The sequence below is a fragment of the Brassica rapa genome, chromosome A04 (assembly GCF_000309985.2).
Source record: "Brassica rapa cultivar Chiifu-401-42 chromosome A04, CAAS_Brap_v3.01, whole genome shotgun sequence".
Taxonomy (NCBI): domain Eukaryota; kingdom Viridiplantae; phylum Streptophyta; class Magnoliopsida; order Brassicales; family Brassicaceae; genus Brassica; species Brassica rapa.
The window spans coordinates 7,316,301-7,387,214 of NC_024798.2; the positions used below are offsets into that span (position 1 = coordinate 7,316,301).

At 35.1% G+C, this 70,914-nt stretch overlaps 6 protein-coding genes and 2 long non-coding RNA genes across 12 annotated transcripts in view; 2 read left to right on the top strand and 6 right to left on the bottom strand.

Annotated features, from left to right (window-relative positions):
- The first annotated feature begins 1,100 nt into the window (after positions 1–1,100).
- LOC103849207 (serine/threonine-protein kinase PBL13) lies at positions 1,101–7,338 on the top strand. Its single transcript, XM_009126021.3, has 4 exons — positions 1,101–5,846; positions 5,930–6,065; positions 6,154–6,290; positions 6,380–7,338. Exons 1-4 carry the CDS (start codon positions 5,436–5,438, stop codon positions 7,046–7,048), a joined length of 1,353 nt encoding a protein of 450 aa, XP_009124269.1. The 5' UTR covers positions 1,101–5,435; the 3' UTR covers positions 7,049–7,338.
- A 6,071-nt stretch (positions 7,339–13,409) lies between these two features.
- Positions 13,410–15,134, bottom strand: LOC103849206 (eukaryotic translation initiation factor). The gene is made up of 5 exons (XM_009126020.3): positions 14,869–15,134; positions 14,631–14,805; positions 14,423–14,548; positions 13,869–13,934; positions 13,410–13,782 (listed from the first exon to the last, which is right to left on the bottom strand). Exons 1-5 carry the CDS (start codon positions 15,066–15,068, stop codon positions 13,750–13,752), a joined length of 600 nt encoding a protein of 199 aa, XP_009124268.1. The 5' UTR covers positions 15,069–15,134; the 3' UTR covers positions 13,410–13,749.
- Positions 15,135–17,444: 2,310 nt separating this feature from the next.
- LOC117133460 lies at positions 17,445–21,480 on the bottom strand. The gene is made up of 2 exons (XR_004457290.1): positions 19,830–21,480; positions 17,445–19,704 (listed from the first exon to the last, which is right to left on the bottom strand). It is a non-coding gene; the product is annotated as an uncharacterized LOC117133460 (long non-coding RNA).
- A 254-nt stretch (positions 21,481–21,734) lies between these two features.
- Positions 21,735–24,856, top strand: LOC103849205 (glutamine synthetase, chloroplastic). The gene is made up of 12 exons (XM_009126019.3): positions 21,735–21,988; positions 22,454–22,703; positions 22,819–22,858; positions 22,947–23,050; positions 23,143–23,191; positions 23,279–23,385; positions 23,472–23,559; positions 23,654–23,782; positions 23,901–23,975; positions 24,062–24,313; positions 24,393–24,453; positions 24,539–24,856. The coding sequence occupies exons 2-12, from the start codon at positions 22,462–22,464 to the stop codon at positions 24,676–24,678; spliced, it is 1,287 nt and encodes a 428-aa protein (XP_009124267.1). The 5' UTR covers positions 21,735–21,988; positions 22,454–22,461; the 3' UTR covers positions 24,679–24,856.
- LOC117133459 lies at positions 24,678–27,124 on the bottom strand. Its single transcript, XR_004457289.1, has 2 exons — positions 25,159–27,124; positions 24,678–25,087 (listed from the first exon to the last, which is right to left on the bottom strand). It is a non-coding gene; the product is annotated as an uncharacterized LOC117133459 (long non-coding RNA).
- A 26,994-nt stretch (positions 27,125–54,118) lies between these two features.
- Positions 54,119–55,441, bottom strand: LOC103849203 (eukaryotic translation initiation factor 1A). 2 transcript variants are annotated; one of them, XM_009126017.2, is made up of 2 exons: positions 55,215–55,441; positions 54,119–54,724 (listed from the first exon to the last, which is right to left on the bottom strand). In XM_009126017.2, the coding sequence occupies exon 2, from the start codon at positions 54,711–54,713 to the stop codon at positions 54,276–54,278; it is 438 nt and encodes a 145-aa protein (XP_009124265.1). In that variant the 5' UTR covers positions 54,714–54,724; positions 55,215–55,441; the 3' UTR covers positions 54,119–54,275. The 2 variants fall into 2 exon arrangements, with proteins under 2 accessions (XP_009124265.1, XP_009124264.1); XM_009126016.2 differs by having other exon boundaries at positions 54,119–54,718; positions 55,215–55,440.
- Positions 55,442–60,485: 5,044 nt separating this feature from the next.
- Positions 60,486–63,574, bottom strand: LOC103849202. 3 transcript variants are annotated; one of them, XM_009126015.3, is made up of 11 exons: positions 63,318–63,574; positions 62,974–63,196; positions 62,681–62,887; positions 62,496–62,576; positions 62,326–62,412; positions 62,163–62,258; positions 62,014–62,067; positions 61,208–61,926; positions 61,054–61,102; positions 60,914–60,953; positions 60,486–60,841 (listed from the first exon to the last, which is right to left on the bottom strand). In XM_009126015.3, exons 2-11 carry the CDS (start codon positions 63,193–63,195, stop codon positions 60,687–60,689), a joined length of 1,710 nt encoding a protein of 569 aa, XP_009124263.1. In that variant the 5' UTR covers position 63,196; positions 63,318–63,574; the 3' UTR covers positions 60,486–60,686. The 3 variants fall into 3 exon arrangements, with proteins under 3 accessions (XP_009124263.1, XP_009124262.1, XP_033146084.1); XM_009126014.3 differs by having other exon boundaries at positions 62,974–63,199; XM_033290193.1 differs by having other exon boundaries at positions 62,974–63,203; positions 63,318–63,570.
- Positions 63,575–67,776: 4,202 nt separating this feature from the next.
- The window catches only part of LOC103849200 (fimbrin-5), a 4,198-nt gene continuing 1,060 nt past the window's right edge, over positions 67,777–70,914 (bottom strand). For both annotated transcript variants that reach the window (XM_009126013.3, XM_033290074.1), the window contains exons 4-15: positions 70,840–70,914; positions 70,581–70,752; positions 70,433–70,471; positions 70,223–70,291; positions 69,997–70,113; positions 69,635–69,846; positions 69,234–69,392; positions 68,956–69,155; positions 68,662–68,819; positions 68,478–68,574; positions 68,280–68,371; positions 67,777–68,207 (exon numbers count right to left, since the gene is read on the bottom strand). The exon at positions 70,840–70,914 is cut by the window's right edge and continues 164 nt beyond it. In XM_009126013.3, coding sequence (XP_009124261.1) covers positions 67,959–68,207; positions 68,280–68,371; positions 68,478–68,574; positions 68,662–68,819; positions 68,956–69,155; positions 69,234–69,392; positions 69,635–69,846; positions 69,997–70,113; positions 70,223–70,291; positions 70,433–70,471; positions 70,581–70,752; positions 70,840–70,914 — 1,639 coding nt within the window. In that variant the 3' untranslated portion in view covers positions 67,777–67,958. The remainder of the gene's footprint in view (positions 68,208–68,279; positions 68,372–68,477; positions 68,575–68,661; positions 68,820–68,955; positions 69,156–69,233; positions 69,393–69,634; positions 69,847–69,996; positions 70,114–70,222; positions 70,292–70,432; positions 70,472–70,580; positions 70,753–70,839) is intronic.

A 70,914-nucleotide genomic window follows, 5' to 3' on the forward strand; every position in this document is an offset into this window, starting at 1 on the left:
GAAAGAAGAAAAATAAAAGGAATACAGATGCAGATTCCCTATCAGTAGTTTCTATGCAATGTCAAGAGGGTAGTCTTGAGTATAGAGTGCGCTGCAGAGGAGATTATGAACCTTTTACTAAAGTTAGAGTGCTATGTGATCCAGAGCTGAGAGAGAAATGAGAAGTTTCTGCAAGAGCTTCTCTCAACTGCATCAACAAAATGAGGAAGAGAGACTTGTTTTGGAGAAAGTACACATCCTCATCCGGACTAAATCACATCTCCAAAGTCAAGCTAAATGACTATAACAAAGCGCCAAGTGGGAGAAAACCCACTATTAGGTAATTTCTTTCAGTTTAGTTTAGATTGTTACTGATTAAAGTTTTTATTTATTGCAGGACAAAAAAATAAAATCCGAGGAAGACGAGTTTGCACGAGGATCGACGATGGCTGCGCAGTATCGATCGACGATGGCTGCGCAGTATCGATCGACAAAGCATCACTAGCATCGATCGATCACCATTTAACTGTGTCGATCGACAGAGCTTCAAGAGTATTGATCGCCACTTAACTATGTTGGTCGACACTCACATCAAAGTCAGGTTTACCGTTTTTCCTTGTTAAATATTGTCCTTATGATTTATTTTCCCATCGATCTTAGACTGTATAACACTGGAGATAGTGTTGTTTAAGTCTAGGGGAGGTTCTACTAATATTGTATTTTAGTTAGCTATTTAAAAAAAAAGATCCGAGTAGGCAATTATAAAATCCACTGATGAGAGGATGTCGATATCAGTCGACAGTACATCATCTTCAGCAACCGATGGTAACTCCTTTCCATCGATCATCACTTAATCCAGTCAGGTATATCGTTCTAACTTGTTAAATTGAGTACTTATGATTTATTTATCACCATATCTCCGATTAGATATATACTGGGGACAGTGTAATTTAAGTCTGGGGGAGGTTTACTGATACCTAGTTTATTGTGAGTCTTATCAAATGTTTTCAAAAAAGTTTTTTTCGAGTCAAGAAGGGGATTATGATCAAATACAATTTTACTTACTATCTAACCGCTCTCTAGCACCATTCTTTGAGGTTATTGACTGCAGGGTGTACTGAATGGAAACGCCAAAGTGGATCACCTGCCAATAACATCCATGCTAGGTGAGAAAGTCTGAAGGAATCGAAGATGACTTCCAACCAAGACGAGCAAGGACTATTGACTGTAAGCCAACGACTAGAAAGACAATTATGAAAGACAACTAAAATCTTACCCAACCCAAGGAGATGCAGTTCCTAACATCAGCCAAAATCTAAGAAAGAAGTGGAGCAGCGAATATTGACTGGAAAAGCCTACAACGTTGTGAGAAACAACCTCACAACTGGGAACTCATAAATTCGATTTACAACGAATTCCGTATAATCGCACTGACGAAAAAGGCGAGGAAGAACAAGAGCAGGAGGTGAGTTTTTTTTCCGGTGATGGTGAGAAGCACCGCACACTGGAAAGGTAAACGAAAACAGAGATGGTGACGGCTCAAGGTCAAAATATGGGGAGAGGAAAAAAACATCTTTAAAGTTATAATATACAAAAATATGAAAAAAAATAAAAACAATTTTGACGTCTAAACCATTAATCTTAAAATCAACAAATGCCTAAATGCCATGTTATTGAAATTCAATATGCTTTTACATTATATGTGATATACCATGGATTTTACCTATTATTAGCCATGGTATATATATATTTTTATATGTATTTACTTTGATATAGAGTCTATTTAGAATGTTTATATTTTCAGGGACGATTTGGAGGAAAGTGATGATTTTGGTGTCTTTTGGAGCTTTTTGAGTGTAGAACTGCACATAAGCTTCAGATGTCTAGCTATGGATAGACACCTTCCCACCGTAGATTGAGTCCATATTTTCACACAAGATATAACTTTGAGTTAGATTTCCAATGCCACCGGTTTGAGGTCAATCAGCAACCTGTAGGATAACTTATGCTCGGTTTACTGAAGAGTTGTCAGTCTTCCTCGCGAGAGGAAGCTGTCGAGGAGATGAATGAATGTCGATCGATAAAACAGTATTGGTGTCGATCGACAGTGATGCCAGAACGTGGGCCAAACATATTTTAAGACCGATTGAAGCCCATAAGCCACACAAAGTTTCCAAAATACCCACGGACGACCAGAAACCCTTTGTATGTATTTATAAGCCATTGTTAATGGCTACAAGCTTTCATTATCTTATTCTATTGTTTTCTCTTAGGTTTGGAGAGAATATCAATTCTCCTTCAGAGATTTATTGGAACTCCATTGGTTTTATCATTGATTTCGTATCTATTATATTATTCACACTATGATTTATATTATTGATTCTATGTCTGAGTAATCATCTTGTTAGGTTTAGGGATTTCATGAGCTTAATGTCAAACTGATGATAAATAAGGATTGCTAGATTATATATAGATCTCTTCACCAGGGTGATTTGTAATACTAGGATCTGGAATAGTTAGAATAGCACGACAGTGTGACTAATTGTTTGAATCTAGAATCATAGGGTAGTTGAGAGGCACAAAACTGCAATCAATTAAAGGAACCCAAACTCTGCAGGATTAGATACCTAGGCGCATAAGAGAGTTGGTCTAGGAATCTAGTTGAACTTAATCGATTAGGTCATTAATGCTTATCTGAGGAAGCATCGATCGACGTTCAGGCCATAGCATCGATCGACGCTCGCTCCAATTCAATAAGCTACAGCTGAGACTTGACTTAGACATAGGATTAGCAATTGCATGCGAAAGCTGGATAGCTTACTTATTAAAATCGAGTTCTATAATTGAATCTATAAACCATTAGCATCCTTGAATTGTAGTTTTGAATCTCTTGATTGATAAATCCCTTGGTCTAGCTATTTCTCCCAATTGATTACAACTTCAATCAACCAATCAAACAACTACTTTGTTCACCTTGCTTTCATATAATTTACTGATTTAATATTGATTGCCTAGATTAATCTTAATATCTGTAGTCTATTGTGTGCTCATGCTCTCTATAGATTTGATCCATAAGTACTACAATTGAACATCTTATTTGAGAGAATAAAATCATTCATTAGGATAATTGAAGTGATATCAATATGCTCAATTCACTACTAACAAATACTATACACACAACAACACATTATTGGAAGAAAAAAACATAATATATTAACCTATCACCTACTACTACATAACACACTCAAAACACTAGATAATGCTCTTAACAAATTAAAACGACCACAAAATTACATTATCCAAAAAATTATACTCTTAATAACAATAAAATAAAATAATTTTGGACTATCTAATCATTTTTGCACTAACTATTATTATATAAAGTTTAATAATCTATTTTATTGGTCACTAAAATTCAAGATGAATAAATAAATAAATAAAATAATAGAAATATAATTTAAATATTTAATTTATTATAACATAAATTTTTATTATTTTACTATTTTCTATTATTTTATTTACAAATTATATATTTATTTTATTCTACAGTAAATTTACTGGTAAACTTATTGGTATAAAATAAAAAACATAGGTATCGTGATATTGTAGCCAATAATTGTTAGGTTTTGGACGAAACAAATATTAAAAAAACCATATTCATGTATCATATTATATTATTAACCATTCATTATTTGGTTTGCATTATATTTACATTTGACTTAATTTAAAAAATAATATTATTTAAATATGATTTAAATCTAATAATATCAACTTTACAAACGACCAATTTAGTGAATTCCTAATTGTAACATTTATTGATAGTGTACTATACTATCTTTAATAAAAATGACATTAAAATGGTAAAATGACACACATAAAAAATAATATAAAAACATTTTTTAAGAAAAATAATTCTCAACAATCCCGTGCGTCGCGGAGACAGCCTCCTAGTATAATATACACTAGACATGTACTACTTTACTAATTATATATCAACTACTTTTTATGAATTTTACGAGCATTGGCGATATTTAAAACGGACATAGCTTCTGTGTTAGTAGGATTTGACTAAGATGAATAATTCATAACAGTGTAGAGATCCTAAACCACTGGTGGTACCGTGCTAGCTAGTGGATATAATATAAGGTTGCATGGTTTCATTATACATAAGAGTTTTCAACCATTAGTTTTAGGCTAGCCCTCCCACGAAAATTACATCAAATGAGAATAATTCTGAATTTAAAAAGTCGAAAATCAGCAGTCTGAAAGTTTTCTAAAAATTCTTTGGTTTGAAAAATAAAGCGTATGTTTTGTGGGACCAATCAAATAAAATGTCAACTCAATCTGAAGACGAAGCATTTTTTTTTTGAAGTTATGTGTTTGGTTTGGACATTGTGAACAAGTCGCCTTCTTCGACAACGCGGTGGCTAGTCGCTTTCATACTTTTATTTATTTATTTTACAAAAAGGTGACATAGCTTACATAATAATTTGGTTGAAAACACACAATCCTGTATTATAATTTATCTGAGTGTTCTAGAAGCTTGACTCACTCCTAATGAGCACTTCTACCAAATAATTTTTAGTCTAATGAAATCTGTGCGGCTTTTCTCCAATTAATTTATTTTCCCAATTGATTTTGACCTTATTTTTAAGTTTTAAAGGAGGGAGAAGAGAAAGTGCAATTCTTCTAGAACATATTCACTTAGTTTCATTTAAAATGTGTATGTTTTTAAGTTTTCTGATAAATTAAAAATATTTTTAATTTTTAATATAAATATATTATTTTGTGATTAACTATTTACATAACTTTTATCCAATCAAAATTTAATAAGCATAACTATTTTCTTCAAAATTTATAATTTACCATCGTTGTCTATAATAAAAAGTATTAAAATGTAAAATGCAATTTTTAAAACATTTTTCTAAAACAAAAATCTTTTTGAAAACATAGTGTGTATTCCATCAGTAATTTTATATAATTTTAATGAAATTAAAATTAGCTTAAAATTTTCAGAAATATATTATAAAATATTAAAACCTTTCTAAAATACTTACATAATATAAAATGGAGAGAGAAATCATTATCCAATTCTTTTTGATGTGGAGCTTTAGGAGAAAGGGCAAACGTGTCATTTTCCCCCTTGGAGCCAACCACTCACGACTATGAACTTGTCTAAGTATGAATTAAATGACAATGTCAGGCGCAGTTAAACTTTAGAAAGCGGTATAAACCCACCGAAAGAAGTCGTCGCCCTCTTTCTCTGAGTAAACTATTCATTTTGCCTCTTTGGTAAGAAAATTTCTTCAGAAAGAAACCGAGTAGTTAAGATTAAAATATAAAACTGGAAATAGTTAGAAAGTCGTGGTCTCTTCCCCTTAGACTTTAAAAGCTCTTTCTCCCATTACAAACCAAAACCATTAGAAAAAAACAACAACACAAAAAAACAAGAAACTATGGCCGTGAAGAAGAAACTATCCTGGAGATCACTAATGGTTTTATGTTTCTTGGATCCAGACAACATATGTTCATCAAAAAAGGTAAAGAAAAATGACGGTGATGGTGTAATAACAAAACAGAAATCATTTCTCGGGTTGTCGATTTTAGACATAAGCGATCCAAGTTCCTCAACCTTGTCTGAAGATCTTTCAATCTCTCTGGCCGGTTCGGATCTCCACGTTTTCACACAGGCAGAGCTCAAAGTCATAACACAAAGCTTCTCTTCAAGCAACTTCCTCGGCGAAGGAGGGTTCGGTCCGGTTCACAAAGGGTTCATCGACGACAAGTTACGTCCTGGTCTTAAAGCTCAGCCTGTGGCCGTTAAACTTCTCGATCTAGATGGCCTTCAAGGTCACCGTGAATGGCTGGTTCGTACATGTACATTCGTATCCATAATCATCTGTTCTTTTTACAAAATATTGAGTATTAAAATGTTTTTTTTTTAATTCAGACGGAGGTTATATTTTTAGGGAAGTTAAAGCACCCAAATTTGGTGAAGCTGATTGGGTATTGCTGCGAGGAAGAACATAGACTTCTTGTCTATGAGTTCATGCCTCGTGGGAGTTTAGAGTCTCAACTATTCAGAAGTAAGTTCTAAATCATTAATACTAATCATTAAATGATTGATTCTTTGTTAGAATAGAAAGTGATGAACATGAATTGTTAAATATGCAGGGTGTTCTATATCGCTGCCATGGCTAACGAGGATGAAGATCGCTCACGGAGCTGCAAAGGGTTTGCAGTTTCTCCATGAAGCAGAAAAGCCCGTCATCTACCGCGATTTCAAGGCCTCCAATATCTTGTTAGATTCTGTAAGCAACCAAGTCTCAAAATTATCATTCAAAAGTGTTAGGATTTGAATAATGGTAACTAATGATCTTTCATCCAATTATTATTTCAGGATTATACAGCAAAGCTCTCTGATTTCGGGCTAGCAAAAGACGGACCAGAAGGTGACGAAACGCACGTGTCAACACGCGTGATGGGCACGCAAGGGTACGCCGCTCCAGAGTACATAATGACAGGCCATCTAACGGCAAAGAGTGACGTGTACAGCTTTGGGGTTGTGTTACTTGAGCTGTTGACAGGTCGGAGGTCGGTAGACAAAAAAAGATCGTCAAGGGAACAAAACCTCGTTGATTGGGCTCGTCCAATGCTCAACGACCCACGAAAACTCGGGAGAATAATGGACCCGAGGCTCGAAGATCAGTACTCAGAGACGGGTGCACGAAAGGCAGCGGCTTTGGCTTACCAATGCCTAAGCTACCGACCAAACAGAAGACCATGCATCAGCACCGTTGTTTCAGCTCTCCAGGACATTAAAGATTACGGCGATGATATTCCCATTGGGACGTTTACTTACACGGTCTCTTCCTCGCCTGCCAAGCCAAGCCTTGAAGTTAAAGAGTCAAGCGTTCAAAATTCGGACAAGCCTCGCAACGTTCATAAGAGTGATCAACATCATAATAAGTACCGGTCTCCGGTGCATACGGCACGAAACCACCGGTTAACTTTGAGAAACGGGTTAAATTCACCAATGCGTAATGAGGCAGGAGGGGAACGGTACTGAGTTTCTCTCTTTCTTTTACATGTGTAGTTTCTCTTTTCAAAACATAAGATGTAGATAATGTCTTTCGTCCATCAAAAATCTAAAACAAAATTCTAGAATAGGTTTTGTTTAAAAGGGTCTTTTCGTGGGGTTAAGTTGATTATTTTTAAGCCAAGTTACAAAAAAAAAGTTGATTATTTTTGTTTATTTGTTTTTCTTTTGTTTGATCCATTCAAAGCAAGCAGAAGTATTATTGTAACACAACTTGGTCTAAAGAAGTTAATAAAAAAAATACATTTGGTCTTAACAAAGACGCGTTCTGGTTCACTTCTTTCCTATTTATGTTTGTTTATTGCATATGAAAACGTGCATCGGACACGTCTAGTAGTTGGAATTTGATAGTCCTTCCAAAATTACAATCATTATATGACGCTAGTGCCTGACACGAAACCATATAGTGGACATATTCGGCGATGCACATACACTCCATTTTTTAAATGATTGCGGTGTAGTGGGTGTGACTCCGCAACAATCAAATTGTTAACAACGTTTAGGAGGTGAGGGCATAATCATTTTAACTGAAGGAGAGAACTATAGGAGTTTTAAATTCAGGGAGGAATGTCCTAATATGGGAATCTTCATATTATCATTTGAGAACACTGTTTTAGTTAGGTCTCAAGTATCCCCCTTTTAACACTTCACTGAAACGATTATTGTTAAGTGCATATTTCATGAAGAAGCTCATAACAGAGAAAGATACCAGTAGGTATCAAAGAGCAGACCACCACAAGCGATGGATACATAAGAAAATATCCTAACAATCTGAGAGTTGAGGTAAGAATACAAAGGCCAAGGATAAGGCAAGAATCCCTTGTGTCAATGATAAGAGCTGGAGATGCTATTATCAAAAGAGACTCAAGCGAAAGAACGCAGAAGAGTCGGAAGCATCAAGATATGATGCTGACGTGGAGAAGCCAAAACAAAATTTAAACATAATTAAGCAAGAGTCTGATACTTTTTATGATAGCACGACAACAATTTTCATAACTTATATAAGATTTTTTATTGTTGTTGTTAACTTTTTCGAGTAATCTTCAGTGTTCCCACCACTGAGTGGAAGGTCCTGATTGTGTTGCTTCAACTTCTTGAACCATTAGAATAGCAACGTCAACTTCGTCTGTACTAGACACTACTTCTTGCGAGTTCTCCCTAGACTCCGTCACAGCCAGTATTGTCTCATAATCGCCGATAACATGAACCGAGATAGGAAAAGAGTCTGGTATCGGGTCATTCTTTTCAGTGTGATACGGATAAATTTCTTCTACATTTCTTGAGACGAAAATCTCTTCTGTTTCGAGATCATATAACTTCCATCCACGGTTTCCAAAAAGGTAACCGATGAAGATGCAACGTCTGCTTCTTTCTTTAAATGTGTCTTTGTCATACACTAGACTGTGATCAAAACAAAGACAGCCGAAAGTTTTTATATCGGCATACACGATGGTAGCTTCCCATACAAACACTCGTATGGATTTTTACCATTTAAAAGACTCAATGGAGTCCTATTAATGACATGCGCTGCAGCCTAAACACTCTTGCCCTAAAACTTGATGGAAAGATTAGCCTCAAATAACAAAGATTTCGAGATGTTCAGAATATGAAGATGTTTGCGCTCCACTGTCCATTTTTCTGTGGAGTCGCTACACACAAAGTTTGATGTAGAATACCATTCTCCGTGAAATACTTTGACAGACACATAAACTCCGTACCATTTTCGCTCCTGACCTTCTGCATATTTTGACCAAACTGCCGATGACCCATGCGACAAAAGTTCGGCAAAACAGTCTTTACTTCAGTATTCTCAAGAAGTAGATGTATTCAAACTGCACGTGAAAAGTTATCTACTATGGTCAGGAAATACACATCACCACACGAAGAAAGGTCACGGTAAGGACCCCATAGATCAACATGAATTAACTCAAAAAGAACTGAAGCTTTATTTAATGCTTTCGGCAAACACCCCGCGAGTCTGTTTATATTTAAAACAAATTTCACAACCTCCAAATTTATCGGAGTTGTCTAAAACACAAGAAACAAATGGTAAATATCCTAAAACACCAAAAGAGGGATGCGCTAATCTCCGATGCTACAAAGTCTTGTCCTCTGTACCTTTGACTTTGTGTCCTTGTGCCATCACGACATCACGATAAACGTAAACGCCACCCCGTTCTTGACCGGCTCTAATCAGGGTCCTCGTAAAACGATCCTATAAAATGCACATTGTATCAGTAAACACAGCGAAACAATCAGTTTCTTAAGAAAATTTGCAACATACAACAGTGTGTAGTTCAAATTTGGAACAAAAAGAACGTTAGACAAGGTAATGGCGTCTGATAGTCGCAATGAACCACTTATGGATGCGAACACCTGACATGCATCTGTTAAACTTACGGGACAACTGAATATTCATTGCAATGTGTCAGCAATCTCTCATCACCAGCCATGTGATGAGATGCCGTAGTATTGAGAATCAACTCACATGTCTGCTTCTTACCATTAAGGTTGTCAGGAACTTGATTATGCTTTTGCTAATCAAGAAGAGCTGCTAATGAGGCCTCAGCTGATAATGATGCAACACATGTCTCTCCTACTGAAGTAGGAAAAGCCTGTACCGTATTAGACCATGGTTGACTTTGACCACACATTCTACTTCTACCACGTCCACTTTGTTCTCCTTCGTAACTATCCTCGGTCCACAATTCGGGGAACCCAATGAGCTGCAAAAAAATTCTTCTTATCGTGACCTGTATGACTGCAATATGAGCACATGACTGTAATATACCGTCTACAAAAAAAAGAAAGAGAACATTCAGTAGATCAAATAAGATGGATGGTGTTCCGTGGATGGTGCCGTGGGTGGAATTCAGTAAATCAGTCATGTGAGCTGCAACTGGTTGCTTGCTTGATTCATTTAGATGGTCATGTGATATAAATAAGATGTCTGATTGCCTTGTTTCTTCATTAAAAATGCACATGCTTCTTATAAGCTGTTTGGTCTGCTAGCTCATTAAAGATCAGATGCAAATCACAAGCTGCATGCTTGCTTCCTTGCTGAACCAGGACATGTGAGGAGCACATGTCTGAGTAAATCTTTCTTCATAGAAGGGAAAGGACAACAGCTTATTGCTGAGAATGATGAAGCAGCTCTTCACTTGTCCTCACCTAGACCTACTTTGTGATGAGATTGATGAAGCAGCTGTCCACATGTTTGCTCACCACCTTCTTTGTGTAAAGAGAAAACCCTTAGATGAAACAACTACTATGCTATAAATACCTTCTTCTCTCCTCTAGACGTCTTGTGATAGACATATATATACCAGAGAAAAATCACTCATAGTTTGAGAGAAAAACCAGAGAACAAAAAAAGAGAAAAATCAGAAGAAAAATCAGAGAAAGTTGTGGTGAATTATTCTTGTCCTTCATACCTCAGCCTCAATTTTTCGAAGAGCAGAAGATTATCAGTACGGAATCAAGATGAAGGATTTGAGTGGTTGAGAAGGGTTTGGTCAACATCCAGAATCAAAGAGTCAAGCCACATCGGTGAGTCACAGTTAATTGTTTGTTAACGAATTTTTAATGAAGGCTCCTGATATCGGAGACAGTTCTTGAGGACCGGTCTAGGTGTCAGTTTGTGGTTCCGAGGCTTGAGACAATGTCTGGGCTAAATGGATAGCAAGACTAGTATAAGCACTCGAGTTATTGTGATTGTGTGATTATTGTATGTTGTTATGGTATGTACCTCATGTTGGTACTATTGTGTTAGAACCTCGTGGTGGTTCTAGTAGTTGCAGGTCATTGCTTCCTCAAATGGTACCACTAAGCCGGTCGTGGTCCGGAAAGTGGTGGCCTCGATTTAGCTTGGTTTGATCACCAAGTCCGAGTGTCACACGTGGATGTGACAGCCCCCGGCGAGTCCGAGAGAGGACCAGGGCACGGCGATTCCGATTGAGGACCGTGACCGAGCAATTCCTGAGCGCCTACGCCTGTGTGGTGTAATAGTGAAGGGATTGTCGGTGTCTCATGTGTGGAAGAAGAATGATTCTGTTGGGCTCTAGGATATATATATATATTTGGTTGATGTGCTGACACTCATGAAGAGTGTTCGGATTATTATGGTTTAATGGTTTAATGCTTTCAACGTTTATGCTTTAATATTTTGACTATTGATGGATGAAATATCCGTCTTGCTTGTGTTTGGGGTTGGGTTTGGGATAACGGATAGTTGTATATGCTAAATATGGAACCTTGGCTCACTGAGTGAAACTAGTTCACTTACTCCTCACATCCTCAAAGATGTGCATTAAATCTTTCTACAAGCTATCATACTCAAAGTGCCGGTCAAACATACATTGTTAATATGTGTCTGGAGACGTATCTTCGTTGCATGACAAGTGATAAATCAACCTTATGGAGTAAATGGTTACCACTTGCATAATTTTGGTACAACACAAGTTTTCATTTGGCTATTCAAGCTACACCTTATGAAGTTGTGTTTGGACAATCTCCTCCAATCCATTTATCTTATGATCTTCCTAGAGAGTCTAAGGCTAAAATAGTGGCAAAGTGTGTCAAGGACAGGGAAGATATGTTGTTTATACTAAAAGTTTTATCTATTAATGGCACATCATATAATGAAACAAATTGCACATAGAAGACGTAGTGAAAGGTATTTTGAGATAGAGGATTGGGTTTTTTTGTTTTTGTTTTTTTCTGAAATTGCAGCCTTACAGATATCAATCAGTGGTCAATAGACTATCACACAATATTTCACTGAAGTACTACGGTCCTTATAAAATATTGGATAAAATAGGACAAATAGCTTACAAGCTACAACTACATGCACTTTCACAGGTTCACCGGTGTTTCATGTGTCTCAACTGAAGAGATTAGTGGAGAATGTTACGACTACAAACCATTTACCTACTGTGGTAGGGACATAATGATTAAGGAACCATAGTTTTGTTTGGCACAGAAGATGGTGCAAAGTCAAGGTCAAACAACAACTATGGTATTGATTCAGGAGGTAAATCAGTCAGCAGATGAAGTAACATGGGTGTACTTGTTTGATATTCAGCAGAAGTATCCACGGTTTCAAATCTAACCTTGTGGACAAGGTTTTCTAAGGAGGGAATTTTTGTTACATGAAAAAATATGAAGGATATGCATAATAACAGGTGGCAGAATAAGTGTGGAGGCGGAGAAGTTTGTTGAGGTCGTTAGACTGTTAAGCGCGGATCAATCAAACTACGACGTGTGGCAGCTACTGACGAGTGTTCGTTGTATGAAACAAAATTTCTTTTATTTTCATTTGATTCATTCAGAAAAGTATTGTAAACATCTTTTTCTTGTTCTATAATAATTTTGTAGTTCAACTGAGTTCATACTTGTGAGAAGATCCTTCTTAGTCAGTGATCTTCTGCACTTTGAATTTTGATTTGGTGTTTTAGAAATGTCAAATTAATTGAGTTAGTAACAATAGCTTACATTATCAGTAATTTATAACCCTCTAAAAATCCGGAGGAAAATTTGACATACGGAAAACAAAAACTACTTTCTTTTCTTTTATTTTTATTTTTTTTGAAAAACTCATCACTTTCTTCTTTATTTGAAAGCTAGGGTTTTAGAGCAGTCGGTTGTACCTGTGTCTCTTAAATACTATCTATAAAAGAAAAGTCAAAAACATTTTGTTGTATATTTGAGTCTTTTTTCTTCAATTATAAATTGATGTGATCATGGATTACACAAAGAGAATGAATGGATGCATGAACATGATCATGGACATCTTGTAGTTGAGGATGCAAAAAAAAAAGAATACATTGTTCGAGATGGAAGGCACTATCATTTTTATACTTCAACCACCATCCAAGACCGTCCAAGATCAAGCTGATCAACAACTAAACAAGTAGTTTGTAATGCTCGTTTCCTTACCTTTGGTTTGTTCCTCTTTATCTAAATGAAGGTTTTTAACGAAACTATAAGTTACTTTACATTACTTGGTTGTTGATCCACGGTCCAAACAAGACATATCTATCTTATATTATCTTTTTATCCAAGTTTTCTAAATTCAAACTTTAATATTTAAGTTGGTCTTTGTGTGTTTTCAAGAGGAGGCTTTTTTTACTCCATGTATTTTTTAGATGTTGTGCATGTCCATCATTATATTCTATATTTCCTGGTCGAAATCAATAAGATATCTATCTAATTTTTTTAATCAAAAATCTCTCCCTAGTTTAGATCAAGTTGGTGGGTAATATCCAACAAATCAAAATTCAATCTCTTTGGTGTATTCTATTTAGAGAAGGTTTACATTGCAAATAGTGAGTGGTTTTGTTTTGTGTGACATTAACCACATCTTCAAAGCATACAACTAAAACAGTTGTCCGTTCTTGGAATGTAACAATGAAAATACAAAATAGCATTAAAAATCAGACATTTGATTTAAGAGAAAGTGTGTCCAAAATTTGATGCTTCCAAAAAGATATAACCGAACTTAATATTAAATAACTTCTTTCCAGTGAAAAATAAAACTTTGTAGAGTTACACCTCAAAGTGAGTGTCCCTAAAGGTCTCAGGCTCTCTCAGCTATGAGTAAACCGACAGAATAATGCAAGACAAAGCTAGATTGCATCTTCCTCAGGTCTCACCACACTTGTGTCTTCTCTTCAGACAGTGAACCGAGTTCTTCTAGAATCATCCTATATATATAAGTAGACCACATTTTAGTAAGCCACGTAAGAAGAACAAAAGATAATTAGCCTCTATGTGGAGAAAGTTAAGTTACATGGTTAGTGAAAGTTATCTTGTCGGTGACATCAAGTATCTCCTTCCACTTCTTCCCAATACCCATCTGGATTTACAATAACAAACAACAAAGTAGTAATATCATCAGCCAGATTCATAAACCACACTTCGACATATTACAGTACTGCCAAGTTCTAAAGAGATGGCCTCTAATAAATAGAGCTATGTTTATACTGCGAATGAACTAAAAAAAGCAAGCCTAATAGATATATCGTTGAACAAACATATACTTTCAATATATATTAAGCTGGTGAAACTCCAAAGGATAAAGAAACAAGGTAGTTATCCATTCTAAGTGTGTGTATCGAAGAGAATATTAACATAGTCAACAGCTTAAACTGTTTTACTATAGTAAGCAATTAACACATTCAACAACGCTAACATATTGTACAAGCATACTTCTTCGTAAACCACCAGTACGCAAAACAGAAAAATTGGAACAGGATAATCAAACAATAATGGGACATCGCAACGGATAACAAGTAGAAGAAAACAACACCAAAGGTACATAGTGAGAGAAGAGAAGCATCATACCAGAACAGCTTCATTAGATTTGGTCCTTGTCCACAAGGAGAGCTTGTCCTGCTTTGGGCGCACACTAGCAACCACCCCACAGATCTCATCAGCCTCATCAAATTGCTCTCCGACAAGAGCCATCAACTGGCAGATAAAACATGTCATTACCAGATGCAAAATTGTCTAAACTATTAAAAAAAAAAGAGGAGAGGTAGAAGATGAGTACAGTTTCAAGCCAAGCCTTGTCTAAAGCAGGCTTGCGGTTGGAGGTAACAACAAAAGTCCACTTTCCGCCATTAGCACACTCAGGATCTTCCCACTTAGGCTCAACACCAGCTTTGAACATGTGAATTTCAGCATTCGGCGTCAGTTTGCTAGGGATGAATATAGTCTCGTGCAAACTGCAAAAGAAGATCTAGCTTTACAGATCGCTAACAATAAGTAAAAGGAGAAGACAAACAAACCCCCAGAAGTCTTGGACGGTGTCGAAGGTATAGGCTTTGCGAAGGGAGGCTCCCCAGGCGGCGCCTTGCTTTGGTTTGGATTGGTTATCGAACCAGAAACTCCACTTTCTTTCGAGCTTGTCAGCAGGCTGCTTCTCCGTCGTCTCTGTTGCCGGTACTTCCGCCGCCGCAAGGGCTTCGTTCACATCCTCTGTCGCCATCGCACTCGATCGGTCAAAGAAAGAGAGATTGTGATTTGTGAAGAGAGTTTTGGAATGTTACTTTCCAAGGGAGGGTCATATAGGACCCTATTTGGGTTAATTTTGGGCCGGTCCAATACAGACCATTACTAGACGCTCTAGGAAAACAAGTCAGTTTTGGGTTTTAAAGACCTACGTTCTCAATTAATTGATTGTAAGCAAATGAAATATTCCTAAATAGATTTTTTTTTTCATTTTTTCTCGTTTATTTTATTCTCGAAGAATATAGAACAAAATTGTTCCTTCCAAAATTGTATTTGCTTATAAATATAACAAATTAGTATCCTTGTGTCAATACCACACATCCATTATTCTAGTTAGAAGTTTATATTTTGCTAGTCTTACGATATACTTTATATGATGCAAAAAAACTTACTTTAGTTTTTTATTCTTATAATTCAAATATATTGGTGTAAACTAAATTCATATGGAAAAAGTATAATTTAAATATTTGTATAAGTCAGTCATGTTTTCGCTCCATGTATTATAACATATTTATTTGTATAAATATCTCTTATATATTAATTGAGAAATATTAAAATATATTTTTTGTAGCAATGTGTCATCACTACGATGATTCTTAGAATTCTTTGAAAAATATGCCGGTCCATCTAAATATATATTATATTTTTTGTTAAACTAACTATTAAATTTATTAATAGTATACAAAATAATATTATCTATTTTTTCCTTAAATAAAAGATATGAAATTACCTAATATGATATATATACGGCAATTAATAATCATTAATAAAGATTTGATAACAATATTTGTATTTTCCCTCTTTTTATTTTTTTATTTTATATTATTAACATAAATTAAACAATCACATTAATCATACAATAAAAATTAAATTTTTTCTCATATGCTATATTTTGAATTTTTGAAAACACCTATAAATTACTAAAAATGTTAAAAGTCCCACAAAAAATTTTTGATCAATGGTTTAACTTTTTTTATTATATATATATAATGCTATCATTTAAATTAAATTGTATACTATATAAAGATACATAAATATGTTAATTTTGATATTTATATTGAAAAATGATTGAGACCTTAATATTTTAAATTTGTTATTTTCATTGAAAAAGTTCACATTAAAGAATTTGTGATTAATGGTTTAATGTTTTTGTTACAGAAAATATACAAATGTTAATAAAATCGTATGAGTAGGAAGTCTCGATATTAAATATTTATATTAAAGATATACTATATATGTCAATATCATTGAATTTTAATTATATACCATATAAAATAAAATAAATGATATTTTGATATATTTTACCAAAAAATATTATAAATAAATAAGATGTATTGTTTTGATTTATGTGTTTACTCTAATTTAATTATATATATAATACGTAAATAAATGCAAAATAAATAATATATAAGCATTATTTGGATATATAATGTTCATTCAGCACAAGTCGCGGATCTTAAGCTAATATATATATAGCATATTTAATTAAGAACCGGTGTGTTGATCATGGTAATAAATCTATCTTATTAAAATATGAGTACAAATATAAAATAACCCTAAGATTTACAACTTATTTACAAGTCTATGCCACTGAAATAATTAAGAAGTCTATCATTAAATATTCTTGTCTTTTTCTATTTTATTAAATCATTTCCTAAATCAATTATTAATTAAAATATTACTTAATTACACTTTAATACGACTAAGAAATCGGCTAATCCCAACTTTTATCATTTATTATATTTTTTCTCAAATAAAACAACCATAAAACATAAATTCAATATGATAAATATTTGTACAAAAAAATTTAACATGATAAATTTAGTATATAAAATAATTTTTTTATACTTATTATCAATTTTTTATTTATAAAAGAAAATGTGAGGATGCATAGGTTATATTTTTTAGAATAAATGATACAATTGATGGTTTATAATACAAGATAAATTACACAATATAACCTATTAAATTATTTTGTTAAGAAAGATCATATTAAACAATTATTTAATACATGTAAATTTTAAAAATAAATATTATAATTTATGCAAAATAAATATTTATTTATTAAAATAAATATAAAAAAATCCGCGCCCAGATCAAGCTCCAGTGCTATCTTTTAAGAGTATGCACAAGGCATAATTTAATTTTGATCATGGATGTAAACGACTAAAGGTGTTACATTGACCTCGATGTTTCGGGTTTGTTAACTCTGATTAATACACGTAGACGGTTTAGTTAAATTAGGCGTTGGGTTTGGTTAGGCTGAGTGCTGTTGAAATATTGTATACTATATATGAATAGGAGGTGGGTTAACTATGCATATCTAGGGGCATGTTAAATGACAAAAGTGTCATTAATGAAGAGTTTAAATCTAAATTACTAAAACATGAGTACAAATAGGAAATAGCTTTGAGTTTTGCTCAAAATTTACCATCTCATGCCACTTGCATACAAAACACAACCATTAATTATTAAACCATTGTAAACCATAACATTACTAGACACAGTAGTTTGTTCTTAGTTATGAACCATAAAATCACTAAACCATTAATAAACTAACATTTCAAGACCATCTAAATATAATAGCTACTTTCCTGCGTATCGTTATACCTGGATTCCTCTTGGTCTACAGAATCAGATAAGTCAATAGATACATTCCTACATATATTTTCATAATTTTACTAAACCATCGAATTCCATTGTGATGATACCTCAGTTAATCTTTCTCTGCAGAATCAAAATCAGTATATTAGAACTTAACAAAATTCATTTGATTACATTTACATACAACATAATAATATAATATATATCATTATTCCCATATATTTTTATATACCTTCAGAAAGCCTGAAGAAAAAGATATTATCTTATTAAATATCATTATTACTAGAAATTATGTAATCTAAACTCAGTGAAATGTAAAAAAAATACGCATTAAGCACTATAAATTATCAAGTTCAAAATAAAAAAATAATCATTTCTTAGTTTCCTAAACGAAATTACCTTGCAATATATTTTCTTATATCTAAGCAATCATCACAACAATTATGATATCAATCAACTACCACAAGATTCTTTTTTTTATTCAAATCATGCAAATCACGTAAAATATATACTCATTAAATACCAGTAATCATGTTATTACAACAATTTTTTAATAAACAAATGAATTTTGGAATCTAATCGAATAGTACATTCGCTTTTTAATGCTATAAGATCACAACTAACAAAATCTTTCATAATTAGATGGCATTTACCCTACCCTTTCCTAACTAGCTATATATATGTCTCCTCTATAGAAGTGCGAGAAGCTTTGTTAAACCCCCTCCGGTTTCCTGATCTATCACCCTTGATACTGAAGATATTGGAGCTCCTTAATCGCTTTGAGAAGTGGGCAGTCTTCCATGTCTCAGCCCACATGAACAGAATAGCTAAGAGCATAGCAGAGAGCGCAATCCTTGGGCCACGACCACAGTCATATGTTGCTGCAGGAGGTCCTTGTTGGCTTCACAAGATGCTGGAAGAGGATGCAAATAGCATCTAAACTCTGCTGCTGAAAGGGGTACTGGCTTTCTCTTTAGCCATTATTAACCTCCTTTCTGATATCGTTGATTACAACCTTTAAATACCTACTGGTACTCTTTTATCTTGCATAAGTTTAGCTTTATTTTTCCTTCGGCTCTGGAATATTATGTATCTCAGGGGTTCTCCCTCGTTGTCCTCCAGGACTTTGTTATATTGAAGTATTCAGTGTTAAAAAAAAAATATGTCTCCTCACCAATAACGTGAAAACCATATCATTTTAAGCAGAACCTCCTAAAATGTCTGCGATGACTACTTTTACTCCTCTCTCAAAACTCAGGCCTTATAAGAACAACTGGCGAGTTTAAATTAAGTGCATACATTTGTGGAGACAGAACACATCGTTTGGACCTTTGAGATGGTTTCTAAATGTTTGCCCACCAGCTGAAAATTTTGATTTCAGACGAAGGTGGCAAACCTCAGAAAAAAATATGAATGTGGTTTTCAAAGAAGTTTTCGACAACCTTTAACAGCAACATAGGTCATAAGGTATGTATTTTATGTTTGTTTAGATGTCTTATACGGTTTATGTTTGGATGTGTTTTAAAAAAAATTATGCGTTTGTATTGTATATCCAATAAAGAATAATAATTTAAATTAACTTGATGTTTTGATCTTTGCAAATTTATGGTGGAAGAATGCTTGCTGATTCAGAAAGTTTATTTTTATATATGCAAACTACATTTGCTTTTCTTTTTTCAAACATTTGTTTCAACAAGATTGTAATTCTTTTCATTTGGACAAATGTATGAATTCTCTTTGGTAATTTAAAACCATATCGAATTAAAACTGATCTTATATAAGATTATCATTATCATAAAAACTGTTATGCATCATTCAGGCAAGTAAAAACTAAACATCTAAACTTAAGGCAGGGTTCTCCAATCTAATAACTTATTATAGAATTTCCTACTTTCCTTTCGCATTACAAACTAGTTACAATAGTTTAGATAATTACTAACCGTATTATAAGTCTGTTGTCCATTCTAGGTTGTTGTCTTCTTTTGCAGCTTGATTACTGGTACTTGGTTCTTTCCACGTCCAATATCATGTGACACATTTAAAAAGGTTAATATCATTATATGATCATTGTATAAAAAAATATGATCCAATTTATAAAACTTATGATATAATCATATCAAATAAGAACACGTACATTTTACTTTGACTAACTGATTAGTGTGCCTTCTCTTTGCTCACTGATGTTACAACTGATTCTCATCTCTCTCTCCTTCACCATGTCTCCGCCTGAACTTTTGTATATCATTTCCGTCCCCTGTCCCCCTGTTTTTCCATAAAGAGGGGCTGGTCTATATTACTAATACATGGTGTCTGAAAAGCACTTACGTCTTCAAATATTATGTATTTATAAATCGAGAATTTTAACAGACCTTCGACAATCAAGTCAATCCGATTTCTCTAGTTAACAATTGTCTATAATCTTCATATTTAATCATAACTTTAACAATGAAGCCAATTTACCAACTCATTTCATCCTACTTTTGAGCTAAATATTTTGATCTCGAATTCATCTTTCATAGATCATGAAAAAATATTATATTAAAAGGAAAATTAAAGATTATAATACCTTTACAGGGAATAAAGATCTGACATCACCACGAAGTCCAAGAAATTATTATGTTCAAAGGAAGCTGTGTATAATCGTTACAACACAACCAAAAACAAAGCAGAGCGTCTACTGATTCTTTACCTTGCAAAGTACAAGAGGTCTATTCTTGATGATTAATGATTTAATGGGCTCTGTCTATTCGATTGAAGGGTGTTAGAATTCCAAACCGCAGATGGTCTCTGAAAGTCACAGAACAAATATAGATTAGAAAAAAAATTGAACACCTAATTATATGTAGATTATGCATTTTGGGTTTAGTCTTTCCAAATTCTTAATTTTTAGTGCCGATATGTCATTTTCGAAACATATACTACGTAAACAACAATTAAACTTTTTTTATTTGAAGTGAACTAAAAAGGCAATATAAATAAGTGTTTTATATATTTTTCATAGTATATATGGCTCAAATTATTTTATTTGATCATATAAAATTTTGATTATGTATTTTGTTGATCCGTTTATTAAGGTAAAATAACACAGAACTCTTCGTAATTCTATGGAAACCGTAAATAATCAATTGAACAAAAACAAGTATCAATCATAATGTTTTATTGATTTGTTAGAACAAGAATTACAACTTATAAGCCCGAAAATCCTAGTTCTAGTTGATTCTGCTAAAGTTGAGGTGTACAATCGTCCATCCCTTGTTATATGGTTTAAAAGTCCCTTTTATAGGTCCATGTAGTCGGAAAATTAGGTTAGATCCTTCATTATTGTGAAATATAATAATTATCTTTCGATTTTGTAAGAGATGTCGGGAGATAAATTGGGCAATATGATCAACCAGAGTCATACCTTCTCAATGTGTGTGGGTAGTACTTACATGACGATTCTTCTAAGGGCATGGACCATATGGAAACCCAATAGTAAGTATCTCATTGTGAGAAGTTGGGAGAGACAGTCGTTTTTATGTCTTTTTGGCATAATGAGTATAGGGTCTTTATTGGATTCGTAATCCCGTAGATCTGTCGGTATAGTTGAAGGTAGTTTATTTTTCTATTTTTAATTAAGAGTTGTTCATCTGGAGGCCGGAGACAAAAATTGTAGGGAAATTTCACTGGTCGAGGTACTCCGACTTTGATTTTTCCTTGCATTTTTTTGGACATTTTCTTTTTTTTTAGACGAGAAATTGCAGTTATGACTTTTGGAATTCGATTTTTGTCTAATTAAATATCTGGTAATTTTGGTAAAAGATCTGGCAAAATCATGGAACAGTTTTAAGATTCTATGGGTATTCATTATTAGTTATAATATCTATTATAAACAGAACAAAATCATCTGATTCTCATTAACTATCAGAACATGGACAAGAGTTTACATATTCTTCTATGTATATGTTTACAAGTATTATGTATGTATCAACACGTGTGTACATACAAGATTTGATACATTGTAGTATTGAACTTGAGAGGCCGAAGGACACCCTTATCTGCAGAGCATTTACCAAAAAACAAAAACAAAACTGAAACTCAAATTTGCACCACTCGTAGAGCACACCCCTATCTCTTTTGCAAAAGCCATTTCACTATATCCCTTCTTTTAAAAAATATATATTCTTTTTAATTTTATTTATTTCTATTATAATTCTAAGGCTTCTCTTTCATATTTGTCAACTCTTCCTTTGCCATTTGTTGCAAACACTCAAGTCTCCTGATATCAGAGTTAGAGTCTTCTTCAAGTTCCAGGTACTTCCTCTGTTCTTATTACATCTTTCCTGCATTTGATCCGATCTTGTTACTGGATTTAGAAACCCATCTGTTTCTGGTCAGAGAATCTTTTAAACAATTAATGTAATAAAAAGTTGAACTCTGTCTTTCTTTGCTAATCTGGCTTCTAAAAAGGTGGATTACAGTAGATCTCGGGTCCACCACTTACTAATTAATCTATAGTTCTCTTCTTTTTTGAGTTAATATCAACAAGGATCATCACACTTTTTGGTATTTTAATTGAATCTCTTTGTCTTTTCCCTTTGACTTAATGCATTTTGGTTACTTTCTAATCACCTTTTAGTGAGTTTAATCAGTATTGGTCAAGAATCTTGACGATTCAGAACAAAAAGTCACAAACCTTGATCCCATTTTAGTCTTATTGGATAAAGTTATGGAATCTTGATTTGGGTTTGGTGGATACTACCTTTTCATTTTGAACAGGGATCAAAATGGCGCAGATCTTGGCAGCCTCTCCAACATGTCAAATGAGATTGACTAAACCCAGCTCCATTGCATCGTCAAAGTTATGGAACTCGGTTGTGTTGAAACAGAAGAAACAGAGCAGCAGCAAAGTCAGAAGCTTCAAAGTGATGGCTCTCCAATCTGATAACAGCACAATCAACAGAGTTGAGAGTCTTCTCAATCTAGACACCAAACCTTTCACTGACCGGATCATCGCTGAGTACATCTGGTATGGTATTATCAACCCGCAATTTTTTTCATAAACCTGATTTGTCAATGAGTGGATGGCGTATGTTTCTCATCTCAGTTCTAATATAAGATTCCTGTCCTTTTTTTTTGAATAGGATTGGCGGATCTGGAATTGACCTTAGGAGCAAGTCAAGGGTATGATACTGTAATAGACTTTGTAGTAAATTTTATACTAGAGTCTATGATTCTAATAGATAAATGAATGGTTTCTTGAAAATTTCAGACGCTTGAAAAGCCCGTGGAAGATCCTTCTGAACTTCCCAAGTGGAACTATGATGGTTCAAGTACCGGACAAGCACCTGGTGAAGATAGTGAAGTGATTCTCTAGTAAGACTTTTCTCAAGGCTGTGTTAACATTTCTCTCGTTCGATATTTATTTCATTAACTCATATTCGTGTACTGATGCTGTTGTTAATTAGTCCGCAAGCTATCTTCAGGGATCCTTTCCGTGGAGGCAATAACATATTGGTATGTGTGTCATTTGACTTTGTATAGTATATGCAACATTTTTTTTTGTAGTCAGTCTCTAATTATTGAGCTTTTATTTACGTGAAGGTTATCTGTGATACCTACACACCAGCTGGTGAGCCAATTCCAACAAACAAACGTGCAAGAGCTGCTGAGATTTTCAGCAACAAGAAGGTCAATGAAGAGATTCCATGGTTTGTCATTACACGAAAAAATCTCATTTATTTTATGTTTGCCTCCAATTCCATTTAAGTCTGCATACTCTTTATCATGATTTCAGGTTTGGCATTGAACAAGAGTATACTTTACTTCAGCCAAACGTGAACTGGCCTTTGGGTTGGCCCGTTGGAGCGTATCCTGGTCCCCAGGTGATAACCGAGTCAAGCTAAAACTTATGTTTGGTTTTCAAAATTAAAAAATAAAATAAAAAAAAACTAACCAATATTTTCTGGATGGTGGCAGGGTCCTTACTACTGTGGAGTTGGAGCTGAAAAGTCTTGGGGCCGTGACATTTCAGATGCTCATTACAAAGCTTGTTTATATGCTGGAATTAACATCAGTGGTACTAATGGTGAAGTTATGCCAGGACAGGTCTCCTTTTTTCCTCAATGAAGCTTCTGTTAATAAATTATTTTTTTTCTAATAATATATATTCTACGATTATTAATTTTTCTTATTTTTACAATGTTGCCAATAAATATTTGTTCAGTGGGAATTCCAAGTTGGCCCGAGCGTAGGAATCGAAGCAGGTGATCACGTTTGGTGTGCTAGATACCTTCTTGAGGTAATTAAAAGTCTCATTTATAGAGAAACTGAGGGAGTAAGAGTTAAGCTATTACAACTAACTGTTTATTACGTTTGTTTTTGCAGAGAATCACAGAACAAGCTGGTGTTGTCCTAACACTTGATCCCAAACCGATTGAGGGTGACTGGAACGGTGCTGGTTGCCATACCAATTACAGCACAAAGAGCATGAGAGAGGACGGAGGATTTGAGGTGATTAAAAAGGCAATCTTGAACCTCTCGCTTCGTCACATGGAGCACATCAGTGCCTACGGTGAAGGCAATGAGAGAAGGTTGACCGGAAAGCACGAGACAGCCAGTATCGACCAATTCTCATGGGTATGTATATCAGTATATCCAATATACAAGATATCATTACGTTTAGTATGCTTATTTGCATTAAACTTGGACTTGGCAGGGAGTGGCTAACCGTGGATGCTCAATTCGTGTGGGACGTGATACCGAGAAGAAAGGAAAAGGTACTTATTCTGGATTGTTTTGTTATTCTTATGCTATCTATACATTTGCTAACATATTATATATCGTTGTGAAATTGGAGTATAGGTTACTTGGAAGATCGGCGTCCAGCGTCTAACATGGATCCATACATTGTGACTTCACTGTTGGCAGAGACCACACTTCTCTGGGAGCCAACCCTTGAGGCTGAAGCACTTGCTGCTCAGAAGCTTTCTTTAAAAGTTTAATTTATTAATGAACACACATGTCTGTTTATGTGGTCTTCCCGGGATCATCAGTGTTGTTTAGAACACGTGTTCGGATTACGACATTCTTGTCTCTTTTTTTTTCATTTGCATTGTTTAAAAAACCCAGAATTTCGTGGACAATGTTCATCCTTTTCTATTGGTTGTTTATGGTCTTACTTTAAGATCTTGTCCTAGTAGTGTCATCATGGCTAATGTGATTTTATATACGGCTTCGAATGAACCAGCCGGGTTACTTCACCCAATCTAACTTCCATCACAAATATGGTCAGAAGCGTCCATGGGTTTCAATAAAGGCCTTCCAAAATATGAAGAGGCAAATGTGATACTTGTGGTCATTGATCATCTGAGAAAGTATACTCATTTTATGAGGCTTATACAGTTTTGATTTCTTTTGGACCACGATTGAACTTTTAAGCATGGAAATTTTCGTAAGGCAGGTACTGTCTTGATGTTTATTACCTTATGATCCACAAAGTAATGGTCAAATAAAAGTTTTCAATAGATGCTTAGAGACCTATTAAAAATGCTTTGCTTCTGCTTATTTGAAGGCTTGTTTAAGTATTTTGTCGTTGGGTTGAATTCTGGTGTACCTTGTTTTGTTTGTCTCTGCATACAAAACAACATTTAAAATGGTGTATGGTCAAGATCCTCCCAAATTGTTCTGGTTTGACGTTTGAGGAAGAATCTACAACTGATTTTGATCTAAATGCAATGCTGAAAGACAGAGGCACAATGTTAAGAGATATATGGGTCCCAAACTTGCACAATCGAATTTGTGTACGTAACGTTTTAGGTAAGACTCAAACTTTATGAAACGCTACCTACATACCTTACAGAAAATAAATCAAACCAATCATAATTCGTTTAAAATGTTGAGTACAAGAGATCGAACTATTTCATAAAAGTTCCTACATTAAAACCGAAGTATAAATAAGATTTTGCCATGGAAGCACTATAGTCTAATGGTTAAAGTTTAAAGGTTTTTACATTCAAGTTTGGTTTTGAATCTTAGGCTATGCAATTTCTTGTAGATTGCAACATTATAAGAGGTCTATGTTTCAATTCCGGGAGAAAGAGATTTATCAAACACATATGCAGACTACGAAAGAAAAACTTACCAACATGGTACAAGTAAATCCGGCCAAATGTGAATCTTCATAAAGACGGCTCAGGTGATGCAGTTAGGTGTAAATCTTCATAAGACATGTAGTTTTGTCTGTTGTCTAATTGTCTATGTAATATTTCTTATAATTGTAATATCATATTAAATCAGCGTTAAAAAAGATTTGTTTTTGATTTTATTTGATAATTACAACCTAATCTCACTCATCCATTAATGGTAAACTAATATATTGTTATCAATCACTTATTTAAAATCAGGCCCACTTGCTTATTTTTACAGATTTTGTTCCTAATTAATGGGTAAATTTTAATTCATTGGTTAATCACCTAACAACATCAGTTAAATTCATTGGTTGATTTTTTTTGGGGTCAAATTCATTGGTTGATTTTATATACATTAGAAAACCTAAAGATTACAAGTTGATGTCATTGCCTTGCAAATCTTAAACGTTAGTTATTTTGCAAATCTAGCTAAAGTAGTTGCTTTGGTTGTTCAACATTTTATATTTTATGAAATCATAAATGCAACTTTCATGGGAAACAACCAATGGCTATAATTCATGTAATCTTTTGGTCTAATCTAAACTATACTAAAAGGAAAATAAGATGCACATAGAAAGTGTCCATGTTGGTTTAAAAAATCAACCAATAGAGAGGCTCAGTTTTGTCACGTCATCTTCATTAAGCATCAAGTCAAGTTTCTAAGTTACCGGGCTTTCGTGTGGGCTAATATGTACACATTATCAGCCCTAAGCAACTCATCAACTTCACCTGCTTCGTACCCATCGTAGAAACGCAAACGTTTACCACCATTTCCGATTCTCTTATGTAACGTCCGTCTCCACCAATCTTTCTCATTAAACTCCCTTCTTTACAGCTACAATCTGACCCATGCAACCGTTCCAAATCCCTGATTTTTACCTTATATAAATCCTTTCTTTGATACTCTGATCCTCGCAAAATCAGGCAATCTCTTCACTGTCCCCTTAACTTTCTCTTCTCTGATGGCGATCAAATCGGCCGATCTCTTCATTGTCTTCTTAACTTTCTCTTCAGTCATATTTTTCTTGACAAGAAATAGTTGAAATCATGTTTAAGAAGACTAATCAACAGACTAGAGGAACTGGTCAGGGAAAAGAATCCTAAGGGTGCTGGCGTCTATGGCGTCGTATGGAATTGGGCCGGTTCTTCTTCCCTAGCTTCAGCGAACTGTGTTGGTCTGAGGACGACGAATAGGAAGAAGATGATGAAACCGTCACTGTTTCAGAGGTCAATAAGATCTTGAAAGGTTTTGCCCAAATATGTAAGAACGGAAATATCTCTTGATTTGATCAAGGTATTGTCTCTTCTACCATCATCTAACTTCTCGGGCTTGTGCCAGGAATAAAGCATAAAACATACCGATGTATCTCCAGTCAAATCCTAGGCAGTAAGACAGGAGTGATCAAATGTCTCAAAGCAGCTATTCAGAGAAGTCTTTGAGGTAATCATTTTTTAATTTGCTAGAAGAAGAAACGTAAGAATGTTGTGGCCTACACATATAAAATTTAGAGTGTATTTGTTATGCTCTTTTACATCTTTTCTGGACCTAATTGTCTAAAATCATATGTACAGAAAATCCCACAGGTGAAGGCTGGAAGAAGACCTGGTGATGCAGAGAATCAGAGCGCGTTAACCGAAAAAGCTTTACTTGAACTGAACTGAAAGTAAGCAAAACTTAAGACTGTTTCTTTTTTTAATTGTCAAGCGACCTCTTTATTTTGCGATGTTTCTGAGACAAAATAAACTCAAATGTTTGGACAAGTCAAACAATGGAACAGAAGAGATGTGTAGGGACCAATGTAACTGGGCCATCAACGGTATGATTCCTCACCAAACACAATATAACAGTAAAGCTAAATCCAACAAGCTCCATTATTTTTCTTTGTCTCTAAAACTCATAATCATTCTGGATTTAAGCTTTGAAGCCAAAAAAACAATACAGATGAGACTAAGTTTTGCTTCCAAAACTTAACATTTTCTTTTTGCCAATGCCAACCATACCAGAAGCTCAAGTGGAATTTGCTATTCTAGCGTACCATCTCTTATTTTTTTCAGAGTGATTTAAATGTCAATGCAACAATCGCACCTCTCTACTATTTGGTACATTCCATTACATTAACGCAGAAATCTGCACTGGTGTCAATGCCTCACGGAGATTCCATTACACCCACGACTTAAATAAAACAGCAAGGGCAAGAAATAAGTCACATGTGCTCTTTTGGTAAGTTTACTTTGCGGCTGTTGAATGTTGAATCAAGCTATTTATGTGACATAGATCTTCTTACTGATTAACGAATGCTCTTTTATTTTCTTTCCTAGGCTACTAATCGTGGATATGGGGTGTGAACGTGCAAGCAAGGTAATTCGCGCTAATTGTATGCGTGTGTGCTCTGCATTATCTGGTTATTTATGTAGAGTAAAAAGTCTTTATATACCTTAGCAGGTGTCCTCATGTGTTCAAAAACCAAAATTTTATGCAGCTCCAGCCGGTGATCCTGGAATTGGTCTTGAACAGCTTGAGCTAATGTGCAAAGTTTAGAACATTGTTTCTCTTCAGTTATATGGAGACGAGCAAGCGAGTGCTATCAAAGTAAAAACCTTCAACATAGAAGGCAATTTATATCTCAGTAGAAAAAAGAAGTCTGGTCAGAAGAAAAAAATTGATGATGAGATAAGTAAATGGATCTGACCTTCCTACCATGTCCTAAGGTCTCGGCTGTATATTTTCTGCCATAAGTATATCAACAAAAACCAATGTCCGTCGTCTAGCTCCCAGGAACAACAGAGGAGTTAGTTTCCAGCAATGTGGCCGTCACACATGTCGTTTTTCTCCGTCGTTTGGACATGACATAGCCTAAGAGAAAAATAATAGAGTTTTCATGAATTATTCATATGTTTTTCCTATTTTTGTTTTATGTTGCCTTAGTATCTCAGTTAGTTTTTTTTAATAAAAAGTAAGTCTATAAATATAAAGGATATACCCCTTTTAATACTAGTAGATTATTTATCGATTGGGCCTTTATAAATATTTTATAAATGATTTTTAAACATTTTTAAATGAGTTTATAATGTCAGTTTTAGTTTTTCAGAAATTTAAAGTATTTATGAAAATAGTTATCTCTTAAAGATAAATTTTAATAGTGATATCAAATTTAGGGTAAAAGCTAAAATTAAAATTCTCCCAGAAATCATAACATACATTTGTTTCTCCAAAAATTCTAAAAAAGGATGTTCATGTCTAATTGCAGCTTCTGATGTTTTTTCCTTCCATATATTAAAATTTATTTTTTCAAAAGAAATTTTGGTTCACACACTATTGTGCGTTGTATTTAATTAGCAAACAGTTTCTCCAAAATTGTGTTTCAATTTACAGAAGTCCAACACCAAATAAGATATAGACTTATTTATTACAATGTTATCAAAATTATATTAGAACAAATTTACAAAAACAACATCTACACATTGTAAAAAGAGAGTTTTTTTAGTTTACCTCGAGGGCGTAGATTCACCAGCTAATAATAGCTTGTCATATCATATATTTTTTTTAAAACGTAAAATAACATGAATTTGCCAAGTTATATTATATTTTTTAAATAAAAAGTAAACATAAATAAAATAGTACTAGCCTTAAAAAAATGATTTTATTTAATATAATTAACGATGTCAGCAAAACACAAAACCCTAAATTCTAAGCATTAAATCCTAATCCTTTGGATAAATCCTAAACCCTAAATCATAAATACTGAACACTAAATCCTAAACGCCGTCAGCAAAACTCTAAACCTTAACCTTAAGCCCTAAGGTTTAGGATTTATCCAATGGCTTAGTATTTAGCGAAAAGTTTAGAGTTTACTCAAAAATTTAGGGTTTACCCAAGAGTTTAGGATTTACCCAAGAATTTAAGGTTTAGTGTTTAGGATTTAATGTAAAGGATTTAGGTTTAGTGTTTTGTTGACGGCGTTAACAATGTTAAAAAAAATATTTCTACTATTTTTTATTTATTTTTATTTTTTTTTTAGTTTAAAAAATATAATATGACTTGGCAAAGTTTTATTTTATTTTTTTCCTTTTTTTTTCAAACACTGAATATGAGGTCGCAGACTTTTATTGGTCGGTGAATAAATAATTTTTCTAAGAAATATCAAAGTACGGATAAATAATCTTTCTATATTTAAAATATTGGTCACTTAATAGTACATCACTTCCAATTAATATTAATATTATTTTATAATTTAATATTTTTACTATTTAATAATGCATAGACAAATCTTAAACGGTTTTAGTTTTAAAACAGTTATCAATCATCGATTTTAAAAAAAATTAAATAAAGCAATAATAATAAATTCAAGTGCATTATTGAACAACTTTTTTTGTTCTGATGAGTTAACTTATATGAAATTTTTAATCCCTAAAATGTTTCAAATCTTATACATAAGTAACGTTTGCCAGTCGTAAAAAAAAGAGTAAAGTTTGCCAAACATAATAAAAAAAGGTAATTCAAACTATCTTCCTAATTTTACTGTGATAGTTAGGGTACTGTTTTTTATTTCATATAATAGAAAATTATTTGATATTAATATAAATGATATTAATATAAATAAAATTTTAAAACATTAATATAAATAAAATTTTAAAACTAAATTTCCTCATTTATATAAAAGATTTACCATGAAAGTAAAAATAGTAAGTTGTAATTGATCAAATAAACACAGTTAATCTAAAACTAAGATGATAGTTTATATATGATAAAATATGAAAAAAAAAAGAAATTCAAAAGTATATTATCCGCGCGAGCGCGGAAAAACGATCTAGTATCAATAATAAATAAAAAATCTTGCATTTCAACGTGGATCTTAACCTATATTTAAATAATTATATTGTAATTTTGTTAAATAGTTCAGGAAATTGATAGATTTAAATAAACTTTTGAAGTTAATCCCTTTTTTTAAGAATTCATAATCTCATCCAATATCAAGAAAGTAACAAAAATCTCGAACACAACATCTTTTCAACTTTCGGAGTATGAGTGGTGATTTAAAAGAATGGGATTTAATATTGGGCTACCAAAATCACTAATAATATATATTCAACGGACAAGAAATTTATCAAAATTAAAATACAAAAATTTATTTTAAAGTTATGTGTATGTCGTATAATATATGTGAGAGCATAACTTAACTGTATATGTATTTTTCATTTCATCATAAAATTTACTTTTTACAAGTGAAAACAATATATATATCTGAAATAAAAAAAATAAAATTTTACTTTATTCACAAACCTAAGACTTTTAATGAAACTTCTACACAGTAATAAAACTGGATATAACATTTCTCATATAATTATTTCTCATTTAAATTTCGAATATTCTCTTGAAAATTCAAAATTTTACCTCTTTTTAGATTTATAATTAAAATAAATTATATGCACTAATTTAAATATAAATAATATACAAACATAAATAAAATAAAAATAAAAAAGCAAAATTCTATACATAAATTATAATTTTCATTAAATAAGTTTTTTGTCAACCAAAAAAATAATTTTGCGTAACAAAAAACCCAATATGAGGCGTAAAAAGATAAAAAAAACTTTCAATTATAGGTGCCATCAAAACTCAGACATTTAAGTTCAAATTCTAACTATAATTTTCTTTTTATGAAACAAAAGTTTTGTATTGGAAAAGTTAGGGAAGTTTACTAAGATATATAAAAGTTTAGGGCAATTGACAAGAACCATACAAATCTTTTTTTTATTACTGGCATTTTTTAAATACCAAGTGTGTCTTTTTTTTACGTTATGAGAAAAAACATATTTACAGGAATGCCATTACTTTTCACTGCCACATAAGCAAAAACCCGGCGCCACGTAGGAATTATGTTCCGTGTTTTCATTAAGCCAGCCGTAATTCGCTACATACGTCGTTACGGCTGATTTATATCTACATGTCGGCTGAATAAACAAACGCGGCTGAGTTAAGAGGAAAAGGCTGACGTAAGAACATAAGTCAGCCGGACGGTACGGCTGAATTACAAAAATGTGGCTGATTTATGAGAAAAAGGCTGACTTACAGACAAAGGTTACGGCTGACTTATACATCGGCGGTTTGTTTTCTGGAAATTTGGCTGAGTTGTAACTAAGAGACGACTGAGTTATGTTTCCACGGCTGAGTTAATGAATATCGAGTGGCTGAGTTATATAATTTACGGCTGACTAATGTGATGTTGTTAAAGCTGAGTTTATGATAAGTCGGCCGTAATAGGATGAATTAACAGTAAACTCAGCTCGGTTACAGCTGACTTATTAGCGAAAGATTAATTACTAGAATATCATTCGTTTGATGGCTGATCTATGTGACGAAACGGCTGATTTATCGTTTTTCATCTTGATTACGGCTGATTAAGGATCAAAAGATTAATTACTGAAATATTTCCATGGTTTGGCTGACTTACATTGTAGTTGAGAGCTGATTTACGTAGGCTGATTTATATATTTGTTTGTCGGCTGATTAACCGATTTTTCATGTCATCCGCCATGTCATCAACTCGGATTTGCCATGTCATTGCTAACGAACTACTTTACAACTACGTTTGTCTGTCTGTTCATCTTTTTTTTCATCTTCTTTATCTATCTATATATCTATCTTCTTCATCTTATTCTTCATCTTTCTCCGAGATCTTATGGATCCGGTAATTATTGTTTATGGTAACTGGATTAAGAAAAACAGATATGTATTCAACGCCGACATGAAGAATTCACAAAGTCTGTACTCGATGATTACAGATTGAATGAATTGAGAACAACAGATTGAATTCGCAACAACAGATATGTATTCAACGAACGACACTCCACCAGTTTACGGAGAACAAGGATGACGAAATGAATCGGAATGACAGAGCAAGAGAGACGATGAAAAGAATTGGGTATAAATGTTTTGTATAACGGCTGGGTTTTGGGTTTTAATGTTTTACATTACGACTGAGTTATATAAACATGTTACGATTATATTGTGTTTTCTTGATTAGTATAACGGCTGACGTATGAATTTTAATATTTTCGTATTACGACTGAGTTATCGTTAATTTCTGCCTTATTTAACTTTTTAACTCCTCGTGATTATCGTCTCCATGTTATAAATAGCCTCGATATTAGTTCTGAGCCGTCAAATCAAGAAAGACGAAACGTCCCATTATTATAAGGCGTTTAATATTATAAAAAAGGATTACCGGGAATGTTAAATCAGTTTTTTAAATACTAAAGTATCGTCTCGATGTTATAAAAGCCTCGATATTAGTTCTGAGCCGTATTTTCCGCACTCAGCCGTCCCAAAGTATCAAACCTAAATCTCGATGGGCCATGATAAAACCGAAAATATTAACGGTTGAGTTATGTTAATATTAATGGCTGAGTTATATTATGAGTTAAATAATAAATTATTACCGTCTCGATCTCTACGAAGGCGTCGATGTTATATTAACCAACATGGCTGAGTTATTTAAAATATATTTGCTTAGTTATATGAACATTACATTAATGGATTATTTCCTGATACTTGAATTGCCTGAAGAGGTTCAGTCGTTAGTGGTTGAACGTGTGGCCGGTAACTCCTTCACAGATCTCTATGGCCTAAGAGCATCGTGCAAGACGATGAAGGCGTTAGCAGAGCAGAGCAGGGTAAACCATTTTTACGATGTGTTATCCGTTCCCATGAGACTCAATATGCCTCCTGAGTTGTTTAAAACTTGTTACGCAGAGAGAAATCCAAGCACACTTTATATGAAGGGTGTACAGTTTTTCTTCACATTTAACCTTCAGGAAGAAGGACTTGCTTTCACGAAGCTTGCAGCGGATGAAGGATATGAGCGTGCTGTGTATACATACGCAATGACTAGAAAAATATTTTGGGGTGATGAGGAGTATTTTGCTCATTTTATGAGGGAATCATTTGACAGGGTCGGGAAACTAGTTCGATCTCTAAAATGGGCATGAGGTTTGTCGCACAATCACGAGTTTCTGGCAAAGAGGGACGAGTTCATTTCAACCATTGTTCCTTCGTTCTATAGTTGCCAGTGTGTTTCTGTTATGGAGCGAGATTGGGTCTTGTGGTACATTGAAAACTGTAAGGGTGACAAAATGTGTAACCGCTGTTTCTGGATCAATGAGTTGAGGCTCTTCTTCCATGAGTTTGAACCGATGAGCGTGATTATGGACACAAGGGAGTGGTGAAGATGTATTCTATCAGAATCTTTTCTCTTTTTATGTTCTTTGCTGTGACATTATTACGGCTGGTTTATATTTTACATTATGGCTGGGTTGTTTTCTTTTAATTACAGCTGATTTTTGTAAAAAGGGTTCTCTTCAATTACGGCTGAGTTTTAGTTTCATAATGACTGAGATATTTTGTTGGAGTGTTATTAAACTCGAGTATAAGTGGGTTAATTAAATACGTGATAGCCGAGTTGTTGTTACTTAAAGGCTGAGTTAATGTTAACTTTTTGGCTGAGTTTTGTAAAAAAATCCAAGATACAGTCTCGGAATCTGCCATGTCAACAAACTCCTTGCCATGTCATCACTAACAAACGAAATTTATAACTTGCTTTATGAGACTGTTCATGTTCTTCTTTATTTTAGTTATCTATCGTCTTCATCTTTCTCAATTGGTTATAGATCCGGTAATTATTGTTTCCGGTAACTGGATTAAGAAAAACAAATATGTGTTTAACGTCGACAGTAGAGGGTGTAAAGTTCTTCATTTAGATGAGAAAACAACACATGAAGATTTCGTAAAGTCTGTTCTCGAAGATTACGGATTGAATGATTTGAAGGATCATATTCAGCTTAGCTACATGTTCTCGAATAAAGCATTGAAAATGATGGCGCACGACACTCCACCATTTTACGTGTCCAATACTCGGCAATTGCAAGGTTTTCTAAGCCTGAAGAAAATCGAACGACTACGTCTCTGTGTGGAGATTACGGAGAACAGAGCAAGCGAGAAGAGTAAAACATTTTTGCGTCTTAGCTCAGAAGCAGAAGCAGAAGCTTCAGTAGTTGAGTCCAGAGACGAAAATTACAGTGGGAGTTACGATGGTTGTAGTTTGGAGAAGGAACAAGAGGACAATGAGAATGACTGCTTTAGTAATGTCGAAGGAGAACAACATGACGTAGTCGGAGAAGATGAAATAGGCGAAGAAAACGAAGAAGATGATGAATTTGAAAGCCAATTTGATATGTTCGACGATTCAGACGGTGCGTCATCTGAAGATGATAACTTCAGCTCATATGGTGAGTCTCCTACAGATGACGAAGATTCACCAACGCTAACTCCCAAAAAGAGATATCAGAACTTCTCGGTGAGCAGATCTAAAGGGAATCTGGAGGTTCTAAGTTTGGATATGTCGTCGATAGACATTGCGGTAGGTCAACGTTACGATAGTAAAGACGATTTGGAGAGACGACTTAAACTTCTTACAATGAGGTATAAATTTGATTTTGATGTAGAAACATCAACCCCGACATCATACGTTGTTAAGTGTTGGGTTGATGGATGTTTCTGGAGAGTTCATGCTTCTACCCTAGGAGAATCCAAGGCGTTTTTTGTTCGTATTTACGATTCGAAGCATACATGTTCCTGCACAGAGCGTTCTAATCGATCTCGACAAGCAACACCGGATATTTTAGGTATGTTGTACAAGAATTTTCTCGGCGACGTTGGTCCGGCCGTTCGCCCTACGAGCGTCGGAATAGCTTTCACTAAGAAATTTGGTATAAAAGTAATTACTTTGTTGTGGCTAAGTTATTTTTAACGTCACGGCTGAGTAATGTCAAATGTACATGCTGACATAATCATACAATTCGACTAGGTTACTATATATTTAGATGCGGTCGAGTTATAGTAAAATAGGGTTGAGTTATTAAGTATGTTATGGCTGTCTTAATTATTTGATGTGGCTGTGTAATAAGGATCGTTTTTTCATGTGAACAGATGGATTATTAGAAATCACACCGGAAGTTGAAATTTGTAAGGGAAATCGATGAGGGAACACCTGAGTGTGGGTTTGAAAGCTTGCCTTCTTACTTATACATGATAAGAAGGGCAAATCCAAGTACAGTTACGCATCTTCAAATCGATGAGCTTGGAAGATTCATGTATGTGTTTCTTGCCTTTGGTGCGAGCGTTAATGGGTTTCCTTTCATAAGCAAAGTTGTTGTAGTCGACGGTACGTTTCTCATTGGTAAATACAAAGGGACACTACTCACAGCACTAGCTCAGGACGGTAACTTCCAGATTTTTCCAATAGCCTTCGCAGTGGTTGACACAGAAAATGATGATTCGTGGCATTGTTTTTTTATGCAACTAAAACTTCTGATTCCTGACGACGAGGGTCTTGCGATAATCTCGGACAGGCATAACTCGATAGGGAAAGCAATTAGAAATGTGTATCCGTTGGCTGCTCGGGGAATATGCACCTACCATTTATATAAGAACATATTGGGACGGTACAAAGGAAAAGAAACATTCCGTCTAGTGAAGAAAGCGGCAAGATGTTTTAGGATGTCTGACTTTACTGCGATTTTCGAGGAGATTGAAGCGATTCATCCTGCCCTCCACGGCTACCTCCAAAGAGCTGATGTCCGCCTGTGGACGCGTGTTCATTTCCCGGGCGAGAGGTACAATTTGATGACTACAAACATAGCGGAATCAATGAACAGACCATTGTCGCATGCAAGAGGTCTAAACATTGTTCGAATATTAGAATCGATACGGGTTATGCTGACCAGATGGTTTGCTGAACAGAGAGAGGATGCCAGATCGCAGCCAACAACGCTTACGCGTGGTGTCGAGAAACTACTACATGTAAGTCAGTCGTAACAGTAAAAATACGACAATGTTTCATAAAATTCTTAAATCAGCCTTTCATAAAATTCATAAGACAGCCATTATAATTCTTAAATCAGCTGTAATATGTAATAACTCAGTCGTTTCATATTTATTAATAGGGTCGTGTAACTGCCGCCAGAGAATTGACGGTCCAAAGGATTGATGATCATCACACTGAAGTTAAATATGGATCTTTTAGCGAGTCTTTGAATGTTGTTAATTTGGTAGAGCGAAAGTGCACATGTCGGCGTTTCGAACGTGAGAAATTACCATGTGTACACGCAATCACAGCTGCGGAGTACAACAATGTTTGTCGTATATCCATGTGCAGTCCGTACTATAACAGTGAATATTTGGTGAGCGCATACGCTGAATCTATCATGCCGGCTGACGAAGCGCAACCTATTCCAGAAATCGTGGCAGACCAACCGTGCTTGCCCCCGTATATTCGTCAACAACCAGGAAGACCTAAGATAGAACACACACGTTCTCGATGTAGAGAGAGTGGCCATAATGCGAAAACTTGTCATATGTAAGCAAGTGTTGTAGGGAATTTCATGTTTTTGAATTACGGCTGGGTTTTTGTTTTCACTTATATATATTACGGCTGGATTAGGGATTTTCATGCATTTGAATTACGGCTGGGTTTTTGTTTTCATAATTCCCGCCCAAAATTCCAAACGTCGCGATGTAAATAACCGGCTTCTCTTATAAATAAGGCATTTCTCGAACAATTATATGTTCAACTCTCTATTTTTTACACAACTTCTCTCTCTATCTAAATGGAATATTTTCCTCTTCTTGAATTGCCTGAAGAAATTCAGGCGTTGGTGGTTGAACGTGTGGCCCGTGACTCCTTCCAAGATCTCTATGGCCTCAAAGCATCGTCCAAGTCGATGAAAGCGTTAGCAGAGCGGCATGGTGTTTACTATTTTTATGATGTGTTATCCGTTCCCTGGGAACTCATGCCTTCGCAGTTGTTGAAATCTTGCTACGCTGAGGGAAATCCAAGCACACTTGAAGCGTGCAGCTGATGCAGGATATAAGCGTGCTGTGTATACACACGCAATTACTCAAGCAATCTTTTTGTGTGATGGGCAGTATTTTCACGATATTCCAAGAGAATGGGTTCATAGGGTAGGGAAACTAGTACGATCTGTGAAATGGGGATGGGGTTTGTGGCAATCTGACTAGTTCCGCCAAAATTGGGCGCTGTTCATTTCAAAGTTTGTTCCGTCGTTCTACAGATGCCGATGTGCAACACATGTGTGGCGAAAATGGCTCTGCTTGTGGCACCTTGATACGACTAAGGATGACAACATGTGTGAGCGTTGTTTCTGGATCAAAGAGTTTGGCTTGTTTTTTCGTGATTTTGAACCGATAAGCGTTATCAGGGACACAAGGAAGTGGTGAAGATGTAATCTATCGGTACCTTATCTTTTTAAGTTCTGTGCTATTTTCTTTTTAAGTTCAAATGAATGTAATGAAGGCTTGGTTATTGTTTCTTTTGGCTGATTTATTGTTCAATTACGGTTGCATTACTGTTTTATCATGACTGATTTATTATGCATTAAACACTTGAAAAAAGATGTTCATTTACATGCATTGCAAAACGTTCAGATTTCTTAGTTTACATGCAGACATGTAAAACGTCAATTACAAACCAACGGATGGATTAATAATTAGCATCGATATTCTCATATCGATGGTTGAGTTATAGTAATAATTAGTCTCGATATTTTAAACACGCGCCACCATTAATCGACAACTCAGTCCAATCAAGCTAGTGGAAACATCCCATTAATAATGAAAGTGGGTGAGTGATAATGTTTGTTGTGGTATAAACAATGATGAGTTAACTGAGTTCCTTTACAGTTTACGGCTGAGTTACTTTATACATTACGGCTTCACGGCTGATTTACTTTACACTCTACGGCTGAGTTACTTTATACATTACGGCTGAGTTACTTTATACTTTACGGCTGAGTTACTTTATACATAACGGCTGAGTTACTATAATACGTTAAGTCTGAGTTACATTAATCGTAGGCTGACTTACAAAACATTACTAAACAAAGTAGTAGTAGTAGCAAAGTAACGACATTCTAACCCCACAAACAAACACATTCTTTAAAACCGGCCCTGACTCATACATTCTTCTCCTTTTCCCCCAGACGCCGTCTTCATTATTTTAATCTCTTTCTCCAACAGAGCAATGTTAACTCTGAATTCCGAGATGTCTTTGTTCATGTCACTTATCAGTGACTTAATATCATCAACCTCTTCAACCAAACACTCATCCGCCCATTTGAATAAATATCTATGTTTCCACAATATAATCAGATCTAAGTACTATGTTACAGAACATGCGAAATAAGAACCAAAACGAACCTTATTATATCCTTTTTCGCAGCAATAGTACAATCTTCCTGGATTTGTAAAGGTTCCAGATGTAGAAATGTAACAGGGTTCACCATACCAACACTGTTTCGGCGTTCCTCTTTCCGCGTTTGAACGACGTCTGTAAGAATTTCTTGAAACGGCCGATGAAGAAGACATTTTTATTCTCAAAACAATTTCAGAAACGAAATGGAATTACATGGAATTAGGGTGAGAAAGACGACATGATGAAACGGCATCGTTTCCACACGCGTCATAATTAAAATAATATTTAAATGTGTCGATATTGTAAATCCCTCGACTACCCGTCAGAGTGATAATAATTAGCCTCGGTATTAGGTTTAAGCCGTATTTTCCACAGGCGGCATAATTAATCGACAACTCAGTCCAATCAAGCAAGTGGAAACGTCACATTACATTAGAAATGTATTATATTAACATTCACAGCTAGGTTTTTCCGTTTTACAATGGCTGAATTATGATTAATTAATTTACGGCTGAGTTTCGGTCACTTATGGCTAGGTTTATCGTAAACTAACATTCACAACTAAGTTACATTATATGTTTTGGCTGAGTTATTATAAAGATACGGCTGAATTAAAAAAAGAAACACATTATGACTGGGTTATAGTACTTAATATACAAGAAATACGAATTCGACATGTTTACATTCAGGAACCGAAATTAGCAGATTGTCAAAACAATTTCAGAAACGAAATGGAATTACATGGAATTAGGGTGAGACAGACGACATGATGAAACGGCATCGTTTCCACACGCGCCATAATTAAATAATATTTAAATGTGGTGGTATTGTAAATCCCTCGACACATGCGTCAGAGAGTGTTAATAATTAGCCTCGATATTAGGTTTGAGCCGTATTTTCTACACACGTCATAATTAATCGACAACTCAGTCCAATCAAGCAAGTGGAAACGTCACATTAGAAATTTATTATATTAACATTCACAGCTGTGTTTTTCCGTTTTACAATGGCTGAATTATGATTAATTTATTTACGGCAGAGTTTCGGTCACTTATGGCTGGATTTATCGTAAACTAACATTCACAACTGAGTTACCTTACACGTTTTGGCTGAGTTATTATAAAGATACGGCTGAATTAAACAAACACATTATGACTGGGTTATAGTACTTAATATACTAGAAATACGAATTCGACATGTTTACATTCGGGAACCGAAATTAGCAGATTCAAAATACAGACAAGGCATCACTTTCAGAAACCAAAATTGTCAGGACCAAACTCTTCAAACATGTGGACGAGATCACGCCAAACTCTTGTTAACATCCACGGAGGCTTGTCGCCTCCGATTGCCCAAGTTCTCTTCAAATAGCGCATCTGGCAACGAAATAGCGTTCTGGCCACAAGATTAAAATGTGTCCAAAATGTCAAATTATGCCTTCGATCCCACATGTTTCTTACAGGGAGTTAAAGAAACCAGCGTTCCTTAAAATGATCGGGAATTACGCGGTATGTCGGCCAATCATGAACCCATCCTTCTGCAAGAATTAACGGGATGACGAGAGAGAGATCACTTAAAAATTTGAACCAGATAGTACTAGTTGTGTCAAGTAATTCACCCGGACCAGAGTATAGAAGAGGGAGGTTTTCACGATTTTCAGAGCTTAGTATCGCATTGACACTGTTCTCTAACATCGTCGAATAACCAGGAACAATCGGCATAACTTTTGATGAGGATTGAGAGTTTTTGTTTAGTATTTTTTAGAGAAAGAAAGTTGTAAGAGAGGAGACAATATATAGAGAGGTACAGAACGTCAAACGTCTCGAGTTAAAATTTCCCAAGAAGCAGTTATCTTTTTCCCTCCAAACATCAGGATGAAGTTACACTTTACAGCTGTGTTACAGACTACATTTACGGCTGACTTAGTAAATGGGTTTAGGGTTGCTTATTTAGGGTTTAGATTTGCTTTTTTTGGTTTTTAAGTTTGGGATTTGGATTTTATGGTGCAAGAATAGTTATAAAAACACAAATTCATGATAAATAACACAATAATAGTTTATGAGTTTTGAATTATGCTCACACCTCATATGTATCAGTTAAGTTTATGAGTAATTGTAAGACAACATATACCTCAAGATCATCATTGATTCTAAACTCATAGATTCAATAAAGAAGACACATTCAGTTGATTATATATTCACTTCAGATATATAATTAGAGTTTCAATTTAACATTTTAAAGTATAAACATTTATTTTTTTTGATTAATGGGTATGTTTGAGGTATGTCTGAGTTATAATATCTTTTTATATATCTATGTTACGATTATAGGGTATGTTTGGGGTAAGGCTGAGTTACGTATATACGACACGGCAGGGTTATAAAAACGATAAGACTGAGTCAAATTTTCTAATAACAACATAAGTCAAGTACAAAATAACAACATAAGTTCATCATAAAACAACAACAACAAAAGTTAAGTACAACAAGCGCTAGACATTTGAATATTTCCTCATTCAACGAGGATATCTGCTGCCATCTTCATCCGTAAACCTTGAATATTTTGATCGTTTATCCCATCAAATGTTACACCAAGCGCTAGACACTCCACAAACTTGCTGCCATCTTCATCCGTAAACCTTGAATATTTTGATCGTTTATCCCATCAAATGTTACACCAAACGCTAGACACTCCACAAACTTCAACGAATACACCCCACAATCGCCAATCTGGGTGTTTTGTGGAGTGTATCTTTTGCTCCTCCTTCTGAATGAGAACTTCTTCCTGCTAATGGGTCTCATATTGGCAGGAATATGTACACTCAACGTAGCGGGAATCATGTGCGTCAGCGGTTTAAATGAATTCAGAATTTTCTGCTCACTTTCGGGTGTTACCTCACCAAAGATTGGATTGTAGCAATCAATCTTCTCCTTCTTCAGATCTACGTGATACGCAACCCAGTGATTTCCGCCGGTTTGAAGACATCCGTACAAGTGATCCACATCTTCATACCACCTCAAGTTTGTTCGACAATGATCGGGAATCCTACCATTTATCATATCTTCATAACCATTGCCTTTGAACATGAACATTGTGGGTTTCATCTTGAACTGGCCGTAATCGTGAATCAAAGAACTTTGCCACCAACCGTCAACTAAGGCAATCCGCTTGGACCAGAATGGAGTGGGCTCTCGCATGGACATTTTAATGAGGACATTCATATATGCCACGACATGCTATACAAATAATATGAACAAGTCAGCCGTAATCAAATATATAACTCAGCCGTTATATAATAAGAGAATATATAACTCAACCATTATATAATAAAATATTATATAACTCAGCCGTAAAAATTAGATAACACAGCCATAATAAAATAAAATAATATATAACTCAGCTATAATAAAGACTTACATTATCAAACACCCATCCATACTCAGCTTCCGGTCACGGTCTCTCATGGATAAGTATGTTGTAGAAGTCACTCTCATGATCAGCTGTTAGTACTTCTTTTTTACCTGGTGGTGCTGGTGGTTTGGGTGGAATTGCCTTTATGTGTTGCATAAGTTTCTCCAATAGCGCCGGATCAACATGTGCTAGAGGGTCATATATTGCTGATGAAGGAGTAACATTCTTCCTCATGCACGTCGTTCCATCATGTCCTACCATCGGAAAATCAAATGATGAAGAAACTGCCGTCGTTGACAACCCTTTTGGAGTTAACCGAACATTTTTCTCCCGGAATTCCTTAATTATGGCAGATCTAACTAATTCAGAATTCTCGACATCAGACTCCAGCGCGAATTCGTTCTGTTCTGCAACAACTTCGTCAGTTATATCAGCCAATGAACTATATCCTCTACATCAGGTTGTACATTGCATCTTGTTACACCGTCACGCGGTGGAGTCATCTTTTTGTACTTTGACCCAACCTGGTTTTGCTTCTTTAGCACAGCCTCTTGTTTCTTCTTTAACTCAGCTTCTTTTTTCTTAGCCTCAGTCACTTTTTTCTTAGCTGCAGCCTCTTTTTTCTTAGCTTCAGCCTCTTTTTCCTTTTCCTCAGCAGCTTTTTTCTTAGCCTTAGCCTTCTCCTTCCTCTTAAACGCAGCATCTGCCTGCACTGCTTTTTTCTTCTCATCGGCTTCCTCACCCTTAACAATACGCGTGCGCCTGCAGCCGCGTCCATATGCTAGATCCTTAGCAGCCTTAACATCCTTAGTAGACTTATCATCCTTAGTAGCCTTTGCAGGAGAAATTACTAGGAAATCAAGAGGCCGCATATCAGTATCTTTATCGACACTACCAAACTCCTCATCCAAAGCCCTTTTCACCCCTGATTCCTTTTCAAGCTCCTTGGCCAAATTCTTTTTCGGTCGAGGAGTCGCATCTACTAACGCTGGACTAATGACAGACTTCTGATGCGTTCGAACCACCGGTGATACCTTCGATAATGGTGGAGAGGGGTTTGATAATGGTGGAGAGGGTCATGATGGTTTTCGGGAATTTTCCCAATCCCCAGATCTTTCAGACGCTCCTCTAGTAAAGCATTCACCCTGTCATCAATGGTCTTTTGGTCCATCAATGGTCTGTTCCGGTCTAACTCGTAAGCTTCCAACTGTGAGTCAACCTGATCAAATTTTCTAGAAATAATATCCAGAGTATTCACAATGGTCGTTAGAGTCGCTTTGTTTTCCAACTCCAACTCTTTGCTACCTTCCGTCTCGCTAGAACCTTTTTCCGCTGCATCAGCTTCAGACTCATTTCCGGCTGCATCAGCTTCAGACTCATTATGTGTCTTAACTTTCTTTTGCTTTTTAGTGGGTGGCTCAGCTTCTGGCGAAACTCCACCCTTCATTCTCTTCTTCTCATTCCCATTCCCCTTCCCCTTCCCCTTCCCCTTTGCATTCCCATGCACTTCCCACAAACCATTCACAAATCTACCTGAATGTATGTCTGTTATCAACCTAACGAGTTGTGGGTCATCATCTTCACCCGGTCAAATAGGAAACATCTATTCAATTGAGTCCTTCAAAACCATTCTCCTCACACGCACCTGCAACACCAGGTTATAACAAAACTCAGCCTCCAAACTAACACAAAACTCAGCCATCAACTAAAATAATTCAGCTGTGATTTAATACATAACTCAGCCATCAACTAACATAATTCTGCCGTAATTTAATACATAACTCAGCCATTAAGTAACTATGAACTAAGCCATCAAATAAATTAAATCAGCGTTAAATCTTACCTCCCCATGCTTTTCGATTTCGGAAGACAACAATTTATCAAAGCTTGCACGTGTACGCTTTCCACCCCATCGCAAAAGCGGAACGTCTTCGTTATTGATCACTCTCCCAAAACTCTCACCGAAGCATGTGACGGATTCATAAGCCCAAATCAATAATGCATCCTTCATGCCGCTTATTGTGTATGAACCTCCATCTGGAGCCAACGTTTTAATAGAGTCAATTAGAACTTCATATGCAGTCCGACCCCATGGATACGACCTCATGGCTTCATCGTCGAATACTCTTATTGCACTTTGAAAGGGTATCCTTGAATTGTGATGCAAACAATAGATTCCCATGGCTTGAAGAAGTTGCAGCCCCAACCACTTGCGCTTTTCAAAACTCCAACGCGGACAGAACGCTAATGCTGCATTCAGTTCATCTAACTTTGGTCTCATCCCAAGCGGCACTTTCAACTCCCCCCAAAACTCGTTGTATTGACCAGGATCAAATTTTTCTGTTGGCAATGGACCTGTGTTTAGCCCAGTGATCTCACCAAACTCGAGCAAGCTAAACCTGATAGCCTCATCAGCCACGAGACACCATATCTCCTTCTTTATAACTCGCAGCTGTCTACACAGCAGATAGTACACTGTCCTACCAGACCACATGCTTTCGCGTTCGGCTAGCCTAGCAACTACTCCAATGGGAGAGTTCACAAGTTCTTCCCACACATCAAGTCCTATTGTTTCTCTAACGTGGGGGAAATGCCCTGGATGGAAATTGTGATTAATAATTTTACCATATAGGTTAGAAGACACTTTAGGGTAAAGTCTTGGTGGGTAATCCCCTGATTTAACTTCAGCGGCATCTATATGATCATAAAACCAAACAATAAAATCAGCCACAACAAAACAGTAACTCAGCCGCATCATAAGAGTAACACAAGCATAACATAACATTAGGTTATTCACGATACAAATATAACTCAGTCATAACATAACCATAACTCAGCCGCAGCAAAACCCTAACTCAGACGCAATGAAACTCCCAACAAAACAAAATCACAGCCGCAACACAACCCTATCTCAGTCGCAACCATATATAAATCAGATGAAATATAATACATAACTGACCCACAAACTCAACAAAACACAATATATAACGTCGCGATATCCTACCGGAAAGACGAACTCGTAGATAAGAATGCGGCGAAGATGGCGGCGAAGACGATTTCGTACAAACGAGTTCAGAATTCTGTCGATGACGAAGAGTGGGAGTATCCTCGCGGAAGAGGAAGTTAACACAGACAATGTCGACAGAGAGCTATTTCGACGAAGAGGAAGTTAACACAGACAATATCGATGACGAAGAGTGGGAGAAGAGACGGTTTTTTTTTTCTTCGACGGTTCCTTCTTCGAGAAGAGAAAACAATGTTCTTAGTTAGTTTTTTTTTTTTAAACTTCGATTTAGTTAACTCAAGAGAAGAGACGGTTTAGTTTCTATTGTGTTGGTGATGTGTAATTTTAATTAGTGATGTGGATTATATATTTAAAAATAATTTTAATTTTTAAAAAAATTAACCAAAGGCCCTTACAATCATTTACTATGGGTGTCCAAACATTCTAGTCATTTAAAAAAGATGTTCAACACTCTAGTAATAAACCAACTTTTGTTATATATTCTAGTCATTTTCTCGAAAAGTTATCCGCGCGTGTCGAAATTTACTAAAGAACTAAAAGCAAAGCATAGCAAACTAAGGGAAAAATAGTTGCTAAAGATAAGTTAGTTAAATACTAAATTTAAATTCTTCCTAAATGCTCAGTTCTCCAAAATTAAGTTGTGGTTCTTCTATGTCAATATGCTTATTTGCTCATGAATACTTGTCTCTCCTCTTTATATAGTCTCTTAGATTGTCAGCCTTTACGATTCTTGAAGAGATTCATATGTTTTGTTTTTTTTTTTTTTTTTTGAAACACATAATTCGAGTGATATGTAGTTAGTTGGGAGCAATGAAAGCATCACCAACAACCAAAGGTTCAGGAGCATTCAATGCATCCTTTGCCAAACAATCTGCTAACATATTTTTCTCTCTAGGAATCCAAGAGAAATCAACAAACTCAAACACAGAAGCATAAGAGAGTATATCAGACACCACACTATAGACTTCAGTTGTGGATGTTTCAGACTTAACTACCTTGATAAGTTGAGCAGAGTCAGACTCGAAGGAGACCTTCTTCAGCCCCAAGCTTGCACAGGTACGAACAGCTTCACGAAGGGCTAGGCCTTCCGCCGATAAGGACGAAGCAACACATTTGGTAGTCTTCTTGAAAGAGCGATTTCCGGTGGTAGAGAGGATGATCCATCCCAAGCCCGCATCGTTTGAAACAGAGGACCATGCCTTCAATTTTCTCTTTTGTTTTTCTTTCTATTTGTATTTTCTCTTTCTCTGACCTTGCCTTCAATTTTCTTCTTATGTGATTATACTCTCGCATTTATCCTTTTTTTGTCGTTATTTTCTCCGATTAATTTAGTGAACGGCACTTTGGTCTTATCATTTGGTCCAGATTGTGATTTTCGCACAAATCGACTTTTCGTCCGATTTACGCTTAATTTATGTTGTTGGTTCTAGGAATAATCGATAGATCATTTCATCTTGTCGGAAACTAGCTTGGCATTTACAATTAGCCATTTTGACTCAACACTTGACGTTGGAAATAAGACCAATGGATTTAAGGACAAGAAGATGAGCTACTCGGCAATAAGATCACAAATTTCTCGTAGAGCAAATATGATGTCTTGCTTGTAGCTATTTGCAAGTAAGAAGGAAAAGAGGATGCTCATAGTCCCTATTTGAGAGGAGGAAAGGAGATAAAAGCTTCTTTGTTACTATTTTCGAGGAAGAGCCAATACGGAGCAGCCTACTGATCACTATTTTGAGTAGAGGCAAGATGTGTCGACTAGTCTCGGTTGGAAAATCACATGAGGGCGTCCTGGTCACAGAAAACTACGAGGAGACAGAGAATAGACTTGGTCCCAAATAAATGCAAAGAAAATCTTGGGAAAGCTTGTTGATCGCAGATAACTTCGAGGAAGGGGAGAGACAGTAGCCTGGTTGCAGTAATGTGCGAGGAGGAAATTTGGGGAATGTTTTTGTTGCAGCTATGTAACTGCAAGGAGAAGCATGAGAGATGGTTGCATCTAACTGCGAGGAGGAGTTTGTCATGAAGGCATCTTTGTGGGTTTCAGCTGGCATTAAGATGGTTAATTTCAGTCATGGTTGTGGGTTTCAGATACCATGGTTGCATCTAATCGCTTCGTATGGTTTTTGTCTGTTATACGAAGAAAAATTTGCTCAGTTTGGTTTTACGAGATTTTTCCATAAAAGTTTGTTTAACGTATGAAGATTGTTTTGTAAAACTATGTTCAATATGATCCACAACTAAATGCAAATCCATAAGGTTAGATACACCTTATTTTTATATGTTGCATTCTTACTCCAAGTTCTGCATGCCTTATTTTTCATTTTCAAAATGTTGGTATACTCATATTTTTTTTGTCCATATTATTTACATCAGGCATCGAGATTTTTATTTTTATGATATTTGTACATTCAAACTTGATATGTCCAAACCCCTGACATTCATGGCACTGGTTTTACCTTTACTGTCTTCCTTGTTTTTGTACAAACCGAGATCATGTACAAACAATTTTCCATGCTTCTTCACAACTTCTTTAAGTTGTTTGTCAAGCATATTCACAAGTGGCCTCATATATTCCTCAAAGATGTGTAGCCTCGACTGGTCATCACTCTCAGTCAGATCTAACATTTTAGGATTCTCTGAAATAATTTCTCTGTCATTCAAATCCATTTCATATGCTTGTAGTATCTCCACTATTTCTTTGAAAGGTGTTTCATCCATGTTAATATTAATCCCCACAGGTGTTTTTTGGATTCAAATCTTTTTGGTAGACATCACACCAGTTTCTTGACTAGCCTTTTGAATTTATATATTTCCCCATCACTAGTGCTTCATTAGCAATTGAGCATAGCTTAGGACTAAAGTTTGTAGTGATTTCATTCTCATCCATTATGAGGTTTTTGAATTTGGAGGCCGACCTCTCAATTATCGATGTCTTCATGCTTATGGTTCCTTCAAACCTCTTTCAAAATTTATTCCATGCTGTCTCTTTAGCTGATGTGCACCCTTGAATGAAGTTGAACTGATTCTTGATAACTAAAGTGGAATAGTAGACAATGGTTTTGATTTAACTTTGACATATTCTTCTCATTCTTTGTTCATTTAGCATTTAGTTTGATGACAATGAAACCATCAATTTATTTAGTGGTTGGGATTTCATCTATGTATTTTGTTGCTGTCCCAAGCATCTTAATCGATACCTATTATGATTATCTTCATGCTGAACCTTCAAATATCCATAGCTATAAGAGCACCTCCAATGGCAGGTTCTACCCATTGGAGTTCTAAAGATTCATATGTGTATAAGTATATATTGTATATGTGTATATATGTGTGGGGTCCATTATTTTGTGGAGAACCCCACCTTTAAGGTTCTAAAAGCTTTGTTTTAAGAACCTTAAGGGTGGGGTTCTCCATAAAATAATGAACCCCACACCTACATACACATATACAACATATACTTATACATATATGAATCTTTAGAACTCCAATGGGTAGAATCCCCATTGGAGGTGCTCTAAGTGTCCAGCTTAAGATCTTTTGAAATAAAACCAAATATTCAGTGGTCGTAGTACATCATCGATCTTTTTCCCAAGGATCCTTACCCGTGTGTTGAGTCAAACTCTTCAGTCTTTACAGATGTGTATTTTGATACCAATTGAAAGTTCCAAAAATAGATAAAATATAAGAATTATCTAACCTTGACACACCAAGTTTTATCTTTATTAGAATCTTTAAGATGCTTATAACAATGTTAACTGAATTTACACAACATACGACACACCATATCTTGTGACCAAATGATATCTAACCTAACACCAAATCTATGAAACACGTCTTCTTTCAAGACCTGGCTTGTGTTCTAACAAGTAAATCACTTGTCTTTCTATCACTGAAACAAAGTAACAAATACTTTCTTTCAGTAGGCTAACTATAACTACTTTTTCTCAATAGGCTAATCTTACGATCACACACCTTTCTTGTATATATATCATTGGTTTGTAAACACGTCTTCTTTCAAGACCTGGCTTGTGTTCTAACAAGTAAATCACTTGTCTTTCTATCACTGAAACAAAGTAACAAATACTTTCTTTCAGTAGGCTAACTATAACTACTTTTTCTCAATAGGCTAATCTTACGATCACACACCTTTCTTGTATATATATCATTGGTTTGTAAACCTAAAATTTCATCCATGTAATCTTGGATTCCGCTTAGATACAAAAAAAAAAAAAACAAAAATTTCTTCAAAATAGAAGGAATAAGTGCTAAAGTATAATCTTGAGTATATACAAAAAAAACCAACACAGAATTTTAGAATTAGCTAAATATTAAGTTAGGCACAGTTTAATAAATTTTAATACCATAATGTCTATATTAGTATGATCTGCCTCAACCTATACAAAATATCTAACAAAACTAATGATAACAAAACTAATGAGACTGTAGTCGTGGACATATTATCCAATATCTGAAAAACAAACTAAAACCGAACAAAAAAAAATCGGAACTAAAACTGGATAAAAATATACAATAATCTGAATGGTTTCTACTTTTCTAAACCCAAAGAGCTAAAACCAAACTGAAAATCAAAATAATAGTATTAATTTATATATATATATATATATATATATATATATAAAAATTTAATAAAAATATTCAAAACCCCAAATTATTATCTGGCTTTTCAGTTTTTGTTAGGTTTAACTCAGGTTTTTTTGGTGATTTTGGAATTTTTGGCTTTAGACCCAAATAAACACACCCAAATAAACCCGAACTATTTCTAATTCAGTTCACTTCGGGTTTTATGAAAAAATAAAAACCCGACTCGAACTCAACATCACCCGAATCGATCTGATTCGAAAAGTTATGAATCATAAATGGGTCTTAACATCCCAGCCCCAATAACTTGAAAATTGAATTAACCTAACTGACATGAACCTAAATTTTGAATGTCCATTACTATGAGATGTTAAAATAAATTATTCTCAGTTAAATATCTTAAACTCAAATATTAAAATTCAGATCGGAAAAATTAGTAACTTTTAAATCAAAAATTTAACTAAAATGTTATCCCGCGCTTTCAAAGTGCGGATCAATATCTAGTGATATTTTATGTTGTAAGCAGGCTAACATTAATAATAACAGTTTGACATTTTTACATGTATCTTTGATTTAGGTTTTCAGAGTCGTTGTCAAGCGGCTAATGTTGGGGTCAAAATTGGTCACGACAGAATCAATGTCTGAAAGTCTGTAAAAATCGGCATGAACGTTTTTATGAAAAGTAATCTTCATAAAGAAATCTTTACGAAGAGCCTCACGATAAAACCTTGTTCGAGTCTCGAATGAATCAAATACCGGCTGTCCTAAGGCAACGGACACGTATCTAAACCAGCCACAGACAAGCTCGAGTATGGCGATCGGACCACGGATAAGCCAAGCACGATCGCTACGCAGCGACCAAGCATGCACACTGCTCGGTAGAGCATGTGCACGTTTCGATCGTTACGAAGCGATCGAGCTTTCCCGAAACGTCAATACGACACGAATCCATACATTCTCGTCTACTCTTTAATGTTATCTCCCGAAAACCATAGCAAACCCATTTCATGTTTCTCGTTATTTGAAGTCATCAATCGAACTTTACGATAAAAACCGCGGAAAGTTTGCTTTTATCGAAAAAAGTTGTAATAAACGTTTCGAGTCAAAAGACGGCCCAAAGAGACCTAAGACGTGCTCGAAGCCTACTTACGATTTCTTAACCAAAAGCCCGTAAACCGTAGGACGGTTTATGCTTGGTTTGCAAGCAAGGAAAGATAAATGTCAAGTTTCCGCGGATAAATACGAAGTTTTGGAAGATAATTACGAAGATCGGAAAAACTGGAATATCTCCATTTTTAAGCTATGACGGCTAAATGGCAGAAGGGGAAAAGCGTAAACCGACCTAGGAGTGAGTATATAGGAGTCCTAGGCGAGAGGCACCGAGGGAGAACTTTTTTGAGAGAAAACTTAGCACTTAGAGCAATTAGGCAACTTTTCGTTTTTGTTATTTCGAGCTGCGACTCAATTAGGTTTAGCCGTCTTAGGGTTGTTAGAACTAGAAATCTCGCCGATAGATCTCGAGCCCAGGCTTATACCTTGTTGTAAACGCTCATACGCAAATTCGGAATAAGACTTATCTTTGCTCTCTTTTTACGATTTCTTAAACTTTATCGTTGTTATCTCGTGTTCTGATTGCTTAGCGTGTGGTATTAGCAGATATCCAGGACCTCTGGGAAACTAGGGTTCTCCTACTTTCCTAATTTAAACAGAAATCAACAGTGCGAATTTCGGTTCCCACAGCTAACATATTTAACACCATATAATAACTTATTTATCTCGCTAAATTTTTTTCAATATTGTACATTTCAAAAATATCCAACATTAATAGCAATTCAGAGGTAATTTTGTATGTATTTACACTATATACTACAGTAAAACTCGACTTTATATTGTTGTAGGTATTTTCTTAACTTCATACTTCATTATAGGGGTTTCCCCAATCGTCTTTATTTATTGGATTTTGGACAGAAAAAATCATTATATTACTCAAGCTTAAGGTAGTCTGGGTAACCAGAATAGAATAACCAACAAAACAAAGAGTCATATGAAATGATCGAGCGGTTCTAGCTAAGAAATCTGAGTCCTATTTTGTCCGTAAGGAATATAGCATATTTTGAAATCATGGAATCTTCTATTTAGTTTTTGTATCTCCTTCAACTCTATCGAGAAATTCGGCAATGCTTAAGGTTCCCCTAACATCGCTATCAAGTATTTGCAGTCTGTCCCAAAGTGTTGACATGTCGAATGATACAACATGTCCATTACCCAGCGTAACGCTTCCACCTCTGAATACGATGCAGATTTTCTTCGTTTTTGATTTCTTAAACCCATAAGCAGAGTTTTCCCAGTGCTATCTTTCCACATTCATCCACATCCACTAAATATTGATGTAGAGGTCCAAAAACCATCTACCAATCATATATTCTCTAAGCGTAAGACTTGAGATTTTGCTACTAATGTTTGGATTAAATCAGCAATTCGTTCATTTGCCTTGAACCATGCTTAACATTCTCCTTATGCATATCTGATCAGCTCAAGTGGGTTTCTATCAGTCCCTCTCAATAATTTATCATTAGATACCAAATTATCCATGGATAAGGATCTTTATCCATCTCCAGATCCACAATACTATTCTTCCTACAAAAAAGAATAATCCATATTATTTCATATGATGGGCGTTGGGAATATATTCAGATGAGAAAATGTAGATTAATGCCCAAGCTTAAGGCGGTGGTGGACATTCTAAGATAACATGAATTATAGACTCATCTGATTCCCCACATCTTGGAAAAATACATGTATGTGATTAACTGTCATATAAGATGACAAATTTTGTAAGGAACATATAACTTCCAAACAAAGGCTTTGAACTTCGTGATACTTGGTTCTGTGTAAACATCTTCGTCAGCCTTGAGTATAGGTCTAGTCACCCAATTTCCTGACTTAAAAGTATACAAACCACTCTTGATAAAAAATTCAACAATATGTATCACGATGTAAAGATCGGCTAATTGCCAAGCTTCTAATCGAAGGTATATCTTCATGTGCTACAAAGTTCTCAAACATTGCAACGTTCCATTCCTTTGAATCTTCGATGATAAAATCACGAACTGTCATTATAGGATGGACTACTGGGACATTTGGCATAGCCGGCTTTGCATGTAAAGTCAGAATCCATGGATCCTCCATGCTTTTACATCATAACCCGATTAGAGCTTCTGTCGGATCCCTAATAACATCAGAGGCCTCGTAGCAGAAAGGCTAGTCTATACATATGGTATGAAGGGGTATCTCGAAACAGAAAACTAAGTCTATAGTAATCTCTGCAACTGTTTTGCCAACAGTGATAAATTAAACTTATGAATAATCCTGAAGCCAATTCCTCTCTTTTTTCTTGATAAAACGGGAGAAAGCACTTGCTTATGCAATTTCACAGTAGGTAAAAGAAAACCCTGAAGCATCTGATCTCTAATTGAATCCTAAAAGATTCAAAGAACATTTTTGTGCTTAAAGCTAAGGAGATATGCTTAAAGAAGAAGCATATAGATCGCAGCAGTGAAGATGAATACAACATCGGTTGGAGCTGGCTAGAGCGCTGGAAGGCAACTCGTGTACCAGAGACATCATTCCGCTTGAGACTCAAACAAAACATTCAGGGAGATGAGATGTTCAAAGCTTGGTAAGGAAGAACAGGTCTTTCAATATGACTGGCGAGTTGGAGAGCAACGATCTACCTCTCCAATTTGAAAGCATATCAGAGACACTAGAAGAGGAAACATAAGCTATGCAAAGAGAAAAGAGCAGTGTTAAAGGTAGCATATCAAATCGCACGTCTGATCCAAGCTACAACAGCCAGAGAACGCATAGTAGGGTAAATACAAAGAGAGACGTACAACAACAACATACAAAGAAAGCTAAGACCGCACCAACAAGCTGCAAACTGGAGAAATGAAGAACGTTCTGTAAATTATTTGGGGAATCAAATGATAATAGTGATACGAAACACATAACAATATCTTTATTTTAACATTCATGTTTTTGCACTCCGGTTTCTCACAAGATGTGCATCATCAAACTTTGATATTACAAGGCCAAGCAAAACAAACTTAGATCCTATCGATATCCTCGTCCTCAAACTCAACGTAATCATCAGCAGCATTATCGTCATCTTCATCAAGATCACCAACAATGCCTTCATTAAGACGGGTATTCTCAGGAAGCTCACCATAGGCCTTGAGAAGCCTGGCCTCGTCAGACATGTACTTGAGGATGACGTCAGCTTTGTCATCTTGGTAGTCCCTCAGGCCAACAAGGACGATGTCGCCTGCTGCGATCCAGACCTTCTTGTGCATCTTACCACGGATATGGCAGAGACGTTTGGTGCCGTCAATGCACATGGCTTCGCATCGGCCATTGCCGAGCATGCGAAGGACTTGAGCGTACTCTTGGCCATCTTCCTTGAAGATAAGCTCACGCTTCTCGTCATCAGCTTCGTTCTTTCCTCTCTTCCTGTTCTTTCCTCCTTTTCCCTTGTTCTTCGGCATGGTCTCTGTATTTTTAAATTCAAATGTTTAACAAGAAAAAGACAAACATATATAGAAAAGGGAAACTTATATTAAACTATCTCAGGATCCCTAGGCAAGAATATCGTTGACTTGTATTAGTTGCGTGATATGTATAAAAAAGTTGGAAGAATGTATTCTTCTCAATCCAAAGAGAATCAAAGAATATAAGCAAAGGGGTCTGATTCCACAACTCTCTAAAATAATAAAGATACAGAATAAGAAATGATATCAGATCCCTTACGATTGGTTCTAACAATTGCGTGTTATGTATAACAAAAGATTCGTCTCAATTCAAACAAAACAAAATAAATAAATAAATTGACGAGATTTCAAAATCAGAACAAATATACAATTATTCGGGAAACAAGAAGCGATTGTCGAAATATGATCCTAATTAAAAACACCAGGTGCCCTAAATTAAAGGAAGAGTAAAATCAAGAGCTTAAGAGAGGATTAGATTCAAAGGAAACGAGACCTTACCGAACTACGGATGGATGGACCAAATTTTTAGCTAATCACAACGATCGTCGAAGTGAATCAATTTTCTCAAAAGCTCTCTCTCTCTCTTTCTTTATATAGGAATTTGAGTTTCGTGTTGCTCTGGTTCTCGCGAGATGACTTTTCTTTAATAGAACAGAATACAATAGATGTAGCTACTCTCTTATAAACGCCCTTCGTTTATGGTTTTTATTACCAGGTGATGCCATTCCTATTTTGTCATAGAATTTTCGCGAAGGGCCCATTTTCCACTTTACTAAAGTGGAATAACCCAACGTAGTTGGATAATATTACACCACAACTATAGAAGTGAAAAAAAGAAAAAACAATTCGAACAGAGTCAAAAAAACAAACCCAAACGAGTTATCCAAGCTATATTATAAACTCTATAAATTAATATTCCATTAGTTAATATTATTTATAAATTAATATTTTTTAACAATTCCCAATTATTATTTATAAATTATTTATAAAGTTCCCATGAATGGAGAGCCAAGAGGGAATATTAGTCCAGGTAGAGGACTAAGACAAGGAGATCTTTTGTCTCCTTTCATTTTTATTCTATGCACGGAAGCGCTCGCTAGCCTTCTTAATCATGCAGAGATACAAGGAAAGATAACAGGGATGCGTGTTACACGCACGTGTCCGTCGGTATCCCACCTTCTCTTTGCTGATGATAGCCTTTTCTTCTGTAAGGCGGAGCCCCGTGAATGTGAAGAAGTAATGAAAGTAGTCAGGAGATATGGTAAAGCATCTGGTCAATGCATCAACTTTGACAAGTCCTCCTTACTCTTTGATAAGCGGATTAATGCAAATACAAGACAAGAGATTAAAGATGCCCTTGGGATACAGAATGAAGGAGGAATGGGAACGTACTTAGGCATCCCTGAGGATATAAGCGGCTCTAAATGGAAGCTTTTTGCATTCCTGAAAGATAAGCTGATGCATAGAGTGAATGGATGGACGGGTAGATGGCTCTCGAAAGGTGGAAAGGAAGTACTGATTAAATCAATTCTGCTCGCTCTTCCGACATACGTCATGTCAACTTTCCTGCTCCCTTTGGAGACATGTGAAAGCTTGGCAAGTGCTATTGCTCAGTTCTGGTGGAGCTCGAATCCACCAAAGAGAGGTATTCACTGGGCGAAATGGGAGAAAGTCTGCCTATCCAGAGAAGAGGGTGGAATTGGCTTCCGATTGATTCATGAGTTTAACCTGGCGCTTCTAGCTAAACAACTATGGAGATTAGTACAGTTTCCTGATTCTTTGGTGGCCCGAGTCTTACGGGGGAGGTACTACAGATTGAGCTCTCCATTGAGAGTAAACCCTACTAGTAGCCCATCCTATGTGTGGACTAGCATCTCTGCTGCAAGAAAATTACTGCTACTGGGGATTAGACAGAAGATACACTCAGGCTATGAGGTTAAAGCATGGGAGGATCCATGGATTCCATCGAATCCCGCCAGGCCAGCTGCCCCCATAGCTCTTGTGATGAACCCCAACATGAGAGTAAGCGATCTTATTGACCAGGAAGTGAAGGATTGGAACGTGGGACTATTGGAGAGCTATGTTCATCCAGAGGATATACCACTTATAAGGAGTTTGGCCATAAGCTCGACTCATCGTCGAGATACTTTCTGCTGGAACTTTACGAGGAGTGGCCAATACACGGTTAAATCTGGATATTGGGTGGCGCAGAATTTATTGAAGTTATCTGAGGAGAAGGAAGTTTTGGACCCAAGTATTACGAAACTGCAGGGCTTTGCGTGGAAATTGAAGGCCCCTACGAAGATATGTCATCTTATATGGCAGTTGTGGACTGGTCATGTGGCAGTAACGAGGAATTTAGTTAGACGTAATATGAGGTGCGACAACTATTGCCCAAGATGTGGAGAACCAGAGGAGACAGTCACACATGCAATCTTCGAATGCCCACCAGCCCGTCAAGTATGGTCTTTATCTTCAACTCCGACGTGCCCAAATATTTTTCCGGTTTTGAGCGTCTACACAAACATGGATTATCTGTTCTGGAGGAAAAATAGTATCATGGAGCCAGAGCAAGATAGGGATCCTTATCCCTGGATAATATGGTTCATTTGGAAGGCTAGAAATGAAAAACTCTTTAGAGGAATAGATAGAGATCCTCTGGAACTGGTTAGACATGCTGAGAGTGAATGCCAGGCATGGTTTGAGGCTAATGAAGTGGTACAAGCTGCTACACAGGACACCATGAATGAGGAACCCCAAGCCGTATGTTTGGGAAATATTTGTTTATTAGATGGATCTTGGACTCTCTCAGCTAACTTCAGTGGATGTGGATGGACATGGATGGATAGCTCTGGGAATATTCAGCTTATGGGGACGAAAAATATCACTCGATGGGAATCGGCCTTGCATTCGGAGGTAGAAGCTCTGCGGTGGGCGATGGAGAATATGCTGCAGCACTCGACCTGCCAGAGATTTGGGACAGACTGTAAGGAACTGATTGTTATGGTTAGGGATCCCCAGGCGTGGCCAAGCTTTGCGACGGAATTGGAGAGAATAGAGACGCTACAAATCTGCTTCCCGGACTTCAACATCACTTACGTTCCTCGAGCGCATAATCAGACTGCAGATTTTTTAGCTAAGACTGCTAGATCTTTCCGTAGAGAGTTACACTTTGTTGGTTGTTCTATTCTGGTCTGGTTACCTAGACCACCTCAAGTCTGAGTAATAGAATAGCCTTTCGACGTCAAAAAAAAAAAAAAAAAACAATTCCCAATTAGAACGCTTCAAAATATGACACCAATGATAAAATAATTACATAATATTTTTTTTGAAAATCCCAAATAAATATATAGTCTCATTTAAATCATAAATTAATAATCTATCTTTATAGAAAAAATAACCACAAATAGCATATTCATAGTACCACTTTTCATGTTTACACTAACCATTTTTATTCTCAATTTTAATGAAGGGTAAAAGACAATTATACCCTTAGGGTTCACTAATCTAGACTTAGGTTTAGAGTTGAGGGGTGGAGTAGGGTTTTGGAATGTGAAATTTAGGATTCTAATAAATATATAAATAAATACTTAAAAATATATTAAAAAATTTTTAAAAATAGTTTCAAACATAATTTTCGTCTTTCAAAAAGAAATTTGAAAAAAAAATAAAAAAAAATCGAAAAAATAGTTTCAAAAAACAATTATAAAAAAGTTCGAATTTGAAAAAGTATAATTCGAAAACATAAAAAAAAAATTTTACTTTTTTTATTATTATTATTATTTATTTATTTTTTATTTAAATAATGATTTATTATATATATAAATAACAAGGGCATAAGAGTCTTTTGCCACTTAATGAAGAATGTATTTTTGAAAATGTCTCATTTGTGGTGGTAAAAATGAAAAGTGGTACCAAAAAAGTGGTAAACATGTAATTTCTCCATCTTTATATACATTTATATAAGTAAAAGAATGTTTTGTGTAAATGACTTTGATGTTACTGATATTAGCTTGTTCAGCTAACACAACTTTAGATTTCGGTACGGATTGAAAAGCCTTAAACCTTAATCTGACAGGACGTGTTAGTAGATGAATTGGTCTCCGCTGCGGATTAAGCTCTGTGACTTTGACCGGAACGTCCTTAACATGTCATATACACTTCCAAACCTCGGTAGACGGTCGGTTTTTCGGTCATGATTGTTTGCCGGTGGTTCGACGTATACCAAGAACGGTTCGGAGATGTTATATTGGTGGTATCAGAGTATAGTTTCTTCCATGTGCGACACAAGTGTTTTTTAACGATTTTATCGATTCAAAGGAGTCACAAAAAAATGCTTTAGAAAATCAGCCACTTCCTGTAATAAGTTAAATATGATTAGGACTTACCCTTTCAATATGTGGTAAGATAAGAGAGACGAAAGACATATCAGAATAAAGGAAAAGGATAACAAGGATGATCCAAAATAACACAAGATCGAAAGCATGCAACGGAAAACGACAAATAAGTAAAAAGTAGAGAGAAAAACACAAGATCGGGTCCATGCATCACCCCAATTCTGGAAACCACATTTCACGCAAATCCAATCACAAAGAGAATTAGAACTCCTTAAATCTTCATGTCCAATCTCTCCTGTACGACAAAAGAAATCAACAAAACAAAACACGAAATCGAAAACATAGATCTACTCTCTGGTAAGTCTTATTTATATTTAACAAGGAGGGAAAATTATAGAGGGTAATGTAAATATGTTTGAGAAGTCAAGTGGTTAGGTTTGAAAAACAATCTTCTTATTTTTAACATATATTAATTATTTTTATGATAACAAAGTAATAAATATTCATTTCATTTAAATATAATTTATATAAAATTTATTGAATCACTGTAATACTTTATGAAAATATTTTTTTTTTCAAAATAGCCTATTAAAAATTTATAGTATTTATCAAAAAAAATTAAAAAACAATTATATTAAGTTTAATATTTAGCGATTAAAATTTGTAGATTAGTATTTAAGTTGTGCAGATCGAAATAAAGTTTAGAATTTGGAGTAATATAATAATATTATCTTTTAAAAATGTTATTTTAGAAAAAAGGTTTTTGTTATTTTGTCTTATTTTTATGGTATCTAAAAATGTGATGATAGATTATTTTTGAAAAAAATTCCCTAGGATAACATTTTTAGTTTATTTTCGCATAAATATCATTCAGTGAAGAAAATAACCAAAATAAGTTTTATTAAAGGGTAAAACTATATTTTTATCATAGAGTTAACTAATCTAGACTTATGGTTTAGAGTTAAGGAATAAAGTTACGGGGATAAGATTTCAAATTTAAAAAAAAAATATATATATATTAAAATTTTCAAAATAAAAAAAGACTATTTTAATCATTTTTAAGTTATTTTTTGTGACAAAAACTAAAAAAAAAACTATTTGAGAGAGTTGTCTTTTTGAATAATTTATAGTTTTAACACGAGTGTTGTTTTATAGTTCTCCAAGAATTTTTTTTCTGAACTATTGAAATATAAAATTTTGTTTTAATTAATAACTAAAATTATAAATAAAATTTTCAACTAAACTAAAATCAAAGCGAAATAAAGCTATTCCGAACTGAACCAGAATAAATTTAGATAAAATCTTGTCAAAGAGTTTTATTAGAACTAAATTAACTTAACCAAACCAATTTGAACCGGGAATAAACCAAAATTTTAACTGAAGTGTCCACCTCTATAATACGAGTCATCCTAAGGAAGTATGGCTATTGATCTGAGGAATTGCATCCGTTTTCATCTCTCCACATTTTTTTCCATATAATTGTTCTGTTTTACAATCAACAGATTCACACTCCATTAGAGTAAATGTTATGTTTGTATATAGTGTTACAGAACCACGCTTCTTATATAATCAGTCTCAAATCTTACATTTAGGACAGTTTTTAATAAGAGAGATGACGGAATATACAAAATATCTAGGAACCTGTGGTGTGTGATTCAATCATGGACTTAGCAATCCACAAGAGGCCAGGGTCATTGCGTTTCAGTACCAAATATGGTTCCTGTGCTCCTGTGCCTTCCCGTACCATCTCTTCCCCAAAGCCAACCACAGAAAGGATCTCAACCGCAGCTGCAAAACAATCCCGGTTTAACACATTCATACACAATCAGTGATCAGAAGAAGAGGGAGAAGGAAAAAAACCTGCGAAGTTGAGTATCTTGCGCTTAATTGCAGGGTTTCCCTGAAATGGCATTCATGTAGACGAACATATCAGACGTTTGATATATTGATAACTCAAATAAAGAAGTATGCTGCATCAGAAACCTATTGAGTCTACATACCTTACGCAGCCTTTTGAATTTCATTTCATTTGGTTGCTCAATGATGTTCCTGGACCATACCAAAAAAAGAAGAAGAAGAAATCAGCATCTTCATTCACATAACAACGGACTTTAATTTGTAGACAAGCTTGAAAGTTTCCGAGAGTGAGTGTACCTCACTATTTTAAGAAGCATTTGTAGCACGTTGGTTGCTTCACCGGAGCTGGCTCCAGTTTTCAAGGCATTTATAGCTTTCGTGAGACGGTTAGAAACGATGGTAACAGAGTCTTGGATCCTCTGAATCTCCATATCATCTGGAACTGGCTCGTCAACCTCAGTGGTTGTTTCATCTGCAATGGTTTCTCCAGGAGGTCTATTCAAATTACCATCCGACACAACTGCGTCATTTGCTATTTCCATGTTTTCAACTTCCGCTATACTTGTGCGTGTTTCCACATCATCTGGATCAGGTTCAGCAGGATGGGAAACACCACTGGCGATTTCAAGCGATCCCAAGTGATGTTCTGGTGTTGATGCATCTTCAGTGGTGTCGTCAGGATCAGGCTCAAGCTCACTCCTAGAATCAGAGTGAGCTTCAGGGAGAATTTGCTGTTTATTCTCATCAACCGAGTCATCAGGATCAGGTTCCTCTCTCAGTTTCGAAGCACCAACGTCACTAGTCTGGGAGAGACGGTGATAAGCAGCAGCAACAGACGATTGACGAGCATTTCCCAGATGATCGTATTGATTTCCACCAAGTCTCTGACCAAAGTTTTCATCTCCAATTTCATCAAAGAATCCCTCTTCATCATCAAAGTCCTTAGTAGCTTTCGCTCCATTCAAAGTGTGACCCCTTGATTTAGTCCAATCTAAGCTTTCAGCTTCTTTGTTCAACTGCCTCACAAACACATTCATTTGTAAAAGTCTTCAACAAACTAAAACTGAGATAGAATTCACCGATTTCATATATATAAATATTACCTGACTATCAAGAGCATAAAAGTTTTCATCATGCTCCGTGTATACCATGTGAGCCTGACATTTTGATTCGTATGAACTATTAGCTCTCAAATATTCAGAGTTAGAGCAGAAATATTCAGATCTTAGCTGCGGAGTGATGAACTTATTACCAGCTCATGGAGTAGTGTCTTTTTGATGCTCTGGTACTTCCTGAATCCCTTTAGATCATCAGTCCGAAGACGTAAAGAGATCTCTTCTCCTTGATTCTATCAGCCAAAGCAAGAACATTTGAGAAACTCAAAGCAAGAACACACACAAGAAGTGAATGCGTACCTTGTTAAAGCCAAGAAGACATTTAGGACTAACACCAACATAACCAACAGGAGCAAGTTCCGTCATAATCCCTACTCTCCAACGATGCTATAGAATACAAAATGAAACTGATTAGTATATTGTATCCGGTTTTTGGCAAGAATAAGTTTATATATAATATAAATAACAACCTTGTTCATAATAGCGATAATACCAGGGTCGGATGCAAGCATGTGCATTCTCTTTAAAGCATCAGCAGGAGTAGGGTTTAACTACAAGAACAAACATCTCAGGGGGTCACTTTAAATTCCAAATGATAAACATTAACTTCATCTACCTTGAGGAGAAAGAAAGAAAGAGGGTCATAGTGACTAACCTCTACACCGGGGAGTTGAAGAGTGCGGAAGCCGCAGAAGATGTAAGGCCCCTGTGGGAGCTTGATTGAAGTGCTGGAGAGCTTCTTTAGCCTAAGCCTTCTTCTCTCCTCGTCCTCGAAGCCAAGTATTCTCATGTCGGGCGTTGCATCTTTTTGAACTCCATTGACCTCTTCTTCAGTCACTCCCATCATTCTGATAGTTTTGCCCTAAAACCAAAGAAAGAAGGAATTATTACAAAACACACAAATTTTATCAGACAAAAGAACATTTTGTGAGGAATGATGATGCAAACCTCAACGATGGAAGATTCGTGCAAGGTCAAGCGGAGGTGCTCGTCAGAAAAGGGAAGTATCAAGTTTGAGCCTTTTTCATTTAACCGAGGAACGATCAGACGGAGCGTCTCCGCCGTGACGGCCGTTAACTTTCGCAATTCATAACCCAGTTCCTTCAGATTAGCATTGGGATCGATCTCAATCGTGTATGTGTTTCCTCTCCACATAACAGAGACTTTCATTCTTCTTCCAGATGAGAAGGGACATAGATCAGCAGGAGAAGGATCGACCAATAACAAATAAAGTTTTACATCCAGCGAATATTCAATTTCGAATCACGAAAAGATGATTGATTGAGTCATACCTCAATTTCGGAAGTTGGTGAGCGTTTGTGGCGGTGGCGGTGGCAAATTGTAACTAACAAAAAATTTCCAATCAGACAGAACACGAAGATTATATTAGATTTGTAGGAACGAATTATCCTTCTGACTTGTCAAAGAAGAAATATAGATGGAGGGATCTGGAGAGAGAGAGAGGGAGAAGGTTTTGGGTTAATTATTATTTGATAATGACGTATGCACATACGATGAGAGATATGTACCAGGACGATTTTTCTTAGAGCAACCACATCCCTGAGACATTTATGCAAGTCCTAAGATTTATTTATTAATATTTGTAGGTTAGACCATCTCTAATCTATACTATTATTTGCAAAGTAAATTTTTGCAACGGAGCTCTCACATTAAAAGTTAGAGCGGTTAATATCGTTTATACCCTTAATGAATAAACTATTTAAATTAATCAAAAATAAAAACGAATTTCAAATCTATCTAATTAAAAAGTGATTAAAATTAATAATTATTATTATTTTTGCAACGGTGCTCTCACATTAAAAGTTAGAGCGGTTAATATCGTTTATACCCTTAATGAATAAACTATCTAAATTAATCAAAAATAAAAACGAATTTCAAATCTATCTAATTAAAAAGTGATTAAAATTAATAATTATTATTATTATCTAAAATATAAATAATTATAAACGAATTTCTATTAATAATATTATATTTATATATTATATTAGATAATTGACTATAAATAAATATAATAAAATTTTCAAAAATAATAACATGTTTTAAAACATAAGATAATTCTTAGATATATTATGTTGTTATCTGAAAATAATATTTTATTATAAAATTTATAGTTAGATATAAAACAATTTATAATTAAATGCTAATGATTTTATAAAATAATTCTAATATGTGAATTTTTTAAAATTTAACACAACGATAACCATTTATACATTTTTATAAAAAACTAATGAATATATATATTAATTATATTTTATTTATAGTTATATTAGATAATTGACTATAAGTAAATATAATAAAATTTTCAAAAATAAAATATATTTTTAAAACATAAGATAATTCCTAAATATGTTGTGTTTTTATCTGAAAATATTTATTTTTATTATAAAATATAATTTTAGTGTTTGATTTATCTTTTTAAAAAATAATTAATAATTAATTATGTTGGTTTTGATTTAATAGTTATAAATATATAAATATTTATAAGAATATTATGCCCGCATATGCGGGCAGAACACCTAGTGGTACTCTATATTTAGAGTAAAAAAAATAAGATTACTCTATATTTCACTCTATTATAGAGTAATTATATTATAGAGTGAACCATTGGAGCAAATTCAACTTTATAATAGAGTTACTCTATTTTAGTGTAAATTATAGAGGAAAAAATAGAGTTTCATTGGAGATGCTCTTAGGACTTTCTTGTGGGACATTTATGAAATTTGTGATTATTGGTAAGACTTTAGGTTGGTCCTTAGGTTAATTATTTAATTTTAAATAAGTAGAATTATAAAATATAAGAAAAAAATATAACTAGTTTAAATTGGATAACTAATAAGAAAAACAAATTTATTTATTTAATAGAAAATTAGAATCATTTTATTACATTCCTTTTATTAAAAAAACATACTTAAATAAAAGCAAACACACATTTTATTCATTTAAAAGAAATTAAAATATTACATATTATTATTTTGAAGATGTCCAAATTTATCCCATATATGTTCAATCAAATCCTTTTTTAATTGTTGATGGGTATGTGAATCCCGAACTTCTTTCCGACGACTAATCAAATTCAAATACGGTATAAGACCATGATGTGATTCCAAAAATATAAACACAAACTCAGATCGATTATATCGTCTATACAATTCGAAAATCACAAAAGGGAGGTACGGGAAGGAACACGAACCTTCTGGATGTTCGATTCGACGGTTTTGGTACTCGATTAAACGAGAAATCGGTGTGGATTGCGACGATTTTCTTCCCTGCCGATATCACCTTGTCGAGAGAGAGAGAAGAAGGAGACGAAGTGAATGAATCCTGACCAAACTCGATTCTCTCTCTCCCCTTCGGTTTGCCTCTCCCTTGCTGCCACGTACTCCCAAGGACTTTGTTAAAAACTTCTTATTCTGAAAACGTTTCTCCTATTTTACTCTATTTTTCATTTTCTTTTGGGCCAATATTGGGTCGGGACTTTTGTTTAGATCTGCCGATAATCATGGTCTTATGTTTTACTCGAGTTTTTTTTACTCTCTCGATCAAAACTATGTAAATCAAATGGAGAACTGGGTGTACGACTCCAAGTACAGTGTACAAAATTATTTGCCTTTATATTTTTAAAGTATGTGATCATAAAAGTGTTGGACCAATTTTTTACATCTTCAAATATCTTATAGATATGTTTTAAAAGCAATTCATTCATCTTGTTCGAAACCATTTTCACTAATATAAAATATTTGTCACAAACACGAAATTATGAAAAAGTCATGATCATCCATTTCTGGGGGGGTCACTTGACCACTATAGATTTTTGTTGAAAATAAATATACTTGTATTTTGGAAAAAAATATCTGGTAAAGTGTTGTAAAATTAGTATTATGACCCCTAATATTTTCTCAAACGTGATTTGACCCCATGAAATCCATCCGTAAGGTTTTTAGCTTGGTCAAAGCCCATTATATAACTAAGCATTATGTTATAACAATATTTATTCATCTATCTTAATTGTTCATGTTTATTTTACGGCAGTCCAACCGTTCTATTTCCGATAAAGATAATTTAACTACAAGTTATTTTACACATACACATTGACCACTATAGATTTTTGTTGAAAATAAATATACTTGTATTTTGGAAAAAAAAATATCTGGTAAAGTGTTGTAAAATTAGTATTATGACCCCTAATATTTTCTCAAACGTGATTTGACCCCATGAAATCCATCCGTAAGGTTTTTAGCTTGGTCAAAGCCCATTATATAACTAAGCATTATGTTATAACAATATTTATTCATCTATCTTAATTGTTCATGTTTATTTTACGGCAGTCCAACCGTTCTATTTCCGATAAAGATAATTTAACTACAAGTTATTTTACACATACACATTTTTCCTTTTAATCTTCATAACATTTTTATTTTTAAATATTTTAAAACACAAATCTAATCTGAAAAAAACATTTTACACTACTTTATATTTTTGATGATTAAAAATACTAACTACATTGCAAGTTACTATTTGGATATATATATATATATATATATATATATATATATTATTTTAATATGTTAAAAATTATCTTGTTTATAAGAATTCTTATAATAAGTTTAAATTAATTTTATATGTAATTAATATTTTGTTACAAATTAAATTGACCCCGGTGAAAAGATTTTCTGGCTCCGCCACTAGAAAAATCCAAGCTTAACTATCGTTAAAAAGCAAAACCCCTTCGAGCAAACAGACTAGATAATAAATTAAGAGAAGAATTACTAAAAAACTCAAAAACTTGATATTTTGAGAGAACCTTTTAGAACAGCTCAAGGTTGAGTGAAAAAGCACAACAAAATTAGTTGACACCAAAAGTAGAATCCACAAATGGATCGGATTTCACCGAACAAAAGTCTGATCTAACGGATCGGATTTCACCGAACAAAAGTCAGAAGAAACAAAAAAAAAATTAATCTCTTCCTCCTTCTGAAAGATCCATGAGTGTTAAGAAGGGAGAGAAGAGAGAGAATAGAGAGAATTCTCTCTCTTTAGAGACAACTCAAAATTGTCATTATCTTAAAATAGAAAACCACTTATTCCAAACTCGTTTTCTCCTTCTTCAAATCCTCCAAAATCATTTTCCCTCTTATTTTTCTTCGATTACACACACCAAAACAAACCATTATCTCCGTCGCATCTGGCTAATCTCCCCCGCTTGTAACATCTCTCACTAAAGTTTGAATTTGAATTTTCAAACTCTAACTCTAATAAGGCGAATAAACATCCGCTCCTCCAGCAATGACATTACAAGCTCTAACGGCGACGTTGCAAGCTCCATGGATAATACCGCAAAATTTGATGACAGTGACACATACCACGTGATGTACTTTTCTCAAAGATATCTAATTCCAGGTCCACAAAACCCATTTCACTCCCATATTCACTTTGCATGTCCACACCTTATCCGTTTACACCCCAGCCGTCATACTCCATTTGTCCGTCCACCAAACAACCGACCACCCAAAAAAATTCACGTGGTAGACTTTGAAACTATAACTGTTAGGTATATGCATTTGTTGTTGTCTTTTGTACCAATTTTTTCATGGACAATATTTTATACATGCCCATCTAATTTGTTTAGGACAACTTTTTCATTAACATATCTCAAAGAAAAGCTGTGACAATAATAAAAATATCACAAATCAAAGTAAATTGTTTCACAAGTTTCATCAACAAGTATGGGTGTTGGTTCATTCTGAAAAATAATTTATTAATGTTCCAAGTAGCAGTCAAAACAAAACACGAATAGTCTCATGCAATTGCCAATAAAAGAAACCAATGGACAAATGTCAAAAAAAGAAACCAATGCACAATTTCCAGAAAAAAAAAACAAATAGAAACAGCAATAAAATTACCATTCAAACTCGCTATGCATCTTTATTATTCCCATTATCAACATCATCCTCGTCTGCCTTTGTCACCAGTTCTTGATCTTGGCCGCTTGGAGAGGACTCAGAGGCCTCATCAAGGGACAAGTTGGAGATCTCACCAGTAACAGAGTTTGCATCGCCTTCGTCAGTCGCATCTTCTGAGACATTCGACTCTGTGTCTGATTGTTGCTGGAGGCTCCAGTACATGATGCTAGCCGCCAAAATAAGCATCATTTTCGGGTTCACCTGTTTTACACAAGTAGATTGACTCAGCAAAAAGCGGAAAAGCATTCAAGCCTGTTTCCATATAGATATTACCTCTATGATATCCTCAGGCAACAAGAATATGGAGCATCCGAGCTTCCTTGCAACACTGATGATGTATGTGGCATTCAACTTCTTATCCTCCTCTGTTTACGTGCCAATTACAGCCAAACAGAACCCACTCTTCAAAACGGTATGAAATGAAATTTATAGAAAATAAACACGCAGTGAAGTTGAAACATCATAGTTTACCTGTTTCTCCACTGGTAACGAGGCTCCAGTTGACAACTCTTGGTTCTACCGCAGTCAGAAGTTCCAGAAAGAAGATTCCACTTGACAGATTCTTGTCCTAATATCAGAGAAAAGTAACCGTCAAACTATTAGGTTTCTGAAAATGGGTCTCCGTGAATCACGTCCAGACTTGGTTGTCACTTACTCTGAAGCTATCAGCCTGAGAAGTTCGGCCCACTCTCTTCACTTTCCTATTCGCCCAGTTTAGAATATCTGCATCTGTAATTTCTTTACCTTGCGAGTGAGATCTCAAGTTCTTCAGAAGTTGGAGCATTGTATATCTCATTAATTGCCACAGAAAAGCTGCATAATCATTGATGGTATGAGAAATTAAATATTGTTTTCTGGAATAAAGTCAAGTTATGAGCAATACTAACAGTTAAATAGTTAATGCGAGGCATATAAAGTAAATTATCTTAGAAGTGTGCCTTGAACTCACCGAGGAGGAGTTTCTTATTTCCTTGCACAATGTCATTTCCAGCTACATTGACAAGGGAGAATCGAAGTTCTTTGCCAATCTTTATAACTTCATTGCAGTTCTCAACCTTTTTGAATGGCATTTTTATGGGAGGTTTATTTGCATGTTTCCAGTTGACTGAGCCAGGTGAAACTTTGTCAAGAACTTCAAGAAGAACCCACCTGAATGTGATAAGGTTTAGTAAGATACAAGCATATAATAAGAAATAAAGCGCACTCAAACAGAACTCCATAGCTTACCCATTCCTTAGATCCTCGAAAACATTGTTGACATAAGTGGCAGTACCAAGACTGTTAATCCAGAGGCGGAAACATCTTTCTTCTCGTGAAGTTTCCACATCATCTATCATCATCTCAGCAAACGACGTTGACTTTGAACTGTCATCAGTTAATCCATTCCTGCAACAAAGAAAATAGCACTAGTAAAGTAGCAAATACAGAAATCATTATCAGCTTTCTGATTCATTTAGTAACTCTGTCAAAACACCATTAGAGGCAACAACAAAAATGTAAAGAACATCACGTTTTATCAAGCAAAACCAATTTTGGATTTTTGGATAATTAATACTTTAATGGTCTAAACTCCACTGGAACGATGCTATCATATATTTTTTAAGCAACCTGTCAAGTGTGCTACTAACCTGTGCTGAAATATTTGCGCCACAAATGCAAGGTTAAGATTTGCTGAGCCGTCCACTATATCTTTAGGAGAAAGATATCTTTTACAATCCATCTTCTCAGCCTGCTCAAGAACCTTTTTCGCTCTTTCTGTGGGGTCTTTGGTCTCTAATGTAACATGCGTAGAGTGTTCTGGAGCAAGAGCGTTAAGCAGATATGCATATGCCTCGCCGTCCTGGAAACATAAAAGAAAGCTGAGGTTAGGATCAATGACAAAGTGGAAAAATGCATCACTGTCAAGACTATTGTAACTTTATAACTCATGGGCAGTGCTGGGTAGAGAATATATGTTACTGAGGAGAAAAGGTAAGCAGGGTCAAATTACCTTCACATCAGAAGAAAAATTTGTAACCTGCTTTTCATAACCAGCTTTCTTGAGATGAAAATTCATCCATTTTAGCAGAACTTTTTCAGGAGCTAACCCCATGAGCTCCTCCGCATCCTGCAACGTCATGAAGATTTTATGTAGTTTCAATCTCATGAAAATAAATCTTCATAGAAGCACTGAAAAACGACAAATATATATATATATATATATATATATATATTACCTGAGTGTCGTCCACCAATTGAAAAAGTGAAGGAGTTTTCTTAAAATTGAGATCAGCCAGCATTTGGATCTGATAATTTGCCACAAGAACAATAAAAAACATTCAGGAGTTGGTAAGTTTTATAATAAGAACATTACACAAAATGTAACCATGATATAAATTCCTATGAACTGGAAAAGTAATATGACACTAGAAATGGAAAGTGAATACCTTAATAATCTGAGATATCAACCCAAGTACGAGATATGGCTGCAAAGAAGGAATGACGAAAGGAAAAAGAACAATTAATATCGAAAGCTTATGTAAACAAATGAACAAAAGATAAAGTATCACTTCTTTCTCAGGTAATAAAACTCACTCTTCCTTCAGCAATGTCCTGTGTTCCAATGTTGACGACAGTGCAGCCAATAGCTTTGGCAGAGTTGAGACCAAGAGTAAGGTTCTCATTCCTCTCCCATGGGTTAAGAATTTTCTTAGTGTTGATAGCTCGTTCGTCGATGGTCCCAGGAACAGCAAGATTGATAAGCTTACTGCACAAAGGAACAAGGATGAATTCGAAAAGCTAAAACTTGCAAGTAAAATCAAATGGAGAAAGGCATATATATTAGTGTATATACCACAAAAGAACACCATCCTTAACGAGATCAAAAAAAGCATTAGTAGCAGGATCAATAGGAAGGTAGCTCTTCAAG

What these genes read in the sequence shown, in the direction of transcription:
- LOC103849202 (XM_009126015.3), bottom strand. Translation starts at nt 63,195, where the DNA reads ATGAAAGTCTCTGTTATGTGGAGAGGAAACACATACACGATTGAGATC. An exon ending in ACGAATCTTCCATCGTTGAG is followed by an intron (nt 62,888 to 62,973) that starts GTTTGCATCATC and finishes CTTTGGTTTTAG; the next exon opens with GGCAAAACTATCAGAATGAT. An exon ending in GTCTTCTTGGCTTTAACAAG is followed by an intron (nt 62,259 to 62,325) that starts GTACGCATTCAC and finishes TTTGGCTGATAG; the next exon opens with AATCAAGGAGAAGAGATCTC.
- LOC103849203 (XM_009126017.2), bottom strand. Translation starts at nt 54,713, where the DNA reads ATGCCGAAGAACAAGGGAAAAGGAGGAAAGAACAGGAAGAGAGGAAAG.
- LOC103849206 (XM_009126020.3), bottom strand. Translation starts at nt 15,068, where the DNA reads ATGGCGACAGAGGATGTGAACGAAGCCCTTGCGGCGGCGGAAGTACCG. An exon ending in ACAAGGCTTGGCTTGAAACT is followed by an intron (nt 14,549 to 14,630) that starts GTACTCATCTTC and finishes TTTATCTGCCAG; the next exon opens with TTGATGGCTCTTGTCGGAGA. An exon ending in AGATAACTTTCACTAACCAT is followed by an intron (nt 13,783 to 13,868) that starts GTAACTTAACTT and finishes TTATATATATAG; the next exon opens with GATGATTCTAGAAGAACTCG.
- LOC103849207 (XM_009126021.3), top strand. Translation starts at nt 5,436, where the DNA reads ATGGCCGTGAAGAAGAAACTATCCTGGAGATCACTAATGGTTTTATGT. An exon ending in AAGGTCACCGTGAATGGCTG is followed by an intron (nt 5,847 to 5,929) that starts GTTCGTACATGT and finishes TTTTTAATTCAG; the next exon opens with ACGGAGGTTATATTTTTAGG. An exon ending in AGAGTCTCAACTATTCAGAA is followed by an intron (nt 6,066 to 6,153) that starts GTAAGTTCTAAA and finishes TTAAATATGCAG; the next exon opens with GGTGTTCTATATCGCTGCCA.
- LOC103849205 (XM_009126019.3), top strand. Translation starts at nt 22,462, where the DNA reads ATGGCGCAGATCTTGGCAGCCTCTCCAACATGTCAAATGAGATTGACT. An exon ending in GATAGTGAAGTGATTCTCTA is followed by an intron (nt 23,051 to 23,142) that starts GTAAGACTTTTC and finishes GTTGTTAATTAG; the next exon opens with TCCGCAAGCTATCTTCAGGG. An exon ending in GAGCGTATCCTGGTCCCCAG is followed by an intron (nt 23,560 to 23,653) that starts GTGATAACCGAG and finishes GGATGGTGGCAG; the next exon opens with GGTCCTTACTACTGTGGAGT.